Genomic DNA, 68,749 nt, shown 5'->3' with positions numbered 1-68,749 from the left:
ATACACCTTTGACTACTGTACACTAGCCCTCTGTTTCAGGGATCAAAACAAATTAATACAATCAAATGTGCAATATGAAGACTACACTGAGGGTGAGAATCCAACACCGCATCGTGCTAAGGGAGAAGTTGACGCTCCAGGTGGTAACTTTGATCCACATGTACACATAGATGTAATAGGAGTGCCAAGGGGGGTGCCAGATTAATTTAATTCTAGAGATCAGGTTAAAGCAGGTTTTGAGTCCTTATTTGCTATTGTCACTGTTAATAATAATGTAGATTGGATGAATTATATCTATTACAATCAGCAGAGGTTTGTAAACTACACCAGAGATGCTTTGCAAGGGTTAGCTGACCAGTTAGGGCCCACTGCATCCATGGCGTTCCAAAATAGAGTGGCCCTGGATATGATTTTAGCAGAAAGAGGTGGGGTATGTAACTTTCTGTACGTGTATTATCCCTTTGATCAAAAAGAGTATGAGTAAGGGACTGGACAATGTGACACCAACATTTCCCTTGTTTGAAAAAGATGAAGAGCCAGTTCCGATAATGCCAACCACATACGTTACCAGAAGGATGGAGAAATGTACTAGTACTGCGCCTGCTCCGATCTTCTAAGATGGATTGTCAGTGGAATTCCCATTTGCCTAGGGATAGTGCAGAAGACCTTAGGTTTCGGCGAGGGCACACCCTGTGGGGTGTTAACTTGTACAGATAGAGGGTATGGATGCCCGGAAATGAGCCCAGGGAATCCATGGCCTCCTTCTGAGGTGAGGTAGGGATCCCCCCTTTTAGGAGTAGGGCCTTACGGGCAGTGGGGAAACCTTAACGCAGGGGAGAGGCGACCGAGGAAGAGTGCAAGGCCTGGTGCTTGATCTCCATATTAAGTTTTTAGGGGGGTTTGTGAGGGTATATGTATATGTTGCCATATGTTTTTTTATGCTTTTATACCTGTATGCAAGTTCTATTCAATTCTAAAATGAGAAAAACTTAATACGTCGCCTTACATCAGATATTCCAAAGGCCTTGCAAGGCAAAGACAAAATGTATCTTAAACACCGCAAGGAAGAACCGTACATGAAGGCCGTGTGCTTGGCTGTTTTCCCAGAAGCGCCGTATCTAGATAACTGTTTAACTACGTATATAACTTTCACTGTCTCAGCCGGAAATCCGGACTTTACATATATGGTTATGCGGTGAATTTGAGCCAATGAGACCATTACCCATTCCTAGTGATGAGACCAAAGGGTATAAGATCCCATGTAATTTGTAATAAAGTGCGCAGTCATGTCCCCGTGTGAGGAACTATACCAGACCTCCGTGTGTGGTGTCTCTTCTTTACCACCGGCAGCGGGGCATTGGGGTGGGCCTGATTGGTGCTGTACTTGGAATTTCCCTGAGAGTTATATTCTTGTACATATGGGCAGTATTATAGTAGTTATATTCTTGTACACAGTGGGCAGTATTATAGTAGTTATATTCTTGTACATAGGCGGTAGTATTATAGTAGTTATTTTCTGGTACACAGGGGGCAGTATTATAGTAGTTATATTCTTGTACATATGGGCAGTATTATAGTAGTTATATTCTTGTACATAGGAGGCAGTATTATAGTAGCTATATTCTTGTACACAGTGGGCAGTATTATGGTAGTTATATTCTTGTACATAGGCGGTAGTATTATAGTAGTTATTTTCTGGTACACAGGGGCCAGTATTATAGTAGTTATATTCTTATAGATAGGCGGCAGTATTATAGTAGTCATATTCTTGTACATAGGGGGCAGTATTATAGTAGTTATATTCTTGTACATAGGGGATAGTATTATAGTAGTTATATTCTTGTACATAGGGGGCACGGTTATAGTAGTTATATTCTTGTACATAGGGAGCAGTATTATAGTAGTTATATTCTTGTACATAGGGGATAGTATTATAGTAGTTATATTCTTGTACATAGGGGGCAGTATTATAGTCGTTATATTCTTGTACATAGGGGGCAGTATTATAGTAGTTATATTCTTGTACATATTGGGTAGTATTATAGTAGGCATATTTTTGTACATTGGGGCAGTAATATAGTAGTTCTATTCTTGTATATAGGGGCAATATTCTGGTGGTTCCATTCTTGTACATAGAGAGTAGTATTATAGCAGTTATTTTCTTGTACATAGGAGCAGTATTATAGTAGTTATGTTCTTGCACATAGCGGGCAGTATTATAGTAGTTCTATTCTTGTACATAGGAGACAGTATTATAGTAGTTATATTCTTGTACATAGGAGACAGTATTATAGTAGTTATATTCTTGTACATAGGGGGCAGTATTATAGTAGTTATATTCTTGTACATAGGGGGCAGTTTTATAGTAGATATATTTTTGTACACAGGGGGCAGTATTATAGTAGTTATATTTTTGTGCATAGAAGCAGTCCAAAATATAGATATTCAGCAGTACTATATGGCAAATACAGATCAATTGTGGAATTACTTAGCTGTGCACGCCTCGTCTAGGATCCGGACAGCAAGGATACCAAATGTAGAAACCAAAAAAGAAGAAGGCAGGCAGCACTAAAGAATCAGCAGAATGACTAAGCAAAAGTCAAAAAGAATCCCATGCTTTATTTCCAGACATCTGACATGTTCACAGACGACGTTTCAATCATCTATCTATGGTCTTTGTCAAGCTTGAGAAGCCTGCCTTCTTTTTTATATTCTTGTCCATATGGGGCAGTATTATAGTAGTTATATTCTTGTACATAGGAAGCAGTATTATAGTAGTTATATTCTTGTACATAGGGGGCAGTATTATAGTAGTTATATTCTTGTACATAGGGGCAGTATTATAGTAGTTATATTCTTGTACATAGGGAGCAGTATTATAGTAGTTATATTCTTGTACATAGAAGGCGGTATTATAGTAGTTCTATTCTTGTACATAGAGGGCAGTATTATAGTAGTTATATTCTTGTACATAGGGGGCAGTATTATAATAGTTATATTTTTGTACATGGGAGCAGTATTATAGTAGTTATATTCTTGTACATAGGAGGCAGTATTATAGTAGTTATATTCTTGTACATGGGAGCAGTATTATAGTAGTTATATTCTTGTACATAGAAGGCGGTATTATAGTAGTTCTATTCTTGTACATAGAGGGCAGTATTATAGTAGTTATATTCTTGTACATAGGGGGCAGTATTATAATAGTTATATTTTTGTACATGGGAGCAGTATTATAGTAGTTATATTCTTGTACATAGGAGGCAGTATTATAGTAGTTATATTCTTGTACATGGGAGCAGTATTATAGTAGTTATATTCTTGTACATGGGAGGCAGTATTATAATAGTTATATTCTTGTACATAGGGGGCAGTATTATAGTAGTTATATTCTTGTACATAGGGGGCAGTATTATAGTAGTTATATTCTTGTACATGGGAGCAGTATTACAGTAGTTAAATTCTCGTACAAAGGGAGCAGTATTACAGTAGTTATATTCTTGTACATAGGGGGCAGTATTATAGTAGTTATATACTTGTACATAGTGGGCAGTATTACAGTAGTTAAATTCTCGTACAAAGGGGGCAGTATTATAGTAGTTATATTCTTGTACATAGGAGGTAGTATTATAGTAGTTATATTCGTGTGCATAGGGGGCTGTATCACAGTAGTTATATTCTCGTACAAAGGGGGCAGTATATATCATAAGAAAATGTAGTTTATAACATATCATCTCTATCTGACATCACATTAGGTTAGTTATAGAAAAAAACTGTTGCAAACTGCAATAGAAAGAAACGATCAAAGCATTTAAGATGTAAATCTATTTAAGCTTTTAAGATTAAAAATCCCTGTCTCTGATTAAATTGGATGATCTAGCCAAATTGACCAAAGATTCTCACATTTTTCCTAGATCCCTGTTTTAATTATATACACTTTTTGCAAGAGCCAATACCATCTTATATGCATCTGTGCATACACAATTGGAATGAGTCAGAATAACGTGTACTCAGGCAATGTCTGTAGATCAGACAGTGGGTTTTAAAGCAACTACCCATGACATCATCTTCTGGTGTCACTTGTCTCCGCTACCCGTTACATCATCTTCTGCTGTCAGCTATCTTCGCTACCCATTGATGCAGAGCATAAGAATTGGTGGAAACAGGAGTTGTGGTAGAGCCAGCCTGGATCTTGTATGGATGTGCAGGAGTACCCTTATTCTCCCTTAGGGTCCACTCCACAAGAACTTTTCAAAGCGCTGGGAGGGTATTTGGCATGGAAACATTTAAAGTAGCCATGGAGCACTGTTATTTTCTTTACGTATCTAACTTCTCTCCTCAGGACCGTACTCTTTCCATTCCATCAGTTATAGTAACTTCCCACCAACTTTCTTTGGCCCTTTAAGGCTGCAGACATGTGTGCTTCCTTTGGACAGCAGTGAGAGTCTGAATGGACATCAAAGCATGGTTTCAGCTACAGACAGGGAAGACAAGATTGCGGCTGCCGCGGCAAACTGTAACAGTATGCCCTCTCCATATACATCCTTGCAGAAAGGGCACGGCAATGCAGGCACTGGAGGCTCAGCATACTCTGGCACTTAAACCACCTTCTCTTAGGGCGCCCACCCACTGGCGATTTTTTTTCCCTGCGAAATTCGCAGCATTTTTTTCTCTGCAGGGGTCTATGGGACTTGTAATGTTAAAATCGCGATCGCGCAAAATCGCGATTTCGCGGTAAATTGCGATTTTGCGCGATCGCGATTTTAACATTACAAGTCCCATAGACCCCTGCAGAGAAAAAAATGCTGCGAATTTCGCAGGGAAAAAAATCGCCAGTGGGTGGGCGCCCTTATGCAGCAGAGAAGGGGATGTTCACTGAGAAGGCAATAGAGGGGACAGTTTAATTAAAGAACAAGACAAGTGCAGAATCTACAAGGTGATACCCCCAGTGTCACTATGCGGCGATCAGCCCCTCATGCCCCAACAGAACTTGCCCAGGGACTTGCACTGCGTTCTTGATAAGCTGCATGTCCTGGGTTGGTTCTTTATTTCCCCATATGTCAGTGCTGCTGGTGTCGCCCTACTCTTCTCAATGGCACCGCCTGAGGCGAGGGGCTCAAGTCACCTTATGGCAGATGCGTCTCGGTATATATATTGGTAATAACTTTTTAAAGACATATATATTACTTCGTTATATCAGTATAGCCTGTAGATGGCAATAAACATGTTAACACGTGTACAACTTTTATCTGCTCTTATTGATTTCCTTACTAGCCATCCATATGCAGTGAATGTTCCCCAGTGGTGACTGTAGGTGGGAAAATTTATATTATCAGCTCATAAAGCTGAGCCAACCCATCCCCCCTATACAGCTAAATTACAGCATTATTGCCTAAAGCAGAATGGTGGACAGCACCATAATATAATAGGGTAGTACACGTAACAGAGCTCTTGGTGAGGAAAAAGCCCATTCTGAGTTTTGTTATAGGGTCCCATGATTTCTGGGTGTGTTCCTAGTCTTGGGTACAGCAGTGGCACATATTGATGTCCCCCAGACTTGAGCAGTTTACTATATACACTACATCTCTTGTTTTTTCTCTGCTATGCAGTGCGCACTATTCTGCTGATTTGCAGTTTGCCTTCCTACCAGTAGATGGCAGCAGATTTTCGCAGCAGTCTTCATGGCCGGCCTCAGAAATACTCTTATGCTTTATAAAAGGACAGCACCAAATATTCTCTCCATATAACCAGATCTGAAAGATTCAACCCATTTACCAATACAGCGGGCACCTGATTTACTAGGATTTGCCAAAGGTGGCACATGACAAATTGTGTCACGCAGCTCTAAATTAGAGGCTCTGCAGCAGCACTTGGCATGTATAGGACCGACAGCTCTACATAAGAGGTTCTGCAGCAGCACTTGGCCTTTATAGAACAGACAGCTCTATATAAGAGGTTCTGCAGCAGCACTTGGCCTTTATAGAACAGACTGCTCTACATAAGAGGTTCTGCAGCCACACTCGGCATGTATAGGACTGACGGCTCTACATAATAGGTTCTGCAGTCGTTCTGGACCTGTATAGGACTGACAGCTCTACATAAGAGGTTCTGCAGCAGCACTTGACCTGTATAGGACTGACGGCTCTACATAAGAGGTTCTGCAGCCACACTTGACCTGTATAGGACTGACGGCTCTACATTAGAGGTTCTACAGTCGTTCTGGACCTGTATAGGACTGACGGCTCTACATAAGAGGTTCTGCAGCCACACTTGACCTGTATAGGACTGACGGCTCTACATTAGAGGTTCTACAGTCGTTCTGGACCTGTATAGGACTGACAGCTCTACATAAGAGGTTCTGCAGCAGCATTTGGCCTGTATAGGACTGATGGCTTTACATAAGAGGTTCTGCAGCAGCACTTGACCCGTATAGGGCTGACGGCTTTACATAAGAGGTTCTGCAGTTGTTCTGGGCCTGTATAGACTGACAGCTCTACATGAAAGCTTCAGCAGCAGCACTTGGCTCTACAAAAGAGGGTCTGCAGTTGCTCTGGGCCTGTATAGGACTGACAGCTATAGAAAGAGGTTCTGAAGTTGCTTTGGGCCTGTATAGGACTGACAGCGCTACATAAGAGGTTCTGCAGCAGTACTTGGCATGTATAGGACTGACCGCTCTACATAAGAGGTTCTGCAGTTGTTCTGGACCTGTATAGGTATGACGGCTCTACATAAAAGGGTTCTGCAGCAGCATTTGAGCAGTATAAAGGCTCTGCACAAGAGATTCTAGACCTGTATATGTCTGACAATTCAACATAAGAGGTTCTGCAGCAGCACTTGGCCTGTATAGGATTTACAGCTCTACATAATAGGTTCTACAGCAGCACTTTGCCCGTATAGCACCGACAGCTCTACATAAGAGTTTCTGCAGCAGCATTTTGCCTACATTGGACTAACAGCTCTGCATAAGAGGTTTTGTCGTTGCTCTGGGCCTATATAAGACGGAGAGTTCTACATAAGAGGTTCTGCAGTGGCTCTGGGCCTATATAGGACCAACAGCTCTACATAATAGGTTCTACAGCAGCAATTGGCTTGTATAGGACTGACAGCTCTACATAGGAGGTTCTGCAGCAGCACTTGGCCTGAATAGGACTGACAGCTCTACATAAGAGGTTCTGCAGCAGCACTTGGCTTGTATAGGACCGACAGCTCTATGTAAGAGGTTCTGCAGCAGCATTTGGCCTGTATAGGACTGACAGCTCTACATAAGAGGTTCTGCAGCAGCACTTGGCTTGTATAGGATTGACGGCTCTACATAAGAGGTTCTGCAGTGACTCTGGGCCTGTAGATCACTGAAGGCTCTGCACAAGATATCCTAGACCTGTATACGAGTGACACTTCAGTAGGGGTTCTGCAGCAGTTTTGGGCCTATATATGAGTGATAGTTCTATATAAGAGGTTCTGCTGCAGCTCTCACCTTGTATAGGATAGACAACTATACATACAAAGTTGTGCAGTACCTTTGGGTATGAATATGACTGAGAGAAGAGGTTCTGCAGCACCTCCAGACCTGTATATGACTGACAGTCCTACATACTCCGATCCGCACTACCTCTGGGCATGTATGACTGGCAGTTGAGCACAAGAGGTTCTGCAGCAGCTCTGGACCTCTATATGACTGACAGTCCTACATATGAAGTTCCGCACTACCTATGCGCATGTATGACTGGCAGCTGAGCACAAGACCTTCTGCAGCAGCTCTGGGCATGTAGGACTGGAAGCTGAGCACAAGAGCTTCTGCAGCAGCTCTGGGCATGTAGGACTGGAAGCTGAGCACAAGAGCTTCTGCAGCAGCTCTGGGTATGTAGGACTGGCAGCTGAGCACAAGAGGTTCTGCAGCAGCTCTGGGCACGTAGGACTGGCAGCTGAGCACAAAAGGTTCTGCAGCAGCTTTTGGCATGTAGGACTGGCAGCTGAGCACAAGAGGTTCTGCAGCAGTCCTACATAGCCGCTCTTGCCCCGGGCTCAGCACTGTCACTCCCGCAGCATAGTCGCACTAGAGCAGTGCACGTCCGCTGATGGCGGGGATGGGGCGGGGCCTCGTGTGGATGGTGCGCACGTCACGCTGGGGGCGGAGCCTCGACGTTAGCGTGAGGGATTCTGGGAGGGGGCAGGCACAGTGGGGGTTGCTGCATTGCAGCCTTCATTTGGAATCTAATATATTAACAATGGCGACTTCCAATCCCAGCAACAGCGGTGGCGGCTCCGCGGGCCCCGGGCTCCCAGGACAGCAGCAGCACAGCACGGTCAGCAGCATGCAGGGTAAGAGCCTCCCTCCCAGGTGCTCCCCGCCCCCCGCTCCCCCATATGTCCTGTGTACCCCACTTCCTACCAGCACCCGCCCTGTGCCCTACTTAGCCCCGCTGCCCCTGGAATGGTTGCCACTCAGGGCCATCCTGATCCTCTGTGTTCAGCGTCCTGATCTGTGCCCATCTGATCACTACACCCCCTCCTGCCCATCTGTGCCATCCTCAGCCTTATGTCCCTCTGTCTCCAGAGGGGCAACCTGAGGTGTTCATCTGTTGAGACCCCCGGAGTGCAGGAGCTGCTGAGATAACTTGTCATTCTGTATGCCCCCTAATGGGCAGATGGGGGCAGCTAGTGCCCGGGTCTCATTCCCCCTGCAGCCTGTGGGTTGCTGTCACTTGCAGCCCCTGCAGGATAGGACTGCTGTCGCAGTAGCGCCCCCTCCAGGACTGCAGCTCTCGGTGTCACCTGCAGAGCGCTGTGGCCGGCCCCTCCCCCACGGAGGATGCTGCAGCAGCTGGCAGACCCCCTGTCATCACCACCTCCATTACTGATTTCTGCAGTAATTTGCATTGGGTCAGCCAGGCCTGGTCTGTGGGCAGAGGAACTTACATGGGATGGCAGCGCCGGGCACTGACCATGCCTGCGGGCATCCTAGCGCTGCCCTCAGAATAGCTCACTGCTCATCTCCCAGTTCTGGTGTCGTGATTCCAGCCAGAATAGCTCGGTGACCAGCAGCGCCCCCTGGTCATCCCTTCTGCTTTTAGAATAGTGACACCCCTTCCCAGATGGCACCAATGACCAGACGGCCCCCTGCTGCCAGATTAGTGCAACCCCTGTGACGCCGCTCTTCTCAAAGAATAGTGTAGGGATCAAGGACTTCATGTAGGGTAACATCTGGTTAGTGCCATCCTGCGACCTGCTGCCCCGTCGTATCGCCATACAGTGCCGTCCTGCGTGGTGATGCCCCGCCGTATCGCCGTCCTGCATGGCGATGCCCCGCCGTATCGCCATACAGTGCCGTGCTGGGTCCCAGAGGCCCGCCATATCGCCATACAGTGCCGTGCTGGGTCCCAGAGGCCCGCCATATCGCCATACAGTGCCGTGCTGGGTCCCGGTGGCCCGCCGTATCGCCGCGCTGCGTCCCGACGGCCTGCCGTACAGTGCCGCCCCTAATATGTGAGGTCCTCGTTGATGTGACTACTGCCGCCCGCCCGCTCTTTGCCTCTGACGGGTGTTGAGCTGTTTTTACACAGAACAATTATTGTTCTAAAAAAAAATCGTCGAATTAACAAATTTGAAAACTAATGGCTGTAAAGCGGCTAACGATGAGCGATAAGTCGTCCGCTTATCATTCATTTTATGCAAGCATGAAAATCATTGTTGGCTCGTTCGCCAATCGTTTGGTTTTAACAGCGATCATTCAGTCGTTCTCATTCACCCGTACAGCGAACTGAACCGTCCGGCGGGTAATAATAATAATAGGCAGTCCATCTTTGTGTTTAAGCTGACTGAGCGGAGTGCGTCATTGGCTGCCGGGCGGATGATTTATTGCACCGTGTAAAGCCCCCCCCCCCCCACGGGGAAATTATATTTAGCAAATCCGCGCATGAAAAAAAAAAAAGCAAATCCGCGTCCCATAGGAAAGCATTGACCATCCGCGGTTAATCAGATAGCCGCGGATGGTATTTTAAGTGATTTGCGGATTTCACGTGCGGGAAAAAACTGCGACATGCTCCATGTCAGTGCGGATCACACATGCGGGAGCTCACAGAGCTCATATCTCAATTGATCTCCTGCATGAAGGAAAAAAAAAGACAATTCTAGTGCCTCCGCAGCAGACATCCGCGCCGGCCTAATTCCCCCCGTGGACATGTGGCCTTAGGGCTAATGACCAGGGCTGGATTCCTGCCACGGTTTACGCGGTGGATATCCACGGCATTGTCCGGCAGCTATTAGGTTCTATTGAACCTAACGGCTCAATGTTTACACTGTGGAATTCCACCGCGTGAAAGAAACTGCGGCATGCTCTATTTGCCGCAGGAATACAGCAGGAATTTTGCTGTGACGGATTGTGAGCCTCGTGTGGATGACGTTTCTGACAAATCTCATCCACAGGGCCGGCTAAGCCCAGGATTAACGGCCACAGGCAGATTTGCCGCAGCGAAATTCTGCACAGAATTTCTGCATCAAATCCACCCTGTGTGAACCCGGCCTTATGAAGGCTGTCGAAAAGAGAATCTCTGTTGCCCATACCAACCAATCACAGAGCAGCATTCATTTCTTATACTGCTGATGGAAGCTGCGCTGTGATTGGTTGCTAGCTCCCTGGATGCATGTGTGTATGGCTGACTATGGATGTAGTGTTGTATCTTGACGCCACCGGAAGCCTCAGTTGTTCACCTTCTCTGTATAGGGTGGTTTCACACCCTTATCGCATGATTTTTTTTTGCCTGATGCGAGAGCCAGTGAAAAAAGCAGATTATGAAACCAATGACTGACAATGGTTCCTTCCCATTAGTCATGTTTTCACGGATGTCCTGTTGCTCTACCTTTCTGCAATGTGCGTTATAATTTTATTTCCCATGTTTCCCTATGAAGCATAAACGCGATCGCCTGTGTGACACTAGCCTTAGTGGCTGAGAACAGCGGAACGATCGCTGTTTAAACCCAACGATTAGTGAATGAGCCAACGATGATTTTTAGTCATGCATGAAATGTACGATGAATGAAAAGCGAAGGACTGGTCGTTTGATCGTTGGCTGCATTTGCGCTGAACGGTTATTGTTCGTTTTTGCTTGGTTGAACGATAATTGTTCTGTGTAAAACACGCCGACGGCAAACGTTCAACCCTGTCCTAAGTCTGTGTCACGTGACCCTGACATGAGTACTGCGGCTGTAGCTTCTGGAGCTGTACGCCATTCTCTGGGTAATCTACCATTGGAAGTGGTCTTCGTCGGACTTCAGGTCTCCATTGTCTTTTGATGTCGGTGAAACCTAACGCTACTATGAAATGCTACGCCAGCCTGTCCTGCGGAGGCTCGGGGTGTGTTGGCACGCGAGTTCACTACGATAGCGATATGGACAGAATTTGTGCGCGCTAATAACACAGTGACCTTATTAACACGAGCGACATGAGGTTGACCGATCGCTGCACATCGCCCATCTTGCCTGCCGTGTGATGCCATGTTTAGCATTGAGACTATCTGAGCCGCTTGCGATTCCCACCCCGATGGAATTGTACAGATAGCGGGTCACATTGAGGGTGAATACAGTAATGCACACGGGGGGATTTGATCCGCTCTACTAGTCGCCAGTAGGAATGCATGGGGCTTCCTCGGCTCCGCGCTCACATGCAATTTGATTTGCTGATTCCGTGTGCGGAAAATAAATCGCAGCATGCTCCATTTTACCGCGGATGGGCTCCATTCATCTCTATGGAAGCGAGCGATCCGCAGTTCAATTGCAGATCTGTAGGCAGATACCTCTCTGGTTGTTCGGAGGCCGAGGGGGAAGGCAGGCCCTTTTTGTGTGCGGATGATCTGTGTACATCCATGGGGAAAACCGACTGCGTTCGCCGGCAAGCATTCAACAATTATTTCCACTCTGACTTGCAAGTCTTCTTTTTTTTTTTAATCTGACATGCACATGGCATCTTAAGAGGGGTGTGCAGGTTTGTGGCCTCCGGACAAGTGCGCACTTGTCTGAAGGTGTGTTTGTGTGTAGTGATAGTGCAGCAGCTTATCTCTCAGGAACAAAAGGATCAGACTGTTGAAATCCAGCTCCCTGATCCTTATCTCCCCCAACATCTGCCATCAGGGTGGGTCCGGGGCCTGGTACACACCAGACGGTCAGCTGATCCCTATCTAATGTGGCCACAATAAGCCTGCGTTCACACTGTGGAAATTTGCGTCAGAAAAAATTAGATGCAAATTTCAATGAAAATCTGTCAGAAATCTGCATTACGGCGCATTGAGTGGGGCGGATACAGCGGCAGGTTACACCAAGGGTCGCCACAAACTGCGCCGTGTGAAGACGGCCTAACGTCTCCGGCACACAGATTCTATTCTTTGCCAAAATTTGCATCAGAAGCCTTAATGCTGCGTTTAGACGGAACAATTATTGTTCAAATAATCATTCAAATGAGCAAAACTGACTGAGAATCGCAGGCCAGCGACTGGATGGCCAACGAGAATCCTGCGCTTTTCGTTCGTTGTGCAGTTTCAGCCGCCATAAAAATCCTCGCCGATCGATGCAGTTTTACGTCCAGTGAAATAGGAATGTGAAACACTGAATGAAAAGTGAACAAGAGCTGCGCGCTTCTCACGAGTGTCCGAACAGGCTGCACGAGCGTGAACGAGCTGTTGATGATGGCACTGGCTCTGGCAAGCAAAAATAGGGAGGTTCTCGATGTGTCTAAAAGGTGCATGTTATGGTGCTCATAGGGCAGCTTCCCAGGAGCCTTGGGAGGGATTTTATACTTAAAGGGATTGTTGCACTTCTGCTATTTTCCTGCAAGAAGCAGACAGCTCCGTACATTGTGCAGTGGCCTAGATTGGTACTGCTGTCCTATTGAAGTGAATGAGACTCAGCCTGCAGTACCAGTCTAGGCCACTGCACACTGTACGGAGCTGTCTGCTTCCTGCAGAAAAATAGCAGAAGTGGGACAACCCCTTTTAACTGCTTCCTGGTGTCAACATTGTTAACCACCAAAAGTTGGCACGCAGAGCGTGGCATTTGACTCCATGCTGCAGGCTGTGTGTGCGCACTCCCATGCTCAGACATCCGGGGCTGACAGTGTGGGTAAACGTAAAGAAAAAATAAAAATGTGTCTCTCTTCTAGAATTTCCTTCCAGGCATTTATCCAGGGCAGAGACTTGTCGGAGATGTTGTGTATCTCCATGAGGTTTCTTAAGGACTAATGCCCACTGACGGATTTCTGCTGCGTCTCCCACAACGGACATCCGCAGCTATTCGCTTTTGTTGAGCCTTTTAGCTTTCCTGCTGCCAATGCTCACATGCAGAATTCTGCCGCAGATTTTCGCTGCTTGGGGAAAAACGCTGCATGTTCTATTTCATCACGGATTTCCGCAGCAGGAGGTCTCCGTTAATACAGTATTAATGGAGACCGTGGAAATCCATGGCGGAATTCTGCGATCACTTGCATTTTTAAACGTGGTACTCCCACGGCGGAAATCCGCGCTCCTCGTGGTCATGAGCCCTAGTCTGACTTTTTTCACAGTGTTTTATTTATTTATTTTTCCTTTTTTGAGACTTGTTTAAAAAAATACTGTACCCCTCCTGACCCGCATCATAGGCCTCTCGCCCAGCCAGGCAGAAATATGCTGCTCGATGATCAGGGACAAAACCTCTAAACAGCGGTCTGTACGGGGTTAGATTCTGGTTTCAGCAATCAAATGTAGCAAGCCGAGGTGAAGGTACCCAGAAGTGGAACCCATCATCACTTCTGGCTCGGTGTGGGGGCTGCATATTTCACTTAGTGAAGCAAACTGCTTTAAAGCATACCTAACTTTTCAGCCAACTTCTGCTTCTTTAATGGCCTGTAAGTCTCATCCATCTTGTAATATACCTTTACTAAAATGATTCTTGTTTTACTACTGTAAGGCCCTATATCCACGGTCGTATGCGATTTGCAGAATCCACGTGGGTCACCTGCACAGAAGATCCACAAATCAAGCCGCCCCTAGGGAAGCATGGTCGTCTGTACATGAATTAAAGCATGCGGATTTGGTTTGCGGATAGAGATGAGCGAGCATACTCGTTAAGGACAATTACTCGATCGAGCAGTGCCCTTAGCGAGTATCTCCCCGCTCGGCAGAGAAGGTTCGGCTGCCGGCGCGGGGGAGCGGTGAGTTGCGGGGGGGGGGGGGGGGGGGGGGGGGAGAGATCTTCCCGCTCTCCCCACCGCTCCCCGCCCGCCGCTGGCAGCTGAATCTTTGCTCCCGAGTGGGCAGGTACTCGCTAAGGGCACTGCTCATCTCTATTTGCGGACTTTTTGGTTCGGAAAACAAATCGCAGCATGCTCCATTTCTGTGCGGTTTCCACACGGACGGCTTCCATTAAAGTCAATGGAAGACGTTTGATCTGTGGCTCATCTGCAACTGAATTGCGGATGGGCTGTCCTCGCAGCTCGGTCCCTTGCACTTACACTCTGGGGCAGAGTGGCTTTCACACAGCGCTGGCCCATGAATAGAGACCCACCATGCAGATGGCCACATGAATGCCAAACAATGCCCGCCCACTGCAGCCAACGGCTGCACTAATTATTGCCAATATTGTGCAGCCAATCGCCACTATGGATGGATGTAATTTGGCAGTGTACAGCCAGCCGCATTGTGCTTCTACCTTTGACCCATTTATCTCTCTAACATAAATCTGGTACCAGCACCAAGCCCTTAATATAAATACAGTACCAGAATTGAGCTCGGTAGATATACACATAACCAAGAACTATATTCCTTCACTATATGGCCAATTTCATACAAGCCTATTACAGGCGCATTTTTGTTTCCCGCCCTATCCATGGGTCTACTGATTTGAACTCTCAGCATAAGAGGCACATCCTAAGCAGAGTAGTTATACACAGACCAATATTACCACCATACAGTAACAATAGTGGTAAATGCTAGCTCTACAGACCGTATAAGTGACTTCAGTACTGTTATATTTATTGACCTGCAGATGACATCCTCTCTAGAGTTGTTCACTTTTCCCATCCTTTCTACTTGGCCCAGACCTCCATAAAGACTTCTTCCAGCCATGACTTGGCTCTGTTAAAGTTTGCAACAAAGACATCTTTGGGTCCTCCTTTTCCAGCAGCCCAGTAACCCTTTCATGACCCACAGGAACTCTGCTGCTACTCCAATTATGTATTACTGCCCTATCTGCGTGATTACCGTACTTCAGAAATAATATTGTCCTAACTATAATTACCCCCAATAATAGCACCACAGACAGCACCCATGAAAACGATAGTGCCCCTAAATATAATAGTGCCAAACAGATTGTGCCCAATATGCAGAAGTGTCTCATTTTGTACTCCAAGTAGTAATAGTGCCCCACACTGTAATATTTCCCCCCTCTTCTCTCACACCGTAATAATACAGCTTTGGTTCCCTCCTATAGTATGATTGGCCACTGGAGTCACCTTTGCAAAGTAGTTCCAGTAACAAGAATACCTAATACCTAGCTGGTGGAGGGCTGGCTACTGGGAACCCCCTCGATCAAGAGACCGGTGAGCCCATTTGCCTCGATTCTGTTACTTGAAAGGGGCTTCTGGCCGTACATGCGCGCTGCTGCTTCACTAACTTCAATGGGGCTTATAAGAAATAGCCGATGGCACGTAACTCGGCTATTTCCATCAGCGTCTATGAAATTAATGGTGTGGCCGTGTACATGTACTCCATTCTGAGTGATGTAACTCCAGGCGGAACTCCGATGCAGAAGCGATGGGAAGTAGGGCAAATTAGACCCTTGTTCTTGTGATCAGTGGGGGTCCCAGCAGTCGGACCCACAATAATTTAAAACTTGAGTGCCCCATTGCTGGAATACCCCTTCAATAGTGCTTCCAAGTGCCCCCAAATAGTAATTGTGCCAGATTAGTTATTGTGCCCCAAGTGGCTTTTTAATAGTGATAATAGCACCTTAGTAGTAACTGTGGTCCGAAAATGTCCTCTCCCTAAATATTCTTCCGTAGTAATAGTGCCCCAAATGCCAACAAATAAATAAAGCTATACTCTCCTAAATATGTGGTGCACAGTCCCCTTCTGTTCCAACACAGGCCGCGCGTTAAAGTGATGCTATCGCATGTCCTGCATATGGATGCCCCGTGCTGTATGTCCCACTGTCGGGCTCTGATCGACTGCCTGAATCGGGGCCGCCAGACATTCTGACCTGTGCTGCAGCGCAAGATGGGATGCCGACAGATGGAAGTATCTGCAAACAACCGCTGTGGGTCCAGCCTAGGGGGCACCTGCCACCCTGCCCTCAGCTCCAGCCTGCTCACTGCCCTCAGCTCCAGCCTGCTCACTGCCCTCAGCTCCAGCCTGCTCACTGCTCTCAGACCTGCAGTCAGTGTACACTGTCTCTGCCTCTTTTAACCTGCTGTGTGCACTGATCTGGTAGCTTTATACCTGTCTGTAGTTTGCTGTAGCCAAAGCCACATAAATATGCAATGTGGAGGCGATCCACTAGTAGGGAGGATTAGGTGCTTGCTCGTTTCTTTTTATTTTTGGAGTGACATCTGCGTACTTTGACCCTTCACATGCCTGTTTGTTTTTTTTCCTTCAAACTACATAGAGCTCTGTATGTATATGGTGTTAGATTTTACCCAATTGTAATATCTCATTTAGTAATCACTTTGCTGGTGTATTTGTGATGATATTGCAGCTAATGAACAAGAATTTGTGTTTTCTACTTTAGGCCTTCAGATAAACTTCTGTGACAATGCACAAAGTAAGATGTGATTTTTCTTTTTCTGGCATTGTGGTACCTGTCACCTCCATCTTGGTATTGGGAATGTATCCACTGTCGCTCCAACTAACCGCTCTTTAAAGTGAACCTGTCTGCCACACGTGAAATACATTAAATTCTCTTTTAGTGTAATGTTAAATATATTTTAGTAAACTCGTTGATGTTAAAAATTGGTAACTTAACAGATTATCTCCCTTTTTTTTAATTTTTTTGAAATAAGATCCAATTAAACAGAACCCTTGTCAGTGGGGCCGGATGTATAGCTGTGCCCTCCCTGACTCTGCTGACTTCAGCAAAGTTTCCTTTTCTTTTTGCTCACCCCTGTTGCCTCGTACAGGCTCTTCTTAGATTTTGCTGCCAGCACTGTAGTAATGTGCCAAATGGGCAGTCTCGCTGTCAATCAAGTCTAATGTCTCCCTTGGAGTGATGGAGATCGTCTACTTCATACATTCCAAGCACTGTGCCTCATATGGGAGAACGGAGGTGAGTAGGAAAAGATGTGGGTGAGCTTACTGCTGCCAGCTATGCAGCCAGCCCTGCTGATGAGGACTTGCCAGGCTCTTCTCAATAAAATATTTACATTTACAACTGATTGTAATATCTTTAAGTGTTGTTTTGTTTTCCTTTTTACTATCGCAGATCTGTCCGCTTGTTCAGTATAGCATATTAATCGTATCATGTTCTGCACAACATGTTTCAAAGCATGATGGTGATGGGTTCACTTTAAATAAAGAGGCTCACCATAAGCAGACATCCATGTATGTTAAAGCGGTCCTTTTCTAGCCAGTCTTATCTGTGCTCTACTGATGGTATAAATGTAATTAACCTTGGAGTCTCCACTGAGACATCCCGTTACATAGTGATACCAATGCACGTTCTCTGCTGAACTACAGCTGCCAGCATGCTCGGATTCAACAGCTGGAGGGCATTGGGATGTTTGCTGGTTAGAGGGACTAGATTTGACATATTCACATTTTTATGGTGCATGACCCTGACATTTATGCCAAAGCAGCAATCCTTTATGTTTGTGTATGCTAGACACACGAAAAGCAACTATTTACTGATGGATGGGTTTCACTGTTTTTCTGATGTCTGAAATATATTATTTATTTTTGTGGGGGAGGGGCGATAACCTGTATGTAATGTATAGCTCTACTTTTATAGATGATATAGAATATCTTAATTTTGCAGCTTTTTTCCCCCTCTTAAATGGGTTTTTCTGGTTGTAAACTATTAATGGTCTTTCCTCAGGCTAGGTCATTAATAGTATATTGCCCAGGACCCCTGTGGATCACTCATGTACTTAACTGAATGCTGCAGGAAGCAGACAGCTCCGTTCTGACTGTAGTGGGCAGACATGCAATACCAAACCCAGCCACTACAGTAAGAACAGAGCTGTCTGCTCCCTGTAGAAATCGGCTCCCTGCACAAGCATGCCTGCATGAAGAATAGCTGATTTGTGGAGGTCAATGGCTGGGGTTCATTGCCCAATCTACTATTAATGCGTTATCCTGAGGGTAGGCCACCAATAGCTTACAACTGGACAACCCCTTTAAGTATTATGCATTCATAAGATCTAGAGCTGCCTTCAGAATAGTGTTGTATTTTGGGCATTCCTTTTATGTCTCCACAACTGCACAGAGCTGGATTTATAGGTTGGGTCCACACGGGGCTGATTTGCAGCGGAATGTCCGTAGCTGGCGTTCTGCAGCAGAAGGTCTGCCTCAAAACCCGCATCATTTGGTGCAGTTTTTAATCGGGTTTTATCACGTATTTCTGTGCGGAGTTCTCTCCCTTATTGAGGAGAGGTGAATTCTGCAGCGGAAGCGACGATAAAATTGACATGCAGCAATACTGAATTCTGCACCGACTGTCTATTTCCGCACTGGTTTTGTGCGCGTTGTTACCGCAGCCTGTGGACAAGATTTTCAAAATTCCGTAAATTCTGCAGCATCTCCGCCTGTGTGAACCCAACCATAAACAATCCATCTAACAATGCATTAGGACTGAACTAGCCGTGAGTCGAGATTTTGCTACCAAAAAAACTAGCTGAGTAAATGCAGCTTTGGCTGTGACTGGTGACCCAAGACTGCTACAAGAGGAGTAAAGCACAACTGGTCATGTTCACACTGCGGTCTAGACAGAAGCTGTTTATTAAGTCACTAATTCCTTGCTTTTTAGCCCTGTGGTAGTCTGTTATTTTAGGTAAAATAAAAAAAACTTTCCCAAATTGAGACGTCTGATGTTGATAAAGCTTTGTGGATTGCTGCTTTTATCATTTTTTTTTTTTTTTTAAACGCATTACACTCATTATCAGTTGAGTCTTGGTTCATTGGACTGGATGGGGGAATTGATCAGGGTTTTTAATAGTCCTAAAGAGATGAATGAGCAGCAGCGCGCACATGTGACTGCCACTCCATTCACGTTCACATAGCCACAAGTGGTGTAGTCGAATGACCCCTTTAATTGCCCGATGTACTAAACAACCCTTGATGGGGTTTCTTCCAGTGTCCTTAAAATGTGTAAATGTAAAAAAGCATAATGTGGACTGTTAGTTTACTTTGTATCTTTACATTGCTGTCAGCAGAGTGTTACATCTGAAACTTGCAGTAGGGGTGGATTTGCTGTGTTTGTCATGTGCCATTATAAAAGATGCAAAGATAATCTTTCAAAGGTGTGAAAGATTGAAAGATTTTTCGATCTATTTGCATAAAGTGTTAATGGTTATTAACACTTTATCATCCTCATTTGCATGTAAAAGGGCCTCCAGGAGCTGTTTGCAGAGCCCAGCATTGTTCTCTACTCGGCTGACAGCAGATTACAATGTTATCAGCCGATTCCCATGGAGATAACAACTTGTGTCTATTGAGAGATACTTTATCTCCTGATAGCTGAAAGATGGATTTTAAGTTACCTTAAAATAATTGTTCAAGTGAAAACTGCAGGATGCCCGCTTTTACATGTAAAGATTATCACTCGGTTTTGGTCATTTGCACGAATTTTGAGCGATAATCGTTACGTGTAAATGGGCCTTTAGTCAGAGTATTAAAAATATATCTACAACTGTCCTCCCTCTTGGCCTACATGCACACGGGATGCGCAAAACCCGTGCGATACGTTGTCCCATTGAAATAACTGGGAAACACTTGTGATCCTCTATTGCGCGTAAAAAAGGGTATTTCACAGAAGCGAGGCGTTTTTACATGAGCGCCTGACATGTGCGGGTATAACGCACACTGACCAGAGCGATATCGCGCTCCTCTGTGTGACTGTAGCCTCAGATAGACTAATATAGCAGCGATGAAATAATTCATGGTGTGGACTTAAATCTGCAGCCTTTTCATCTGTTTGCTGTGATTTTCACACAAGCGGATGTGCGGATGTGCATGCTTCAGCGCGGTGTATTTGCAGTATGAATGAGGTTGATTTGCGCACATATTGGCGTACTCTAATGCACTTTTGCGCACGCAGGTCCTGCTCCGATGCGCCTGCAACCCTCTCTGTTTTATATGGCAATTTAGTCTGAGTTCTTTTCCAACAGAATTGCGCAGTGTATTGAGTGCATTTTCGCACCTTCCACAGACCTCTGAGGACCTTTGCTGCGCAGAAAAATAGAGGATGTCCTATTTTATTTATTTTTGCGTGCGTAAAATTGGGAAAGGAGAATAAACCTATTGAAATTAATGGCTTCTATGCTGTGTGTGGCATGCGTAAACTTGACAGGTGTCTGTAAAAGCGCTGCCTATTTGAACGTGCTTTTCAAACGCATTTGACAGCGTTTTTCAACGCACCCCATCATTTCAATCGGGGATGAGGTCTGTTAGAAATCGATGAAACGCACTAAAATAGAGCAGACAGCGTTCAGAAATCGTGGCGTTCCTAAGGCTCGTCTGAGAGGCCCCATTGAAATCACCGGAAGTGTTTTGCGGCGTTTGAAATGCCGCTCTAAATGCTGTACAAACCGCCTGTGTGCGAGTGGCCTAAAGCTGGTAAATGGATACAGCAATCCGGTTCATTCTTAGGACTCTTTCACACGAGCGCGTTCTGTGCGCATTAGCGGTGCGTGAAAAGATTGCGTCTTTATAGAACCAATGGCTTCCTATAGCAGTGTTCACACGAAGGAATTTTAGACGCGCAAAAGGCTCGCACCTGCATAAGATGGCACATGCGAGTGCAAACTGGCATGCCGGCTCCGAGGTGCGGGCACAGATGGGACATGTCCGGCTCTGCTGCGTGCTTTCCATGGGCTTACAAGCACACAGCCCGCACCTTGGATCGTGTGAACAGGATTGAAGTGGCTGGAAGTAGCCCGTTCACGAAATAGTGCGTGAAAACGGCGATCGTGTGAAAGGGCTCTTATGTGTGGACTGCCTCCACTAAAAACCAAATGAATGAGCCCTCCTGGCATCGCCGCCATTGAACTGTCTGTTAATGGGTGAGCAGCAGGGCTGTCTGTGAAGTTAATAGTGATTGCTAATATATTTAGCTTTTCTGTTTGAGGTGGTGTGGAATAAGACCTCCTTTCTAGACAGTGTGGATTTTTTTTTTCTTTTCCAAGATATTATTTAATTTTTAAACTTTTTTTTATTTATTTTTTTCATCTCTTATATATAATTTTTCCCCTCACAATTCCAGTGTACATATAATTTTTCTTCCTTTGCTCCATAATCTGAAGGTCCCCTTCATCCCACCGCTCTTGTCTTGCCGCTGTATGTGTCATTTCCCCCCCACCTGATCAATAATTGATGCGCTATGTGACTGCATTGTGGTGGGGCGGTCGGAGGAGTACTCCTTCCCCTGCTTTGCTGCTGCCATGACTCTCCTGGAGAATGTGTCGCAGGTCTAGGGATGACAAACCTGCATCCATCAGAGCGGGGCAGCGCCTCTGGTCCTGCTGGCATTGTCAGGGGGCTGACAGTAAGACCTCCAGCATTATTCGTGTCGTCTCACTGGTGACAATGTGACAAGGCTATTCCTGCGTCGTGTGCCATGCTCAATGCCACGCCCGTTAGTAAGGTGGTAGCCTTATAAATGTATTCTAAGTGACCCGTCTGTATTGGGGGGCATCAGTATCATGTTACCCGCGGTTAATGGTTTTATCACCCTTCAGGTAAACGCAAAGCACTGAAGTTAAATTTTGCCAATCCAGCTTTCAAGTCCACTGCGAAGTTCACGTTGAACCCCACAATTCAGCCTGCACACTTGTAAGTATATTACAGACCAAGAAGTCACATTTGGCACAAATGGTATACAATTATACGAGTAAAAAGACTACTGATGGGCAACAAAACGCAGGGAAACGGCATGTTGGGATCCGTGAATACTTTGCCTATTCACGGACCGAATGTGAAGACGCCCTCAGGCCTCCCTCACATGGGCCTTTGCAGAGATGCAGCCTTTTTCAACGCTGCAATTACTGCAGTTTCAGCAGTGCTGACGTTTTTGACAATGTTTTGGCAAAGATGCTGGGCTCCAGAGCTCCCAGCACTTGTCATGGCCGACAGCGAATCTTTTGCTAGTGACAGGATTTGAAGACCCTACCTCTAGCAAGAGATTGCTGTAATTGGCTGAGTGTCAGCAAGCTCAGCCAATCACAGCCAGCACTGGATGCACCAATCAGAACCATTCATTGAATGGCTGTGATTGGTGCATCCAGCACTGGCTCCTATTGGGTCAGGAGTACCGGAGTACCGGCTCTGCCAATCAGAGCAATCTCCCGCTAGGAGGTGGGAATTTCAATCCCCGTCACTAGCAATAGATGCTTTGTCGGGCTTGACAGCCTGCACATAGTTCTGGAGAGCAGCGGTGGGGGCCCTGACGGCACCAGCTAGGTGAGTATTCCTTTGTAAATTGTGACTAGGCCGTGGATCGGGCGGCTTCTATTCACTGCAATGCAAGCCGTCTGTGCGGGAATTGCAGTAAAATGGAGCATACTGCGATTTTTCTTTTCTTAGTTTTCATCCGTGAGCGGAAACTGCAATTGGTTTCCACTCATGTGCATGAAAAATCATTTTTCCATAGCATGCTATGGGGGGTTATTCTGCAGCAAAAATCCACCCGTGGACATGAGTCCTATAGCTTTCAGTCAGCATAAAACCATCCCTGAATCGTGGCTTGTCATTCCATGTAAACGCTCAGCACTTCACATAGGAGGTGAAGCGCTGAGTGAGAAGCCGGCGATCTAGCGGTGAGGTGTCGGTCTAAGCGCTCCGCATGAGCACTAACTACCTTAGCGGTGACATTGGCGCTCGCACAGGTGTTAGGATGACTTTTTACCCCACCATATAATTAGTAGTAAGTGACCTTACGTGGATTACATTTAGCGCCTTTAGGGTACTGGGTAGTGATCTGCAGATGGTGCCGCCAATACGCAGAGGGCCTGTGTAACTTCCTTCCCTTGTGTCTCTGCTCGCCTTCTAAGGATGCAGAAAACAGATGTGATGAGGAACTTCGAGACCACCTACCAAAAACAAGAAGTGCGTCTGGCAAGTGGGAAGCAGTACAGCTCCAATGAGCAGGCCACGAAAAACAGACTGTAAGTTTCTCATGCTTTTTTTTTTGGGGGGGGGGGGGGGGTCTGTGCAGGTGACAGCTCCCAATGGATAACGTGAGGGGAGATGAAATTACATACCTAAGGCCCCCGGATTTATCCGCGAACCTTACCCTAGCGCATGCGCCTGTCAGCAAAATGGTGGACAAAAGCGCAGAAGCTGGAGAGGGCCCTGGAAATTTAAAGTCTCCTTGCTCCTGGTTACTAAAGGTAGCAGAGAGCCTGGAGCAGTAACTGAGGGCTGCGGTTGTCAGTCCTCGGTCACGTGGATAATTGTGACAGCGTAAAAGTAAAAAAAAAAGTTGAAGTTTCATCTTCCCTCACTGATGGGATCGGAGAGAGGAGATGAAACTACTTACCGGAGACCTCCGCATTTGAACCCCGTCATGATCCTCCTCCACGGACCTTCCCCGGGTCCTGCGCATTCGCCCGCCTGGCAAAATGCTGAACACATGCGCAGGAGTCGGGACGGGGCCCTAAAAATGTTAAATCTCCTTGCTACCAAAGGTAGCCGATAGCCTGAAGCAGTGACCGGAGACCTTGTTGAACGGTGCTCGATCATGTGATTAAAAAGGTAGAGATCTAACAGTTAGGCCAGTCGCTCATGACCGGATAGAAATTGCAGATACTGCATGTGTTTGATCTGCGGTAATATGCGAATCAATCAAATGCATTGGATTACACAAATCTGCTCACATTAGCAGGTCGGAATTACGTAATGCACTCGCATAAAACAGAACACAGCAGGTTGTATTTTGGGGCAGATATCCGCAACATGGAGCTTAGTGTGCTCCATGGTCGTGGATATACCCTCAGCCCATACGCAACTCATCTCTTTATAATCGCATCCAGCGGTACACCCCATCCCCACACTGTGTAATGACATGCAGTGGTCCCGCTGCTCATTCATAGGTATCTACCCCTTTAAGCCTCTTTCACGCGGGCAACAAAGTCGTGTGATTTTTCTCACGTTGCAACAATGCTACAAATCACATATATGTGAAGCCCATGCTATCCTATGGGTTCCTTCACATTAGCGATGTTTTGTAGCATGCAACATTGCTAGTCCAAAACATCCCGGATTCACGATGGGCACACGACTTGTGGGGTTTTGTAGCCCATGTTTCCCTATGGAGCATTCCTCTCTGTTGCATCAAACGCGTTTTTCCTGCAGTGCAACCTTTGTGCGGTGCTAAGCCCTAGCTGCAGGGCAAAAAAAAATGTACATCACCTTAGAAACTCTGTCAGGTGCCGCTGCAGCTTCCTCCCAGTCCCCGACACTGTTCTTCTTCATCTCTTCTGGCCGGGAATTGAAAAAAATCACGCCTCCTGGAAGTGCTGTCTCTGATTGGCTGACGCTTAGCCAATCAGAGGCAGTTCTTCCAGGATGCGGGGATTTTTCAATCCCTGGCCAGAAGAGATGAACAACAGTGCCGAGGACAAGGAGGAAGCTGCAGCAGTGCTTGGCAGCGCTTCTAGGCGATTGTATCCTTTTTTTTACCCCTGCAGCTAGGGCTTATTTTTTGGGGTAGGGCTTATATTTTAATTCTGCTGGCAATTTGAAGCCTGAGCCTAACCAGCAAAGTGGACGAGATTTGCAAAAATCTCGTCCACACTCTGCGGAGAAGACGTTGCGGCCAAGCCACGCTGCTGAAATTGAGATGCTGCGAGGAATTTAAAGCTCCGGCATGCCAATTGTATCGCTGTTTTCGTTGTTGTATCTCTCCTCTCTATGGGGAGAGATGGCCGCAGCAGAATACGTGCAGACCCGCTGCGGTCATTCCACGAGATTTCCGTCCCGTGTGATCGCAGCCTTAATCTCGCACACCAGCTGAGTGCAGGCTCATTCTGCTTCAGTAATGGCACGCAGGAGCGGACCTACGGTGTTAACGAGTCGGCGCGGATCGGATTTGTAGGTAGCCAAGGCTCACAGGAGACCAATTCTGTGGTTACAGGTGGGCAGCTTTTAGTGAGGCGGTGGGTCTGCAGTGTGCAGTGGCTGCAGCGCTAGTGGCAAGCGGCGGCAAAAATGACAAATTCTCACCTTTTTGCAAAATCCTGATCACGTTGGCAACCATTTTGTTTGTCATCTGGAGATCTGACTAGGGGCTGCTATCACAGCCTCTCATCACTTCGCTGATGAAGAGAACCTCCAATGCTGCGGTCAGCCGCGGCGGAGGTTCTCAGAGCTGCTCCCATTGTTTTCAGTAGGACACATCGCATCACATCCACCTAGCACACGGTGTGCTGTTGCCACTGGCCCCATTGAAAACAATGGACAGTGCAATGCGATGTCTCAGGCATCCTAGTCCTATTGAGAAAAACATCGCTGATGTGTTTAGCCCCACTCAACAGCATGGGGTTGATATTTGTGCATCTCACAGCACATAAATCTTGCGTGTTTTTATCACTTGTGTGAAGGTAACCTGGGTTCACATGGGGTGGAATGTCCGCCGCGATCTTAAACCCGAGCCTAAGCTGCAAAGTGGACGAGATTTACAAAAAAATCTCGTCCACACGCTGTGAGGAAGCCGTTGTGGCCAAGCCGCACTGAAGCTGACATGCCACTCGGAATTCAAAGCCGCAGCATGTCAATTTTATCGCAGTTTCCGCTGCAGGCTCTCTATGGGGAGAGATAGCCGCAGTAGAATACAGGCAGCAAGACCGCTTCATAACCTGGGCTGGAGGGCGCCTTTCTGCCGCGGAAATCTTGTGGAATTTCAGTGCGGTCCCGCTGCGGTCATTCCGCGGGATTTACGCCCCGTGTGACTGCAGCCTAACACTTGAGTTTTCCCGACAATTGCCAGGCTGAATTGCAAGTGCAGGAGAAGCCCAGCAATTGGCACCATTTATTGAGCATTAACTGTAATAGCAACCTAAGCGATGGTGAATGAATTCCTCCTGCTTTGATGCACATAAAGGTGATAACGGAGGCAGCGGAGAGACCACAGCAAGACACCCCCACAAGGGAATGGTTTCACAGATGATGGACATAGAAAATAGCTCTTCTTATCCTTCCTTCCTGATTTTTCTCTATTTTAGCATTTTGCTAGTGTTTTGTCACTACTGGTAGCATGAGGTGGAATCTGCAGCCCCATGAGGTGGCACAGGTAGCCCTGTTCCTCCGGGATGGCACATCCATATGTGCCGTCCAGCAGGGATTGCTAGACAGGGCTGTAGAAGGGCATCACCCCAGGATTGGGACTGGTGCCCGCTCCTTTGTGTGAGGAGGAACAGGACCCGCCTGCCAGAGCCCTACAAACTGACCTCAAATGGCCTACTGGTTTGCAGGTTTCTGAGGGTTGATATCCTGTAGTGGGACCTGTGCTCACAACCCAGCACCGTGCAGCTCCAGAGAGATCCGCCAACCCAGCACCGTGCAGCTCCAGAGAGATCCGCCAACCCAGCACCGTGCAGCTCCAGAGAGATCCGCCAACCCAGCACCGTGCAGCTCCAGAGAGATCCGCCAACCCAGCACCGTGCAGCTCCAGAGAGATCCGCCAACCCAGCACCGTGCAGCTCCAGAGAGATCCGCCAACCCAGCACCGTGCAGCTCCAGAGAGATCCGCCAACCCAGCACCGTGCAGCTCCAGAGAGATCCGCCAACCCAGCACCGTGCAGCTCCAGCGAGATCCGCCAACCCAGCACCGTGCAGCTCCAGCGAGATCCGCCAACCCAGCACCGTGCAGCTCCAGCGAGATCCGCCAACCCAGCACCGTGCAGCTCCAGCGAGATCCGCCAACCCAGCACCGTGCAGCTCCAGCGAGATCCGCCAACCCAGCACCGTGCAGCTCCAGCGAGATCCGCCAACCCAGCACCGTGCAGCTCCAGCGAGATCCGCCAACCCAGCACCGTGCAGCTCCAGCGAGATCCGCCAACCCAGCACCGTGCAGCTCCAGCGAGATCCGCCAACCCAGCACCGTGCAGCTCCAGCGAGATCCGCCAACCCAGCACCGTGCAGCTCCAGCGAGATCCGCCAACCCAGCACCGTGCAGCTCCAGCGAGATCCGCCAACCCAGCACCGTGCAGCTCCAGCGAGATCCGCCAACCCAGCACCGTGCAGCTCCAGCGAGATCCGCCAACCCAGCACCGTGCAGCTCCAGCGAGATCCGCCAACCCAGCACCGTGCAGCTCCAGCGAGATCCGCCAACCCAGCACCGTGCAGCTCCAGCGAGATCCGCCAACCCAGCACCGTGCAGCTCCAGCGAGATCCGCCAACCCAGCACCGTGCAGCTCCAGCGAGATCCGCCAACCCAGCACCGTGCAGCTCCAGCGAGATCCGCCAACCCAGCACCGTGCAGCTCCAGCGAGATCCGCCAACCCAGCACCGTGCAGCTCCAGCGAGATCCGCCAACCCAGCACCGTGCAGCTCCAGCGAGATCCGCCAACCCAGCACCGTGCAGCTCCAGCGAGATCCGCCAACCCAGCACCGTGCAGCTCCAGCGAGATCCGCCAACCCAGCACCGTGCAGCTCCAGCGAGATCCGCCAACCCAGCACCGTGCAGCTCCAGCGAGATCCGCCAACCCAGCACCGTGCAGCTCCAGCGAGATCCGCCAACCCAGCACCGTGCAGCTCCAGCGAGATCCGCCAACCCAGCACCGTGCAGCTCCAGCGAGATCCGCCAACCCAGCACCGTGCAGCTCCAGCGAGAGCCGCCAACCCAGCACCGTGCAGCTCCAGCGAGAGCCGCCAACCCAGCACCGTGCAGCTCCAGAGAGAGCCGCCAACCCAGCACCGTGCAGCTCCAGAGAGAGCCGCCAACCCAGCACCGTGCAGCTCCAGAGAGAGCCGCCAACCCAGCACCGTGCAGCTCCAGAGAGAGCCGCCAACCCAGCACCGTGCAGCTCCAGAGAGAGCCGCCAACCCAGCACCGTGCAGCTCCAGAGAGAGCCGCCAACCCAGCACCGTGCAGCTCCAGAGAGAGCCGCCAACCCAGCACCGTGCAGCTCCAGAGAGAGCCGCCAACCCAGCACCGTGCAGCTCCAGAGAGAGCCGCCAACCCAGCACCGTGCAGCTCCAGAGAGAGCCGCCAACCCAGCACCGTGCAGCTCCAGAGAGAGCCGCCAACCCAGCACCGTGCAGCTCCAGAGAGAGCCGCCAACCCAGCACCGTGCAGCTCCAGAGAGAGCCGCCAACCCAGCACCGTGCAGCTCCAGCGAGAGCCGCCAACCCAGCACCGTGCAGCTCCAGCGAGAGCCGCCAACCCAGCACCGTGCAGCTCCAGCGAGAGCCGCCAACCCAGCACCGTGCAGCTCCAGCGAGAGCCGCCAACCCAGCACCGTGCAGCTCCAGCGAGAGCCGCCAACCCAGCACCGTGCAGCTCCAGCGAGATCCGCCAACCCAGCACCGTGCAGCTCCAGCGAGATCCGCCAACCCAGCACCGTGCAGCTCCAGCGAGATCCGCCAACCCAGCACCGTGCAGCTCCAGCGAGATCCGCCAACCCAGCACCGTGCAGCTCCAGCGAGATCCGCCAACCCAGCACCGTGCAGCTCCAGCGAGATCCGCCAACCCAGCACCGTGCAGCTCCAGCGAGATCCGCCAACCCAGCACCGTGCAGCTCCAGCGAGATCCGCCAACCCAGCACCGTGCAGCTCCAGCGAGATCCGCCAACCCAGCACCGTGCAGCTCCAGAGAGATCCGCCAACCCAGCACCGTGCAGCTGCTTGATGATTTTTGGTTTCCTTTTATATATCCTTTAGTTCTCAACAAATTTCACAATTTATATCAGTAAAGATATCAACTTGAATCTTTCAGTCAACGGTCGATGTGTGATTTCCAGCAGTGTATTTGTGTTCTAGAACTCCTATTTATACTTGTTTTGGTGAATTTTGAGTGTCAAGGACACATTTGTCTGTTGTAGGCCTTATTCACACGGCCGTATTTGCCCTGCGGGATCTGGAGCTCCGGGTCCCGCAGCACATACAGCCCATGGAACATGCATTGAAAAATGCATTCCCATGCCCACGAGTGGAAATCAATTGCGATATTCCGCTTGGGGGGTGGAAATCGCAGCGCGCCCTATTTCAGTGGTGCCACGGCTCTGCACTGCGCACATGTGTCTGTACACCACCGGCACATCCACAGCGCAGAGTGAAGACGCCGGACAGATAAGTCACGGGTCACTGCAGGGGCACGGGTCGCATCCCTCTGCAAGAATCTTGCAGTCAGAATCTGACCCAGTCGTCTGCATTCGGCCTTATTGTTGCGTGCAATGATTGTTTTAGGTGGCTTTTCTATTATTGCCCATTGTTTTGTTTTATGGGCCATTTACATGTAACGATTATCACTCAAAATGTGTTCATATAAACGACTTTGAGTGCTAATCGTTCAGTGGAAATGCAAAAAAATCTCCCTATCCGTTCACTTGTCAGTATCGTTGGCTTCTCATTCAATGTAAACGCTCCCTGCTCAGCGCTGCGTGTAGAAGGTGAAGCGCTGAGCAAGAAGCCAGCGATATGACTTTCCATCTAAATGCTCTGCGCGAGCGCCGAGAACCTGTGGGGAAAAACGGTAAAAGTGCCCAAAACAAAAACCTTCTGTATATAGTGTGTAATAGTTCAATCTGTCTTCTTAATAATTAAAAAAACCATTCCTGCTCCTTTTATGACACGGACATTTCTTTGTTCATTCTTGCAGTTAGGATATTCCCTTTAATAAAAATGTGGGTTTTGTGTTTTTAAGCTCAGGGAATCCTTCGCTGGGTAGAATGGCTAAACATTATTTCCTTTTACCCCATTTTTGGACAGCGAGCGACTGAGAACACACAGTATCGAATCTTCAGGAAAATTGAAGCTTTCACCGGAACAACATTGGGACTTCACAGCTGAGGACCTGAAGGATCTGGGGGAGATCGGGAGAGGCGCCTACGGGTCTGTCAACAAGATGATTCACAATCCTAGCGGACAAATTATGGCCGTCAAGGTAGAGCGCTGTCCTGGCGGCTGACTGCTGCAGCTGATTCTTCAGATATTTTACATTCCCTTTTAAGTAAACAATAGATGTATATTCTATATTCTGACTGATACAGATTGCTGCATATATATATAAAATTATTTTTTTTTAAATCCCATTTTCTGTACACTGTTATGTGAAAGGCCAACTTGCTTGAGCTATTGCTAATTACATTTAGAGAAATGCTTCACAGCAGTCACATGGACTATAGGAAACCATAGACAAGAGATCTTCAATGGGACATTTTTCTAGACATGCTCTCTAACCAGTGCAGGGGTTACTGTGCAGGGAGGGGGAAGAGGTGAGCTGTGACAACACCTATTGTGCATGATGTAATCGTGTTCTCCATATAACGAGAGAACTACTGAAAAGTGATCCCTACAGAGCAGGAAATGTCAGTCTATTGGTTTTAGTAGTCAGAGTGAAAACTACAGGAGTCTAGGATTATTTTATTTTTTTCTTTAACCCCTTGACACGCCAGGGCATAGAGTTACATCCTTGGTGCTTGATATTTGTATGGAGCGGGTTCAGGAGCCAATCCCACTCTGTACATGACAGGCGCCGGCTGTCTGACAGCTGACGCCTGCCCACAAAGATGCAGCGCCCAGTCCCAGCTGGTCTTCACTTCCAGGTGCCGCTGTATTGGTCACATGACCTGAGACTCATCGTTATTACTGTCGTCCCAGAAGTTGGGATCAGCGGGGACCAAGCTGCTGAGGAGGGGAGTATGTCTTCTGTTATGTTACTACAGGCTGAGTCAGTTTGGGGGGAAAATTGTATGTCCTGGATACCTTTTAATGTAAATTGAATTCTCCTTTGCCCCTTTGGGAGTTGTACACTCTGTACCATATCTAAGGACGGTCATGTCACTGTTTTAATGTATGTTTGGTGAAACCCCCATTTACACGTTTTTGTCTTTATTTCCTTTCACCCTCCCCTAGCGGATTCGATCCACGGTAGATGAGAAGGAACAAAAACAACTTCTAATGGATCTTGATGTGGTGATGAGAAGCAGTGACTGTCCATATATTGTTCAGTTTTATGGGGCTCTATTCAGAGAGGTGAGTGCAATAAGGGGCGAGGGTTTATTTCTTAACTGTATTCCAAATCTGTTTTATTACTTTTTTTTTTTTCTCTTGTTTTTTAAACTGACTTTGCATAAATCAATAGTACAGGTAACATAAGAAATGTATATCTTGTCAGAGAAATATGTATTTCTCAATTTATCAGGCTCATCCTTCCACCCTCTCTTCTATGCTGCGCATAGAATTCAATGGAGAGAGAGGAGTAGCAAGTCAGAGGGAAACAGATGCTGCTGCATCTAATAATAAGTGTTTTACTGTCTAACAGCTACTAGATTCACAGCTGCACTGATCAGTACTTTCTGTAATGTTTTCCATGCAGCTGCAGTGTGAGAGAGGTGGAGAAGCAAGTGTGTAAATAACATAACAGCTTGTCTCCACCCACCAGCTCTGGGTGAACTGATGGGATGGAGCTTGCAGAGGGAGGGGAAAGCTGCTAAAAATGCAAGATACAAGTCCTATTATGGACAGATGTGTTATTCCTCATATATGTATCCGGCAGCTCATTCCGAATAGGCATCTAAAAGTGCAGGTACTCCTTGATTAAATAATGTTTTTCCTCTCTTCCCAGGGAGACTGCTGGATCTGTATGGAGCTCATGGCTACCTCGTTTGACAAGTTTTACAAATATGTATATAGTTCATTAGATGACGTTATACCAGAAGAGATTTTAGGAAAAATAACTTTAGCTGTGAGTAAAAATAATCTAAATTTTATATATATATAATATATTTCATACATTTTATTTTTATTTTTTTTCCCCTTTAGGCTGGGTTCACCCAGGGTGGATTTGCCGCGGAAATTTCATGCGGAATTTCGCTGTGGCAAATCCGCCTGCGGCCTCTAATCCCTATGTTAGCCAGCCATATGGATGAGATTTGTCGGAAGCTGGCACTGCGGCCTGGATTTCCCTGGCCGCAGCATGTATTTTTTTAAAATGGCCAAGCTTCTCCAAAACTCGCGGGCTTTGGAGCTGCACTTTCCCAAGGGAGATTTTACGGTTTTTCGCTGCGGCAAAACGGTGAGATTTCCGACGGGATTCTGCCCTGCGAGAACCCAGCCTTAAGCGTTTCCATTTCTCTGTTCCATCTGAAAACTTTCTGTTTGCTCATGCGCCAGCTGCCCCCTCTATAAATGATAGCAGCGGAGTGCTGCATATTATTTAGCAGGAATGGCTAATTCTGAGCACGACCTCATCCTCACATGTAAGAGGGTGTTCACACTTATGCAACCACATTATATTCATCTTGTTATTTTTCCACCTTAAAAGCTTTCAGTTTGTTTTCCAATGGAATTGTACAGATAACGGCTCACGCTGAACGTGGAAGTCTGAAATGATTCATCTGTGTCACGCTGCTGCTCCATTTGTCTCAATGGGATTGCCAGAGATGGCCAAGTGCCATGACTGGTTAGGGGGATTTTTTTGCTAATCTTTAATTTAAATTTTTTGTTTTGGGGGGGGGGGGGGGGGGGGTTGGTAGCAAAAACATGCATGTTGCAAATGTAATTTTGAAGAAGTCTAGAAACAATGCAATTTCATGGAATTTTCTTGTTGTTGTCGTTAGCCGTTGAGTCGTTCACGACCCTCGGTGACCCTAAAGGCTCCCCCCCCGCCATGTTTTTCGGTTTTGCGCTGCGTCTTCCAGTTGTGTGATATCCATGCCTGTATCGGCTCTGACAGTATCAGCCATCGTGTTCTTTGGCTGTCAGGTCTTCTTTTTGCCACTGATCTGTCCAAGCATTATAGACTTTTCTGGCGACTCTGCTCACATTACATGGGCAAAATCCGTGAGCCTGAGGCGGTCATCTTGACCTCCAGTGATATGTCGGGTCTTATATGATTTAGGACTTCTCTGTTACTCTCACCGTCCAGGGTATACACAACCGCTTTCTCCAGCACCACAGCTCAAACGCATCAATCCTTACAAGTGTTAAAAAAGCTAATGGGGGGGAAAAAATGTATGACGTTTGCCTGAAGGATTTTTTTTATTTTTTTTCATTTCCTACAATCCTTTTAGGAGTATTGATGTAGTAAGACTTTCATTCTCTTCCAGACTGTGAAGGCGTTAAACCACTTAAAAGAAAATCTGAAAATAATTCACAGAGGTGAGAACGATATGTGAATAGAGTTTAAGGGGAATTTTGATACAGAATGGATAAAATTTTTGTAGTGTTTTTTTTCCCCTCTTATATCCTGTATTGATCCAGAGTTACATGTTATTTAATGTATTGTCTTCCTGCATTCACTAATCTAGTGGTGATGTCCCCACATACATACATACATGACAGTACTTGGGCTTTGTATTTCTATTGTATTGTTTGTCGCTAACATAGGAGGTGAAAAAGTGGAAATAATCGAAGCGTAGGATCTGATGTCACAAAGGGACCCCGATGGGCTTCTTTGACTCTTAGGGTTAAGGTCCGCTTTTTTTTTTTGCTTTTTTTTTATGGTGTGCATGGAGGCAATGAGAGTCAATGGACTTTCATTCTTCCATGAACACAATTAGTGGACACAGTGTATCCATACACGAGAGATAAGTCACAGCATATACTATTTCTCTGTGTATGATGATCAGCCTTTCTATGGGCTCTGTATGAAACTCTGTCCCTGCACAGGCATTGCAAGAGGGCAGTTTTGTGATACTCTCTCCTACTGTGAATAGAGCAGGAAATTTGGGAAAAAAATCATTCGACACATGTCTGTGACGCCATATTCCCGGACATGTGCTGTGCATACTCAGCCCATACGCAGTCTCTGCCGTCAGAGCATATGGGCTGTGTATGTGAAAAACCCCACGGCAGATCCGCATCGTTTTACGCGTATGCCCGTGGACATAAGCCCTTAACGGGTACATCGGGCTTCTGTAATGCTGCCTGATTATTTATATACTTTATTTTTATCAGACAAATTAGTATGGAATGCTGTGTTTTTTTGTACGAGATCTTCAATTTCTGCATAACGTTTCAGGCGAACATTACAAATAACGCTGCACGTGTAGTAGTGTCTGTGTGTTTTTGGATTTTACCTTGCAGTTGTTTAGAATGGATGCCTCATTTTTTTTGTGCTTCAGTCGGGTATATAATATCCCAGTAGTAATGGATACTCCCTCCATTGTCTGCATTACAGATATCAAACCTTCAAATATTCTTCTGGACAGAAATGGAAATATTAAATTATGTGACTTTGGTATCAGTGGACAGCTGGTGGACTCCATCGCCAAGACCAGAGATGCAGGCTGCAGGCCATACATGGCAGTAAGTGGCAATATCTTTTTGGGAACAAGTGATTGCAGCTCATGTTACATTAATGTTGTCCTATTAAGCCCTTTTTGTGTTGTGCCCATGTTCTAAGACCTACAGTTTATTTTTATTTTCCTTTTTTTTTTCTTTCTAAAGACACATTTTTAATTTATTTTTACAGGGCCACTCCAGTAAAAACACATTTTTGCATCACTGTATCTCGCCTTGATTGTCTGTCATAGGCCGAATACCCACGGACGGACATTACTGTGGAATTCGCGCCCAGACGTCCGCTGTGAATTCCACAGTAATGTCCGTCCATAGACTGCGATTTTGCACATGCGGAGGAGAATCGCAGCATGTTCTATTCTGTGCAGAAAATCACATGGGACGGCTTCTATTGCAGTCAATGAAGCCATCTGTCCCATGATACTTCCGCAGTGAGCACTGCAGAAGTGTCGCAGGAATACGCGTCATAGCCCGGCGAGTAATGTGCTGCACTGTGCATGCTTGCTGGCTGAGACCCTCGCGGCGGGTCCAGCCAGGTGAGTATAGAGTCTCCGGGGGGTGCCGTGGGCATGAGGCCATACTGTGGACATCTCCTAGGTATATTATACTTCCTTTCATGCGGGATAAACGGCGTGATATCTTAAAATATCAGATTTTTACAGACCTGGTGATACCAATTATGTATTTAATAGGATTTCACTTTTTAAAATGGGGGACTTGAACTTGAGATCAGTTGATCACTCCTAATATATACTGCAATATCTAAATTTTTGAGCTTATGTGCATCCTGAAATAAGGGTGATATTGGCCACACATGGTTACTGCTGCTCCTTTCATTTCAGTTGGACCAAAGATGGTCAATGTCAAGCGCTCAGCTAGAAGCTTAAGGGAACTTGTTGCACCCCTACAGCTCTATAAACTTATAGTGCTGTTGGGGTAGATGATGGGGAGCCAGGTGAAGTTTTTCTTATACTCGCACACTCCCTGGGTCCCATGGTGTTCCACTCTGAAGTCCACACGGTACACAAATATCCAACTCTTCTCAGATTGCCGTGTGCGCTCTTCCATACAAGTCTATGGGTGAGTGTAAGTACAGCAACCTGAAAAGAGTTGGATTTTCATGCAGCCTTCAGAGAGAAAAGAGGTGCGATCCAAGGAGCGGGCGAGGTAAAAAACAAAAATGCATTACCCGCCTCCCTGATGCCTTCCCTAACAGCACCATAACCTAAGTTATGGTGCCGCTGGAATGTGACGGGTTCCCTTTCATGGCTGAGATCAGCATTGAACACAACATCTAAATACTTAAATGGCCCTGCAATGAGACCTCTAGGTGCCATTCGGTTGCCATGGGAGCCTGGGGCCCAGCGCTGGCATGGCTGATTGCCTGTCATAGTGGCATAATGTAGTAATATGGTATTACATTATACTGCAGGAGTGATTTAGGCGATCGCAAGTACAAGTTCCTTAGGAGGCCTAAAAAAAAATAAAATAAAATGTAAAGTTGAGTTTTAACAAGTTTAATTAAAAATAAAACGTATTAATATTTTTTTAAAAAAACCTCCTATATTTATAACAGTAATTAAAAAAAAAAAACAATCACATTTTGGTATCACTGCGTTCGTAAAAGTACGAATTACCCATTATTTACCCCACACTGAAAATCTTCATGAAAAGATGTAATCTAAAAAGCGTTCAAAGTCGTTTGCACTCTGAAATGCTACCAATAGAAACTACAGGACGCCCCACAAAAAAAGACGAGTCCGCAGACAATGTCGGTGGAAAACTAAGATATGGCGGCAGAAAATAATTTAGTTTTTTCAAAAATATTTTATTTTTTAAAAGTAGTACTGCAAAAAAAAGAAACTGTAGTGATCCATAGATTAAAGTTATTGTGTTTGTCACAGTGGGTACGCCATAAAAACAAGACCCAAACATGGCAGAACTTTCTTTTCTTTTTTTTTTTTTTGTCACTCCACTTAAATTTTTCTATACTGTATATACCGGCGTATAAGACGACTTTTGAACCCCGAAAAATCTGCTCTGCAGTCGGGGGTCGTCTTATGCGCCGGTAATACAAAAAAAAAAAAAGTGTAAAAAAAAATAAATTCATTACTCACCTCCCCCGGTGTTCTGTCGCGCTCCGGCAGGATGTCGCTCGCTCCTCGTCCCCGGCGCAGCATTGCTTTCTGAATGCGGGGCTTGAAATCCCCGCTTCCAGAAAGCTAGTACACACGCCGGCAGCCATGACAGCATTGAATGGCTGTGATTGGCTGAAGGCGCACGTGTTAGCAATCACACCCATTCAATGATGTCATTGAATAGTGTGATTGGCTGAAGCCACGTGTTTTAGCCAATCACAGCCATTCAATGATGTCATGGCTGCCGGCGTGTGTATTAGCTTTCTGGAAGCGGGGATTTCAAGCCCCGCATTCAGAAAGCAATGCTGCGCCGGGGACGAGGAGCGAGCGACATCCTGCCGGAGCGCGACAGAACACCGGGGGAGGTGAGTAATGAATTTTTTTTTTTTCTCCACTGTATACCGGCGTATAAGGTGAAAGTTGGGGGATCGTCTTATACGCCCCGTCGCCTTATACGCCGGTATATACGGTAAGTTGTTTTTTTTTTTTTTTTACTCCAATACTTTAGTTTGATTGAAAAATCCAACTTGTCCCACAGAAGACAAGCTCTCACACAGCTACATTAACAGATAAATAAGAGATTATTTTTCTTGAAAGTGGGGAGGAAAAAATAAAAAAAGGCCCATATCCTTAAAGGGGTTGTCTCGCGGCAGCAAGTGGGGTTATACACTTCTGTATGGCCATATTAATGCACTTTGTAATATACATCGTGCATTAAATATGAGCCATACAGAAGTTATACACTTACCTGCTCCGTTGCTGGCGTCCCCGTCTCCATGGATCCGTCTAAATTCGCTGTCTTCTGGCGTTTTTAGACGCGCTTGCGCAGTCCGGTCTTCTGCCTGGTGAATGGGGCCGCTCGTGCCGGAGAGCTGGTCCCGCGTCGTCATCGTAGCTCCGCCCCGTGACGTGTGCCGATTCCAGCCAATCAGGAGGCTGGAATCGGCAATGGACCGCACAGAGCCCACGGTGCACCATGGGAGAAGACCCGCGGTGCATCGTGGGTGAAGATCCCGGCGGCCATCTTGGAGAAGGAAGAAAAAAGTCGTCGCAGAGCAGGGATTCTGGTAAGTTTTTTTTAATATGTATATGTGTGTGTGTATATGTATATATATATGTGTGTGTGTGTGTGTGTGTGTGTGTGTGTATGTATGTATGTATGTATGTATGTATATATATAATTTTTTTTAACCCATCCCTTGGGTTTGTCTCGCGCCGAAATGGGGGCCTATTGGAAAAAAAACCAAAAACCCGTTTCGGCGCGAGACAACCCCTTTAAGGGGTTAAAGACCCTTGCACCATGTTTATTTTTGCGTTCATGTTGGGTTGTGCTTCAGTGTGCCCCAGCATCTGCGATCTCAGTTTCCGAGCCAAGTTTGGCATTTAAACGCAGGCGTTGGATCCCCGGCATTTCTCCACGTCACTCGAAACGTGTTGGGTCATTCCCAGGATGAAGTCAGCTGTGAGGAATGCAGCAGTTCCAAGGCCAGCACTTCCTATCCAAGTAAAAATAGGAGCTTATGTCTGGAGCTGCAGGCAGCAACTCACTACGTCACTTAATAGATGTTTAACCTTTTAGCGACTGGCCTTTTTTGCAACTTTTGTAACCTTTTTCTTTCAATCTTTACATTTTTGCGTTCCACGAGCCATGTGGGACAAGTTCTATCTTTTAATGGCACCACTTCAGGGTATCTAGAATGAATTGTTTTAACATTTATTACATTTTGTTCTGTGGGTAAGGGCAGGCTTTCACGATCATAATTGAATCCCGTATTACGCACGTATAATAAGTGGTGTCAATGGAAGTACATTTGATTTTCATTGATCCCTTTACACTTGCGTTGATTTTCAGGTATTTTTGTGATCCGTTTTTATTGCATTTTTTTGTGAGATAAATCTGCAATGAGCTGTTGGAAGCTTTGATTTTGTCAGACGAGCTATAAATTCCGTAGCTTTCTATTGGTACAATTTTTGTGATAAATGTGACTTTTAAAGAAAACTTCACAATCTTGGATAATAACATTATTTTAATGGTAGTCATTAAGATTGCGGCAGTTCGTCCTTTTTTTTTTTTTCCTTCAACACATTTTATCCTTCAAGAGCACTTAAAAATGTGAACATTTTGGATAGCACAGCAATTGAAGCCTGCCTTCAGTAGGTTCTTATAGGCTGGCATGCATGGCAGATCCAGAGACCTTGATCAGGTCTTGGGCGCTAGGAGAACCCATCAGCACCCCAGTATAATAAACTCTGTGTCTTTCATAATGGTATACAAATATAATATACCTGTGATGATAATCTGTTATATAGCAGCAACCTATTCTGCAGCACTTAAAAAATCGGAGGCCCGTGTACAGACAAATAAGACATGACCTACACTATTAACAACTTGAGAAATAGTGGTGAGGGCCCTGATCAAAAGATCTTAGAACACATGTTATCTAACACACAGGGACTAGATTGATGTTGTGGGTGAGGAACATCTGTTTACAACTTCTCAATGACCTTAGGGTTATGTAAAGCACACCTGTAGTTTCAGGTGACGTGTTTTGGAATAAACCGGTGCGTGTCTCTGCCAAGTAGTTCTATTGCTGGCCACCATTACTTGTATGTTGCATTTAGCACCATTTTTCCCCAGCAGGCTCTGTTCCTAATTCTCAGTTTTCTCTAAGCTTGTAGGTGGAGACTAGCTACTGTGATGGCTCCCATACACTGCACACAGCAATAGATAGGGGAGCAGGATCTCCTCTTCTCAAATAATATAAAGAGAAGCAGCAGCATGGAGTACATAATACATCAGGGCTGAGCAGTGTAGCTGTCGAAACAGCACTAGGATGAGGGGCTAAGCAGTGTCTTTGTGTGTGTCTCAATCTACAGCAGTTTCTTCTTTCTTCTCTATAGGCAGCATGTAACATGATTCCTCAGTGAGCTAATAATCTATCTCCGCTCTCAAGATGAATCTTGTAGTAAATTGTGATTGAATGATTGGTGATTGTGGGAGGTGGAGAAGTGGCAGCTCATAAAGGACGAAAGGCATTTTTCCCCACTACAATATATTACAAAGTTTCTTCTATGCTTTTGTGCTGTTTTATGCAAGGTTTGTTGAAAGTCTAGTGCCTCTTTAAGTGTAGCCATGAGTTAAGCTTGGGAATGAAAGCTGTGTAAGACGGGCACTGGCCCAAGCGATGTCATCTCCTATTTATAGAGCCCGCAGGATTATAACCTCATCCCCATCCGCCTCCCCCTGCTGCTTCTGAATGAGTAAGCCGAGGTATTTTCTCAGACGAAACCACTGAAGAATCTGGTGACGACACGGAGCCGTGTGCCTCTGGAGAAGAAGCTTAGTCAGAGTTTTGGGATTTAGTGGAAGTCGGTGATGTCACAGGCTAGAAGGGCAGACACACTTTGGGGACTTGGGAATCCTGTAGATCTGGAATGTTGTCCTTATAAGTGTTGATTTGACGTGGAGTCGCACTATCGTTGGTCAGCAGAGGAACCTTATAAGTTTATGCAAGGAGAACAAAATCAGGATAGCGCCTTGTGGGAATCAACACTTGCAAAAGTGTGATAATAATGGAGATGAACTTACCTGGTGCATGGTGGGTTAACCCTGGTAAGGGGAATCCCACTGGCACCCGCAGTCCAAGTTGGCGTATAGAAATATCCTTCGTTCGCAATCCAGGTGTCTGGAGAGACGTCCAGAGCAGGAACGGCTACCTGGGTGACCAGGAGCCGACAGAATTGCAACCAGTATAGAAAAAGAGCCCTGTGCTCCTTGGGGGCAAGGGGATGATTCCAAGAATGTACAGAAACCGTTATTGTACAAAGTCAAAAGTTTAATGCAACGCGTTTCGGCATCCTCGACAAGCGATGCCTTTCTCAAACATAACACACATTAGTCCAAACGGGTAGTAAATAGATTCAAAATACTCACAAGGCGTCCATCCCGGGTAACCCGCGATACCTTGTGATGTCATTCTAGAGTAGGGATTTGCCCCCTTGGACGTGATCAGTCTCATAGTTGGGATTTGAAACGCAACGTGCATTCCGAATTTAGAACAACTTTATCAATGAGCTTACTTTACAGCACAGACAGACTTGTAGAAACCTTCACCGTAAATTTGAGAATAGATTACCTAATCCAATCCGAGCGTGATATCGCCTATGTGCTCCTGCAATGTCTGCGCGTCAGCCATGCTTTTTCATTTAAAATAATCTCGCATCACACCGCTGCCGCTAGCGATTTTCTCACACAATAAGAGTTTCTAATGTTAAAAACATCACAAGTTCGTGCGTTGCAGTGTGATAAATCTGAGGCCCCATAAGGAAATATGGGCGAGAAGAAAAATGGCAAAACTTAGAACGATGGGGCATGCAGCGACTTTCGAAATCTCGGAACATTGTAGATGGGAATTAAGTCATTGAAAAGCATGTGTTTCATAATTCTCACCAGTGAGGAGGCGGCCTCAGGGCGCCTGCACACGGGCGGAATTTCTGCCGCGGTATTTTAAGCACATTGTCCGCCCCTGACCGCAGCTAATATTCTTCAATGGGGATCCGCAGTTGTCCCCAGACGGACGGATTTGCATCGCAGATTTTCATGCGTTAGAAAAAAAACGCGGCATGTCCTAATTTGGGTCGGATTCTGTGCGTGGAGACTCCAATACAAGTGAATGGACACGTTTTTTCACGCAGTACATCCGCGGTGCAGCTGCAGATGAAGGCACTGGTTGCTATGACATTAAAGGAAGTAGGCGTGGTAGGAGGCTGCAGGTTTTTCCACAGCACATACGCATATATCCGCGCATGATTTTTCATGCATCTGCGCCTATCCGCAAGCGCATTTAGGCCGCCTGCAGACGGGCGGGTCGGATCCAGCGGCGAGGATTCTCGCCGCGGGACCCGACCCGAGTGTCTGCAGGGACCAGCGCGTACTCACCTGCGCCCGCCGACTCCGGCTGTTTGATGTGCCGGCCTGCCGCGCAGCCAGTGCATGCGCATACCGGAGCCGGCGGCGGGTGAGTGACATTTCTGTGCGGGGCTCTGTGAGCCCCGTACAGAAATAGAGCATGCCGCTATTTGTTTGCCGCGCGATATTTCGCACGTCCATCGGCAATCCATCTGCATAGGATTGCGTTTGTGAATTCCCGCCGCGGAATTTCCACTTGTGTGCAGGGGGCCTTAGGTGCCATACGCATGTCTCCCGCACGTAATCTGGAACGCTCGTGTGCAGGCGGCCTAAGTGTTAAGCCAGATCGGGTGGTCAAGCCACTGCTATTAGGATATATTCGCACCTGACAGATTTTGGTGATTTTTTTTTTTTTTTTTTTTTTTTTTTTCTGTAGCAGAAATGGTGGAAATTCTTCTGCTGTAGAAAATCCACCCCATAATCTGCCATGTGTGAACGCTCCCCTAACGGGGTGGTCCCATCACAGCAACTTATCTCTTATCTTGCACCTGTGCTACCTCCCCCATACAGCACTTTTCCTTTTCTGTATCCTGCTGGGTATTATTTGTCCCTGCCCTTGTATCTCTGTATCAGTGAAAGTCTTTTTAGACTAGATCAGTGTTCCCCAACTCCAGTCCTCATGGACCCTCAACAGGTCATGGTTTCAGGATTTCCTCAGTGTTGCACAGGTGATATTGTCAGTGCATCAGACATTGCCACAGGGGTTCGTACTATAGGACTAGCCAAACCAGAAACTTGCTGCACACTGATGAGGAGCAATCACCCCAAAATAGCTGTCTTTGTATGATATTCTGGCTTGGTTTTCAATTCCCAGTTATTGTTATAAGGCTTGTATAAAGAGTCTGACATTGACTTGCAGGAATGCTGCCTTACAAAAGGTGGTGCTGCAGGGGTATTGTTCCACTGTGCCTTGTGAGATATATATTCAGTGATAATTAGGAAATTATAGTACCAGTTCTGGTGGTGCAATGCGCCACACAGCTCTGCTACATGCACGTCATATACACACACAGCTCTGCTACATGCGCGTCATATACACACACAGCTCTGCTACATGCACGTCATATATACACACACAGCTCTGCTACATGCACGTCATATATACACACACAGCTCTGCTACATGCACGTCATATATACACACACAGCTCTGCTACATGCACGTCATATATACACACACAGCTCTGCTACATGCACGTCATATATACACACACAGCTCTGCTACATGCACGTCATATATACACACACAGCTCTGCTACATGCACGTCATATACACACACACAGCTCTGCTACAGGTGGTGGTTAGTATTTTGATAGCCTAAAAATCTGAGCTGTTCGGGCTTCATAAGGGCTGGGGTTGGGAAATGCTGCACTAGATGATTGCTGGATGCACAAGCGCCCAACAGTTGCCCTAGTGATTATTGCTCCCGCGCTTCCACACAGCGACAATCATCTAGTGAATGGAGGCAGAGCAGCTGGAGATCGCTTGCGCCCGCCTTCATTCACAGTAAACAGCCAGTCTGGCCCTCACTGATCACTTCGCTGTGCTCGACTATCTCAGCTTGGTGCATAAAGTGCTAGTATGCAGGCTGGGCTGCCCCTCCATTCATACAATTCCACTGACAGCAGCTGTTCTCTGCTATTCCTTCACCTTTTTGTCATCTGATCTCCCCCAATGCACTGGTAACAGGAAAGCAGCAGTATTTGAATGCAGCTCTTGTTGTGACTAGAGTCGAACACCCTCTCTGCAGGCCAGCTTCTCGGCTTGACCCAGTTTGTGGCTGACTATTGCTGCCGCTGCGCACATAGCTGAGCCGTGTCCTCACACATACTTCCTGCATGTTTCTTTCTCTCAAAAAGTAAATAGATGAAACTCAAGAATCCTGCGGCTTCAGGCTGGAGCGCCGCCAAGAATCAGATCCAGTGATGTCATTACTACACCAGTTCCGCTCTGGCATGTGTAGCGCGGGCGAGCTGCTTCTGGCACTTCCCAGGACTTCATTCACATTATTTCTCCTTTTTAGGAGGTTGTCTGTAGTGGGAATTTTGAGCTTTTGTAGTGCAAAGCTTAAATGGGAACCTATGCTCACTGGTTCTGGACCTCTTGCTGCTCCTGTTGTCGTTGCCAGCTCTATGTACATAGTACGGCCGATGATGTCCCATATACAGGCTGACCGCTGCAGCCAATCCCTGCGCATCGCCTTGGCCTGTGATTGGCGGTATACAGAACGTTACCGACTGCAGGATGTAAAGACAGGCGGCACTGAAGCTCCCGGCTTCCAGGGCCGATGAGTATAGGTTCTTTGATTTTGTATCAGAATTGCCCGCTGATTTAAAATATAAATGTAACGGGGGGACCTTGTATAATAAGAGTTCTGCAGCTTTCTAAACGACTTTGATCAATTCTTCACTATTTTTCTGTGCTTCAGCGATTAGGAATACAGGGTTAGTGAAATTAAACTTCCCCCAACTCTGAGGCCTGTGAAGGGCGGTCTGCTGCTCCAAATGAGCTGAAATATGGACAATAGCCATTTGTGCGGGGAAAAAAAAAATATTAGTAAAGTTGCCGATAGGTGGCGCTGTAGCTATGCAAAACACAACAGACAGATGTTCAGCAAGTCCTCCCCCCCCCCCCCCCCCCCCCCTGTTTTTCAACAACGCTCTCTATTCGCAAAACTGTTTGCCACCACTGAATGTAGGGGGCAGCGTTAATTACTACGACGTGCTGACAGATGTCCTTCAGATTTGACACTGATGTCGGTCTGTCATGGCTGACCTGGGCCGCTGCTACGCCAGCTATAGCTAGTTTATTTATTTTATTAATCAGTAATGGTGAGTACGTTTGTCTGAAGTGGACGTTGTTCACATTTTGTCTCATTTTGGAACGCTCTTCAGAGGCCTCTTCAGTTGGGGAGGTTTAATTTTGCCCACACTGTTTTTGCCGTCTATCCATCCTGACCAAGTACTTGTCACAGCTGAGGGTTTGTCACAGTTGTTTCAAGTATAGATAGTTCTTTGATCTGAATGGCCTAAACCCAGACTGATTCATTGTTTCAGTCTGACGTCCAGGTCGTTTAGTCCCGAGTGCTTTGGCTGGATACAGTTGTGACAAGTATTAGGTCAGGACGGGGTATGGGGTTCTGGATCCAAACAGTGTTTCATTTGTAGCAAGCGAAGATCTTGCAAAGCAGAAACACAACTGTTTCTAAGTGTGTTATACTGCATAATGTTTCATTCTCCTCATCATCCTCATTTATTTTTGGTAGCCCGAAAGGATAGACCCAAGTGCATCCAGGCAAGGATATGACGTGCGCTCGGACGTGTGGAGTCTTGGAATTACGTTGGTGAGTAGTGCTCTTCACTGCTACGTTTTAGGAGTTGGACTCCTGCTGTTGTTTGTACCAAGAGAGAGCCGGCTTGACTGCCTCAGAGGGATCTGACCACCTTCAGTAACTGCTCCACGACTTTATTAACTTTCACTATTCCTTTTTGTTCTTCTCATTATTCACTCAGTCTTAAAAATATATATACACTACCGTTCAAAAGTTTGGGGTCACATTGAAATGTCCTTATTTTTGAAGGAAAAGCACTGTACTTTTCAATGAAGATAACTTTAAACTAGTCCTAACTTTAAACAAATGCACTCTATACATTGCTAATGTGGTAAATGACTATTCTAGCTGCAAATGCCTGTTTTTTTGTGCAATTTCTACAAAGGTGAATAGAGGCCCATTTCCAGCAACTATCACTCCAGTGTTCTAATGGTACAATGTGTTTGCTCATTGGCTCAGAAGGCTAATTGATGATTAGAAAACCCTTGTGCAATCATGTTCACACATCTGAAAACAGTCTAGCTCGTTACAGAAGCTACAAAACTGACCTTCCTGTGAGCAGATTGAGTTTCTGGAGCATCACATTTGTGGGGTCAATTAAACGCTCAAAATGGCCAGAAAAAGAGAACTTTCATCTGAAACTCGACAGTCTATTCTTGTTCTTAGAAATGAAGGCTATTCCATGCGAGAAATTGCTAAGAAATTGAGGATTTCCTACAACGGTGTGTACTACTCCCTTCAGAGGACAGCACAAACAGGCTCTAACCAGAGTAGAAAAAGAAGTGGGAGGCCGCGTTGCACAACTAAGCAAGAAGATAAGCACATTAGAGTCTCTAGTTTGAGAAACAGACGCCTCACAGGTACCCAACTGGCATCTTCATTAAATAGTACCCGCAAAACACCAGTGTCAACATCTACAGTGAAGAGGCGGCTGCGGGATTTTGGGCTTCAGGGCAGAGTGGCAAAGAAAAAGCCATATCTGAGACTGGCCAATAAAAGAAAAAGATTAAGATGGGCAAAAGAACACAGACATTGGACAGAGGAAGACTGGAAAAAAGTGTTGTGGACGGATGAATCCAAGTTTGAGGTGTTTGGATCACAAAGAAGGTTTGTGAGACGCAGAACAAATGAAAAGATGCTGGAAGAATGCCTGATGCCATCTGTTAAGCATGGTGGAGGTAATGTGATGGGCTGGGGTTGCTTTGGTGCTGGTAAGGTGGGAGATTTGTACAGGGTAAAAGGGATTCTGAATAAGGAAGGCTATCACTCCATTTTGCAACGCCATGCCATACCCAGTGGACAGCGCTTGATTGGAACCAATTTCATCCTACAACAGGACAATGACCCTAAACACACCTCCAAATTGTGCAAGAACTATTTACAGCAGAAGCAGGCAGCTGGTATTCTATCGGTAATGGAGTGGCCAGCGCAGTCACCAGATCTGAACCCCATTGAGCTGTTGTGGGAGCAGCTTGACCGTATGGTACGCCAGAAGTGCCCATCCAACCAATCCAACTTGTGGGAGATGCTTCTAGAAGCGTGGGGTGCAATTTCACAAGCTTACCTCAACAAATTAACAGCTAGAATGTCAAAGGTGTGCAATGCTGTAATTGCTGCAAAAGGAGGATTCTTTGACGAAAGCAAAGTTTGATGTAAAAACAATGTTATTTCAAATACAAATCATTATTTCTAACCTTGTCAATGTCTTGACTCTATTTTCTATTCATTTCACAATGCATGGTGGTGAATAAGTGTGACTTTTCATGGAAAACACAAAATTGTTTGGGTGACCCCAAACTTTTGAACGGTAGTGTATATAATTTTTTTTTTGTTTTAAGTGGTCCCACATTGTATCTACTATGTGTCGGTGTCATCTAGCTTCCTCCGAGGTGGAACTTTTCGGCAGAGGAACAAAAGCCCTTTTAAAGGGAGCTTATCATGTCCTATGAGCACAAGAATTAGCTTATCGGCTCAAAGGCTAGGTGCCACTGCGTCCAGTACTTTTCTGGCTCCCCATTACTTCACTGTCAGTGTGGGAGCCTACTGCTCAGCACATTGAGCAGACTCTTCTCTGCTTTCAGTGTGTGCACAAACCTAGAGAACAGTGTGTGTGTCTGTGTGCGTACTGAAAACGGAGACCGCCGACCAGTGGACTGACAGCGAGGGACCGAGACCCTAGGAAAATCTATATAGTGCACCTCGGACTCTGCAATACCTCTCCTATGACCCTCATAGGATATGACCGGTTCCCTTTAACAACCTGTAGTCTTTGTGCAAGATCATTACTTTTATAAAATGGGCTGTTAGTATCCTTTCAGGCCTAAATCTCGTTAGGGACTATTGCTCTCATGACTAAAGGTGGCCACACATTAGACCATTAGATAAATATTGCCTGAAACTACAGATTTCAATGGGACTGGCCGACCATTTAATGTGTGTACAGGCCTGTGGGTGAGTGTCAGGAAGAGGGAGATAAGCCACCACCAAAGGTGTCTGTCAGTGGTATAGTCCCCACTTCCCGTTGAGAGGAGTCTGGAGTAATAGTGGTCAGTCGAACGCTCCGCTATCTATGCTACATAGCTGCTTTAACCCTCTACCACATGTACTACAGGGTGTGATGGCGTCTGCTGGGTGCATCCTACCGCAAGGCCCAACTACCTCTGGACGTAGATGTTGAGAGATATCAAGTGACGTTTCTGACTTTGTAATGTGACTTCTTATTGGCTCCTTCTCCATTTGCACAGTATGAACTGGCGACAGGGCGGTTTCCGTACCCAAAGTGGAACAGCGTTTTTGACCAACTGACGCAGGTGGTTAAGGGAGACCCTCCGCAGCTCAGCAACTCTGACGAGAGGGAGTTTTCCCCCAGTTTTATCAACTTTGTCAATCTGTGGTAAGTTTGGGAAGGATTTTACTCTTCAGCCATTTCAGTCTTAAAGTGACAACCTCTTAAAATTAGTTCAGATTTTTTTTAATCTCACGACCGCCCATACCTGGAAGGCAGCCATAACGGGTCCCAAAATGTGAGGAAAATGACTTCAGGATGCATCAGGGCTTAATCCCAGGTATGGGCTGTCAGGAGACAAACCCTTCAACAGCAAGGTTGGCTTAAAATGCATTTGTAGTTCTTGCATTTATGGCTGATTTTGTAGAGAATCAACTGTTGGCAGTTTATGGCGAATCGCAATCTTCATGCAGAGGTATCTTAGAGCTTCTGGTGTTGACCTTTTTAGTCATATTGTTAGGGGTTTGCAGGTTTATGGCTGCTTTCTTCCTGAGACTGTAAGGATACTGAGGTTTTGCTGCAGTACCACATAACCTATGGTAGGGTGCGTTCAAGCGTGGCGGATTGGATCCGGATTTTCTGCAGCAGCAAATTTGCACCAAAATCCCCACTGTATTTCACCCCCTCAAATTGAAGGAATGAAGTCTGCTGAAAATCCCCACCAAATGGGGCTGATTGATTTATTGATTTATTTATTTTTTTCCCGCTGTGGAAAATCAATAGCAAATTCACCGCGTTTTGAAGACACCCAGACTGTTCAGGAGAGAAAGCAGCTATCTTTTTCTAAATTCCAAAACACACAGCCCGTTCTCTTCATCTGGTTAGTAGGTAATATTGACCCCGGGTTGGCTTGAAGGTTCTCAGGCTGACCGGGAGTCAGACTGCTTAAATAACAGGAGAAAAGACACTTTTTATTCCATAGTTGGTACCGTGTAACTCCATGTCTACGCTCAGTCGCGTTTCAAAAGACACTTCTTTATTGATCACGGCTTGACAACCATTTTAGTTCGTTTTTTAATTTCCCAAATTCTAATTTCAATAGAAAACTATAAAATCTTCTAAAAGTTTTAAATGATTAAGGAGTTTTCATAGAAAAACTGTCTAAAAACAGAATGGAAAAAAAAACCCCAAGTTAGAATGCAGTATTTGACTAATTCCTATAAATAGAGGAGTCCATTAAAGGATTTATTGCAGCAGGTTACATTTTTTAGGTGTAACTTCACTGCCACCTGCTGGCCAGTTAACGTTTTACAGAAATCAAATAATTTTGACAGTTTTTGCTGCCACCTACTGGTGAGGGCTACCAAAAAACTATTTTTACTCCTCAATGACCGGCTTATCTTATCAGCAGGTGAGCCGCTGTCACTTCAGTGTATACCAGGCAAAGTGTCATATGTTGTTTAGCAGCTGTACCTGAGACTGAGCTGCTCACAGGCCATGTGACTGATGACCTTGGTGTCACAGCCCTTACCCAATTCTACTGATCCCCAGGCAGCAGACTGCTGCTGATCAACTGATGGCTTATCATTTAATAGTTTACACCCAGAAAACCCCTTTAAGTGTCCAGGATTAATGGTTTTTCCGCAGTTGTCTAAGCTGCTTTATTTTGACCAAAGTAAGGCAACACATTTCGCTATCATACCGACAGCTTCCTCAGTACGTAATTGTGAGAACACCATGTTAAAGGGAATGTGTCAGCAGAAAATCTATTGTGTAAATCAAGTTTCTATGTTTAGACATATTAAAAAAAAAATTAATATGATCTATAAATCTATATTTAGAAAGGGGAAACAAATCTTCTAGTACTTCAGTTTTCAAACTAGCCAATAAACCTAGTAATAGACTAACACGTCCTGTTCTGCAGAGAGAACTTCTTCAACAGTTGTCTCGTTATTATCATAGGCAGGAATAAAATGAAAGGTAATGCCTATATAGAGATAACAATGGGTGGTGGTCACAGATCACCTCCTCCCCTCCCTGTGCAATGACCGCTGCATAGGTTATAGAGCATGTCTAGAACACTCTTCCATAGAAGTCATTGGATTCCCTCCTACAACCAAAGAAGCTGCTTTTATAGCAGATCTCTAAATGCTAACTGCAGATCAGGGAAGTTGGCAGCCCCCATAGTCATGAACAAAATATAGAATGAAAAGTCTAGAATCAAAAACTTAGAGAAATAGAATATATTTAACAATCTGATTTTAATTTTGCTACTGCAACGACCAATGCGCGAAGCTGGAAGAAGCAAACCAGCAAGGCCACACCCCAGCCCTCATCGCCCATGTGAAGCACACCCGGGCACCATTCGCACCACCCAAGGCAGCAAGTATCAAAGACTGGGATGGCAAATTATTACAGATAAGAAGATCAAATCAAGCGTGGGTGGTGAGAGTATATAGCAGAGCTGTATGCAGGCGATCAGGCAGACAACCCGTTGGATCACGTACGTCAAGTAGAGCAAGAACTGGGCATTCTGGAGGAAGAAGTCACATGGGCCTTGAAACAACTACCAAACAGGAAAGCTCTGGGCATTGACCACATACCTGCCAAACTGCTCAAATCAGTGGCAGTCAAGATCCTAACCGACCTATGTCAAAAGATCTGGAGCTCCAAATCATGGCCCAAAGACTGGACAAGATCTGTCTTCGTCACACTTCAAATAGAAGGTGATGCTCAAGAATGTTCCAATTCCCGCCCCATCGCCCTCATACCTCACGCCAGCAAAATTCATTTAAAGCTCCTACAAAAACGCATCGCGACAATTGTTGAACGGGTGTCTTTTCCGTGTAAACATTGGAGATCTCCTTGTCTCTATGCTGCAAGATGGTAGAAATAATACTTCCATTTATTTTTTTTATTCTGAAAATGAAGAATGTATGTTCCCCAATTTGCTATGCTTAACTTGACAAGTAGTTTGTGAAATAAATAATCAAATATATGTCTTTTTCTCTCAGCCTTACAAAGGACGAGTCTAAGAGGCCAAAGTACAGAGAGCTTTTGGTGAGTAACTTGTTTTAATTAAAAATAAATGTTGTGCTTTGGGCAGAGCTCACCCATGACTAACCTTTAAATCTATTGCTTCTAAGCAATTTGTGTGGCACAGTGAAGCAATGCCATAGTTGAACTGAGTGCTGCAGGTGCTAATGGCTTGGAAATATGGTTGATTGGCTGTGGACTGGGCACAAATAAACGTGCAGACAGGGAGATCAGTGTGGTAGAGTGAATCTTTGCCATGGTGGGTGGTAATAACCTGTGGCATTTAGGCCAGATGCACATGAGCAGAATTCGTTGCATGCCACCCACAAGTGGCAGTTGCGTGGCATACACAATGACACTGCATACTTGCTGCTGATTGCCATTCGCCATCCTAGTGTGTATGCTCGTGTAATCCGCACCACGATTAAACATGCTGTGATCTTTATTCCACATATATTTTGGGCAATGTCTGTGATCGGCAGCATGGGCGCCTATGGCAGACTGGTATACCGACACGGTCGTGTGAAGGAGTCCTTAGGGGAAGTGAGGCTGACTAGTGTAGCAATTTTTGGGGCAAGTAGTGGCTGGCTGTGGAGTGACACAGTTCAAAATATACCTACCGCCAGGGGGATCAGGATGCCTCCAGATCACATAAAAGGCAGAAACCACATTTCTGCAATCATATAGATTTTTATACGTCTTTTCAGTGATCGTCCTCATAAAGAGCAATGTGACACACCTCCAGATGGGACAATAGTGAATCCATCACAATCTAATTCTTTTATTTCATTACATTATAATGGTCGCAGCCGGGACAAGCTTACACATTTTAAGTCAATATAACTTTATAGCTCATACAACTACAATATGCCAAAAGTTGTATAGAAATGACCAATGTCGTCACATGAAGAACTAATGACTCCAGTGATGATCTTTAATGACTACAATATTAGACGTTCCATTAATAACAAGTACGTGGTGTATATGATTTTATGCCATGCTGGCGATTTTTAAATAAATAAATAAAAACCTTGTTTTTATAGCGCCAACTTATTCCGCAGCGCTTTCAAGTAATTTATTTATTACCCCAGCAAGCTGGGTACTCATTTTACCGACCTTGAAAGCGGCTGAGTCGACTATCTGTACCACGCAGGGATTGAACTCGTAACCTTCAGGTCGTGTGCCAGAGCTTAAAACCTGTAGGATGCACCATCAGAAAACTTAAATTTCTGACCGTTTATCTGATAGTACAGAGTCGGCACGCATTAATTCTTCAGCATCAAAACCTTTTTCAACTCTCCGCCATGGCAATCTTTAAACAACAATCACTCTTTTTGGTTTAAAGTTAGTATCAAAACCCCTTTGGGGATGGCGGTGACTGGCACACAAAATAACTCTTGCGCTGCCAGGAAGCCCTGTGGATTTTTCGGTCTACAGATCCTGTGCCCTCTAGGTTTAAATATAAAAACTAATATATTATTAAAGTTAGTAATTTGCTTTAATATCCCCTAATCCATAATGGGGGTGTGGCTTTCACAGGACACTCGGGCTGGTTGCACGCGAACAGGTCCGATTCCACATTTGGGAGTCCGGAGCGGAGTCCAACCCTGTGCCTGGCCGGTGACGACTCCTTCATCTGTACTGCAGATGGCTGCAGGGAGCCGCCATCAGACATGTGCAATACAGATGGCTTTTTTTTTTCAAATCTATCTTTTCCCCACAATGCCAATTTGCAGCAGGGCTGCTGGTTGGACGGTTTCCATTGATTTCAGTGGAAGCCATCCGCATGGAATCTGCGCAAAAATAGACCAGTCTGCGTTTTGTTTTTTCTGCGAGCAGAAATCGCATTCTCTGCGAACATGCGACTGTTCTATTTTTGCTAATACTTGTGGAATGCTGCAGATCGTCCGTGCTGATGACTATCATGGATTCCGCAATCCAAAACCATTCATGTGCAGCCAGACTTATACACACTTCTTCATTAGTATCATACTTACTAGGCATAAGGTTTATGGTGGATTCACACGAGCGTTTTTATGTGCGTACAATTGTGCGCACAAAAACACACCTATTAGAACCATTGGTTCCCTATGGCGTGTTCACATGTACGTGTTTTACAGGCACGGCAATATTCCCCACAGTGAGTCCCCTTGTCGCTGTAATATCTTCTTCAGTCGTATCACCAAAGACCAAAAGGAAATTATGGATGACCCTTTATCCTCTTATCAGTCAGGTGGTGGGTTTTAAGAAGAAACTACTGAAAAAGTGTGTGTGTGTGTGTGTGTGTGTGTGTGTGTGTGTGTGTGTGTGTGTGTGTGTATGTATATATAATATATCAACTGTACACTTTTTTTTTTTTCTCTTTTGGGGGGTGTCGGGGGTTGGATAAATGCATGTATTTGTATAGTGTAGGCGGACTGGAATGACTTGTGTATATTTGAACTTCAGTTTTGGGGGTGGGAGAGTATGAAATCCATAAACCTGTCCTAGATGGTGGCAGGAAGGATGTAAATATTTTTTCTACTCTTATAGAACTTGTCTCCCTTGTTCTGTCCACAGAAACATCCTTTCATTGTGATGTATGAAGAGCGATATGTGGATGTCGCCACTTATGTCATCAAAATCCTGGATCAGATGCCAGCCACTCCCAGCTCCCCGATGTATGTCGATTGACTCTGCTGCCACACAAAACTCTAGCGAATGGCAGCAAACAAAACGTAAAAGAGGAAGAAAGGACTGGGAGCGAACCACATGCAGATGGAGATGCCACCAGTTGTGACTTTTTCCTCCCTCCCTCCGGCACCACGTGCAATAAGATCTGTGTTTGTTTCCTATCTTTCCATTGTGTCTGTACACTAAAGTCCCATGTAAATTACATCTCGTTAATCTGCTGGTCACATAGAGCTCAGCCGGGGACTGAAACGTGTTGTCTTTCTGCCCTTACCTGCTCAGTGGAACCCGGTGAGACTGGAACAAAACCATCTCCGCTGCTGCCCAAACTGAAGGAGGCGTTGTGAGGCTCACCCCTAAGGTTTCCCCGTCTACTAAGGAGTTGAGAGACCTGGTGTCATCATCCAACGCTTCCCGACCCCCACTCTCCCAGAGGGCTGGGCAAGGCAAAGAATATGAATTATATATAAATATATATTTTTTATTATTTTTAAATAAAAAAAACAAAAAAAATTTCTTCACAAAGTGCAATAGGTTAACCGATTCTCCGCCAGGTGGTCCTGCGACGGATCAGGTCTGGACACACGTTTTTATTTTTCTAATTTTAATTTTTTTTTCTTTGCCCCCTCTGGCAGAGAATAGAGTTGATTTTGAATTTTAAAAGAATCCTATTATGCTATAATTTTAAGTTCTTGCGAGTGTCGGTTAAATTTATTCTTTTTTTTTTTTTTTTTGTAAGACTCAATAGTTTAAAAAAAAATCTCTACCAAAAAGAAATTATGTTGCATTGAAGAAATCTAACATTAAATATTAAGAGATGGAGTATATCGCATGTTGTTGAAATGGCTTCATTTTTCTGTATAAATTGATAAATTGTACAGACTTTATTTTTTTCCACAAACTTGATTGCTGTAGTGTATAATTTTTATCTCTTCCTGTGAATTATATACTGTGAAATCCCTTGATCAAAAAGTGTCACTGCCCCATCGCTGGGAGCCTCCATTCTAGAACATGCAGAGACGCGTATTATCCAGAATTACGGTATTTGTCTGAATACATGGGGATAGTTTACTACTACTTTCCAGTTTAACATCTCCCGAACAAAATGTGCAGCGACTATAGATGGTAATGACTAAACATTTAGGCAAAAGCAGGTAAAACAAAATGTAAAGTTTTCTTCCCACAATCCTTTTTTATTTTAAACACAGAAAAATTGTATGGAAAATACTACCCCAATGACAAAAAACTTGGAACGCCGTGCATCCTTCTTTTCTTTACACTTACACTTTACAATGATTTGCAAATCCCATATATTATATTCACAATAGAACATATCAGAAGGTGAAAGCGAGACCTTTTTCCATTTCAGTTTTTTAAAAAGTAACTTATTTAGAAATTGGCAGTAACACATCTAAAAAAAAAAGTTGGGGCAGGGTCATGTCTACCATTGTGTAGTGTTCCCTCTTCTTTTTACAACAGTCTGGGAAGTGAGGAGACCAATTGCTGGAGTTTTGGGAGAGGAATGTTGTCCCATTTTTGTCTGATGTAGGACGCTAGCTGCTCCACAGTTCTGGGTCGTCTTTGCCGGATTTTCCGTTTCATAATGCATCAAATGTTTTCTATTGGTGAAAAGTCTGGACTGCAGGCGGCCGGTTCAGCACCCGGACTTCTCTTCTGGGAAGCCATGCTGTTGTGGTGGATGCAGTATGTGGTTTAGCATCGTCTTGCTGAAATATGCAAGGTCTTACCTGAAAGTATATCTTGTTCTGAAACCTCCATCTACAGCTCAGCATTGATAGCGCCTTTCAAGATGTGCAAGTTATCCATGCCATAGGCACTAATGCAACCCCATGCCATCAGAGATGCAGGCCTTTGAACTGCACACTGATAAGATGGATGGTCTCTCTCCTCTTGAGTCTGCAGAACACGGCGCCCGTGGTTTCCAAAAATAATAAAAAATTTTAGTTCATCTGACTATAGCACAGTTTTTTCCTTTTTGCTTCAGTCCATTTTAAATGAGCTTTGGCCCAGAGAAGAAGCCGGCGTTTCAGGATTGTGTTGATGTTTGGCTTCTTCTTTGCATGATATGGCTTTAACTTGTATTTGTGGATTGTACTTCACCGTTCAATGATTTCTGAAAGAATTCCTGAGCCCACGCAGTGATCGGTATTACAGAATCATGCCTGTTTTTAATGCAGTGACACCTGAGGGTCCGTAGATCTTGCACATTCAATATTGACCGTTGGCCTTGTGTGTATGAATATCTCCACATTCTCTGAATCTTTTGATATTATGTACTGTAGATTGCAGGATAGTCAAAGTCTTTGCAATTTTGCATCTGAACATTTTTCTGAACTTGTTCCACAATTTTTAGATGCAGTTGTTCAGATTGATGAACTTCCTGAACATCTTTGCTTCTGAGAGATTCTACCTTCACATGGGTGAGGTGAGGAGGTTTCTCGACCCGATAAAACACTTGCTGACAAGCTCATTATCTTTTCTCTGAAGTTCTGATCCTCCAGTGCTGCTTTCAATCTCATCAGAGGATCGGCAAGTGTTTTCCAGTGTTTTCAATTGCAAACCTCACATTGCACGGCATGCGATGTTTGACTGTCCAATGGAAAACCATGGGCTATGCATTCAGTGGGATGTGGAAAAAAAAAGTAGGACATGCAGGGAAAACCTCGCTCATGTAGAACGTCTTTCAAAAGAATGGAGTTCATATTCGCGCAAGTTTTGTGCATCTTGAAAACAATTGGAACCACACTGATCTGCTGCGGCTGTCACTTCCCTGCAGTGCAACAAGACGTGTTTGATACAAAACCTCCTTGCATCTGCGGTAAAATCGCATGTTGGCGAGCGCTATATTGGGCTGTATTTCACAGCCCGATATCGCACTCGCCCGTGTGAAATTGGCCTTTAGTGTAAAAAAAAAAAAAGTTGACCCCAGCTGTTTTTTATTTTTCCAGCCTTTTGTTACCCTATTCCAACTTTTTTGAGATATGTTGCTGCCATTAATTGCTAAATGAGTTTAATGTCATATTAAAAGATTGTCATTTTCACCTTCTGATATGTGTTCTATGATCTGTTGGGGAAAAATATGGTTATGAGATTTCCAAAATCCCTGCATTCACTTTTTTCTTTAATTTACATTTTACACAGCGTCCAAGTTTTTTGGAATTGTGTTGGTATATAATGTATACAAGCTCCAGCCACTACACAGGGGTCAGAGCAGCTGCTTCTACTCTGACTCCAGTGCATGCTGGCACTGTCAGCGGGCGCCTGCTGAGCTGATCTGCCGGAGTCCAAAGCGGTGGGCCCCAGCCAATCAACTGCGAATAGATCATCAATAGTATTTTTGTGGAAAACTCCTTTTAATGTGTTCTAATATTCAGGTCTTCAGCTTTCTTGTTTTACCACCCACCTATGGCAACTGGCACATTTTATGAGCTAACTTCTACACAATGTACTTCATAAAATTTATGTATCCCTTAGAAGGGTATTTTGGAGGCTGAAAGTTTATTTATTTATTTATTTTTTCCTTTCTTTCAAGTTTTCACCCGTCCACTTCAAGCACTTGGCAATCTCCAGCATTTTCATTGAAATGACAGGAGCAGGTGTACACCTGTGCGACCTCCGCTCCATTCCCTTGGAGAACCCTTCTCGGGATCATTGGAAATCCCAATGGTCGGACCCCCATTGATTATCAGTTTTCACCTATCCAGTTGATGGGTGAAAAAATGGAAAAACATTCAGTCTCCGGAATACCCCTCTAACATTGCAGGTGTTGTTACCACTTCAATCTTGTAAAATAGGTGAGGGACTGCATAAATCTATGGCACCACCCGTGAAGAAGCGTCATGTTGTAACCACATATTGATACAATGTCTCTCTTGATGGCGCTGTCTGGGTAGTGATAAGCCTCCTAGTGGGGAGAGAGCAGCTATATACAATGTCACGTCCCTCTGACAATATTCACATAAAATGCTATATATAAATAACTAGCTGATATACACGGCTTGCCCCGAGTTAATTTGGTACCAATATTTACCTGTTCGCATGGAAAATTGTATGGAGTTGTGGTTACTTCAAGGGAACCAAGGAATGAAATATGTATACACATAAAGGAGTATTAGATTCTCCTCAGACTGCATGTACCGATGTCCCTCTGCAGAATGTGCCACCCCTCCCACTCTCCTCACTTTTTACCCTTAAAGGTAACACCCCTTGTATTCAAATTTAGCCCTAGACTGGAGGTTGCAGCCCTTTCTTAGCCTTCAAGGCATGCTCCATTCCTGCAGTCTATGGCCGCTTCCTTATGTACTTTATAGCCTTTCAGTATATGCACACAAAGGTCAGTGATCTCAGTATAGACACATAGAGGGCAGGTAGATTCTCGTCAGTATAGACACAGAGAGGGCAGGTAGATTCTCGTCAGTATAGACACAGAGAGGGCAGGTGGATTCTCGTCAGTATAGACACAGAGAGGGCAGGTGGATTCTCGTCAGCATAGACACAGAGAGGGCAGGTGGATTCTCGTCAGTATAGACACAGAGAGGGCAGGTGGATTCTCGTCAGTATAGACACAGAGAGGGCAGGTGGATTCTCGTCAGTATAGACACAGAGAGGGCAGGTGGATTCTCGTCAGTATAGACACAGAGAGGGCAGGTGGATTCTCGTCAGTATAGACACAGAGAGGGCAGGTGGATTCTCGTCAGTATAGACACAGAGAGGGCAGGTGGATTCTCGTCAGTATAGACACAGAGAGGGCAGGTGGATTCTCGTCAGTATAGACACAGAGAGGGCAGGTGGATTCTCGTCAGTATAGACACAGAGAGGGCAGGTGGATTCTCGTCAGTATAGACACAGAGAGGGCAGGTGGATTCTCGTCAGTATAGACACAGAGAGGGCAGGTGGATTCTCGTCAGTATAGACACAGAGAGGGCAGGTGGATTCTCGTCAGTATAGACAAAGAGAGGGCAGGTGGATTCTCGTCAGTATAGACAAAGAGAGGGCAGGTGGATTCTCGTCAGTATAGACACAGAGAGGGCAGGTGGATTCTCGTCAGTATAGACAAAGAGAGGGCAGGTGGATTCTCGTCAGTATAGACAAAGAGAGGGCAGGTGGATTCTCGTCAGTATAGACACAGAGAGGGCAGGTGGATTCTCGTCAGTATAGACAAAGAGAGGGCAGGTGGATTCTCGTCAGTATAGACAAAGAGAGGGCAGGTGGATTCTCGTCAGTATAGACACAGAGAGGGCAGGTGGATTCTCGTCAGTATAGACACAGAGAGGGCAGGTGGATTCTCGTCAGTATAGACACAGAGAGGGCAGGTGGATTCTCGCCAGTATAGACACAGAGAGGGCAGGTGGATTCTCGCCAGTATACAAATCATTTCCCTAGGCTTTATGGTTTCTGAGAAAAGAACTATGTCATGTATCGTGGATTTTCACTCACTTTTTTATGCTTAGAATTGAATATGGAAGTTATGACCCCTTTACTGTGACTATTTAGGATATAATGAGTGGTCGTTGCAAATTTCACGTTTGTGCGGTACAATGTGTTATTAGTTAGATTGGGAGTCGCTTACTTTTGCCCTTATAATTCAATAATCAAGTTGCACCCCCTCTACTTTTCCTATTAAGGACCTAAAGAATGCTCCTGCCAAATTTTATGTTTGTACAAAACCAGTAAGTTAGAGAAGTAGTGGTGAGTCAGTCAGTGAGGGCTTTCGCGCTATATATATATATATATATATATATATATATATATAATCTCAGTGAGGGCTTTCGCTATATATAGTGACACTGCTGACTGTATCCCTGTATATTTTTGATCACCCCAAAGGTCTGAATGTAGTCGATTACACACAATATGATTGTCCTTCTTAACCCTTTGAGGACGCGGCCTATATCGGGCTTAAAGATGCAACTATTTTTTTGGAAGACTTTCATTTTCACTTTTTAAGAGCCATAACTTTTTTATTTTTCTCTCAACATGGCCGTATAAGGGCGTGTTTTTTGCGTGGTGAACTATATTTTTTATTGGTACCATTTTTGGGTGCATCTAATGTATTGTAAAACTTTTATTTAAGAGCAGAAAAAACATCAATTCTGCCATTGTTTTTTAAGTTTTGTTTTTAACAGCGCCAATCAAAGAGCATAAATGAAACGCTACATTTTCTGTGGGTTGGTACGATTACAACGATACCAAAAACATTTTTTTTTTTTTTTTTTTAGGTTTTTCCACTTTTGCACAATAAAAATCTTTCTTTTGGAAAGTATAATTCTTTTTGCATCGTTGCATTCAAAGCCGCATAACTTTTTAAAATTTTTCCATGGTCGGAGCTCTGTGAGGCCTTGTTTTTTGCGTCACGTGCTGTAGTTTTTATTTTGACTCCTTTTGGGTACATATAAAAGCGATCAAGAAAGCCATAACACTTTTTTGGAGGTAAAATGAATAAAAGAAGCATTTTTTCGCTTTTTTCCCCCCGTTTTTGCTGCGCAGGATAATTGGTGTACTCAAATTATAGCACAGGTTGTTACGGACAAGATAATACACTGAGATTTTTCTTCAATTGTATAAAATGTGGAAAAAGAGCAAAAAAAGGTTTTGCTTTTTTCTTTCCTTTAAAAAAAAAAAGTTCTTTGGGGTTTTTTACATTAAGTCCCGGAGGGGTACCTGATCCATAGCAGCTATGATTGTTGTGGTAAGCCATTGCAGGACTTCTGTCTTGCAATGCCTTATCACTGGTTATAGCGATCGTAGGCTTCCTGCTTTGCCATAGCCTGTAGCTGGTGTCCTGTGGCCATGGCAACCTGTCGGCTCTCCCTGATTACAGCGGGAGGGGTCCGATGATATGTCATGGCAGGGTGGTAATCAAGGCAACATGAAGTAACCTTACGTCATGTGGATCTCGCGGGATCTTTAGAGATCCCATGGGAGACGGCTGTTACTGATAGCTGGCCTCCTGCTGCAATAGCAGGGGCGCATCGGGACAGTGCGCCCCTTCTGTGAACCCTTTACACGCCGCGATCTACTTAGATCGCGGCGTGTAAAGGGTTCACAGAGGGGGCACACTGTCCCGCTGCGCCCCTGCTACCACAGCGGTAGGTCTGCTATCTGTGACATCCGTCTCCCGCGGGATCTCGAAAGATCCTGCGAGATCCACATGACTGAAGGTTACGTCATGTTGCCTTGATTACCACCCTGCCATGACATAACCTTATGTTCTATGGCGTTAAGGGGTTAACATCCACCACAAATACACACTACATTTAAGGGTACTTTTCCACCGTACCACAGTCACCTGAGTAGTCTCTCAAAAGAGTGATTATGAGCAACTGCCAGCCCGAGTAAACACAGGACCCAACGGGGCACTGAGCGAGAATCACTGAGTTGTCGGTGTCACTTGGTTTTCAGCTCACGTAACAACTTAGTGACTATCAGCCCATCTCAATAGGCCGTCCTTCATCTATGAACTATCTACTCTGAATGGTGGTGGGTGGCTGGAGGAGATCTCTGGGCGATCCGCCTCCATTCAGTGAGCTATTACGCTCCTGTGTGACAGCATAGTGGTGATTGGAATGGCTGTTAGACGCTTACATGGCCAACAGTCATACTGTGTATAGGGTGAACATTAATCTTATCAATCTCCTGTTTATAGGCCTCTACATTACTGCAAATACGTCTCCCTCTAACAGACTCCCCGATGGGTATGGCACTGCTGGTCTGCTTGGGGTGGCCGCAGGCTGCATGTAATATGGTTTACTTGATGGATTTTCCTGACTTGCTGTCTGAATAATCTGTCCAACACTTCGTCTTCTAAAGTTACATCCAGAAAATTGAAAGATGGAACTGATATGTAAATGAAAGACTAAAGTCGTTGGCGTTAATATACTCTATAAACACTGGCAGGGCGGGTGCAGAACTCCCCCAAAGTGGACCATCATGTGACACATTTTCAATATCATTGTTTTTATGAACATGATTCCATTGGGTGTTCTCATGACATCTATACACACCTGTGATACGCTCACATGATGAATGCTGTTGGGTTTACATGCTCCTGTCCCCGTATATGCTATGAGTCAGGACAGCCTGATGCATGCAGACGTGTGGCTTTACTCCAGTTTCCTGCTACCCTGGATTTTATGTACGACCTTCAATAAAAGACCTAAGTTCTCCAATAAGGAGTGAAGAAGTAGTTAACCTTTAGCCCAGATTCACACGAGTGTATGCATATTGGCGCGCACATGAGCAGCATTTTTGCGCTTGCATCAGTGTATTTTATGGTACATTTTCCCCCCAAAATATGCAGCGATTGAAATGACTAATTTAGTCTGAGTTCTTGAGTTCTTTTCCTGCGCAAATACACAGTATTTCACGCATCTAGTGTATTTTGCATGCATTTCTGCACCCCTATTGACTTCTATGGGGACTTTTGGTGTGCAAATGTGCAGGACAGTAGAGCGTGCCGCATTCTGTTTTGCGCAACTAAAAATTGTGCAGTAAAAATCGTGATGTGAATGAACTCAATGGGTTTTATTCTTTAGTTTTGTGAGCACAAATACGCCCGGGTGACTCTGGCCTTAATCAATATGCATTTAAAAAAATCTCTATGTATAAAAAGCCTTCTATTCTAGGCTACTGAAAGTGCCTAGAATAGCAGGTTCAACAGACCCAATAGATGTATAAACATGTAGAAGCAGTGTATAAATTACCGCAACATCCACTAAAGCATCCAAATAATGCAACCACACAGGGAAGTTAGGTGTTCCACATCCCCCAAACATCATGGATTACTGTTTATAATAGTGCACTGCAGTCCTGCAGAACGCCCTAGGGGGTATATATAACTAAGGCTACATGCACACAGGCAGGTGCGATATCACGCTTGTCAACGTACGTTATACCCGCGGATGCAAGGCGTATTTCATGCATAAAACCCTATCTTCCTGCCGCTTTTTTCAAACTCCTTTTGCTCTGGTGTGGAGTTTGAAAAGCCGGTGAAGGGGGAGGAGGAATGCCCCTCATTCAGGCGCAACTACGCTCCATACTGCCGAGAATAGTTGCGCCCAAGCTCGCCTGAATCTGCTCTAAGGGGAAAAAAATTGCTCATGTGTATGACTCCATTCAAAAGAATGGCCCTCATATTTGGATGAGTTTTGTGCTCGACAGAATGTAGCCTACCCCTACGAATCCCTGCTGGCTGCTAAACCCTCAGGTGGAGCCTACTGTCCCCTTCCTAAGGTCCATCTGAGGGTTTACTAGTCCTGTCAGTTGGAGGCTTGATAATAATAGTTATATGTTTTGGATGTAATGATCCTTTTATTGTACTTTGGTTGTTATCTAGTGCCTGAGCTCTTTATTCATCTGTGACTTCGGACAGCTGTCACCTGCCCTGATGACGTCACCCGCTGCGCGCCCCGCGGATCTTAAATACTGGTGCAGTTCTCTCCTATCGTGTGAATGGCCAGATGCAGCTGCCGATCCAGCATGGAAAAGCATTGCCTTGTTTATAAAGCGTTCTCTTCCATGAAGACGCTGCGCTCTCTGCTTTAGCGCCTGTCATCCCTGTTTGATTTTCTAATCTGGGAAAATAAGAGGTATGATTTTTTTTGGTAGTGGGAAGGAAAAACCAAAAATATCAAAAAAGGGCTGCATCCTTAAGGGGTTAAAGAACGGAAAAACATGATCTGATATTACCAGGAACCAATAAATTTCAATGCTTCCTCTTTTTTGATTACTGTTTAGTTGACCATCATCTGTATGGGTGCCTGTCCATGGGCGTGATTTCACCGGCGGTAAACCGCTGGCGAATCACGCCGTCTGAAGCTTTCCATAGCATTGCTATGGAAAGCGTCGCCCCCCTGTCCATGAGCGGAGAATCATTGCGATTCTCCGCTCGCGGTGGGCAATTCGCAGCATGCTGCGAATCGCCCCGATTCTCCGTGGTCAGCCTATCTATTAGATTAGATTCGTATGCGGCTCCTGCTCCCGGGCGGCGGCTCCCGCGGGATACCACGACGCCCGTGGACAGGGGGCCTCTCAGTGTTCTTCAACTCCAGTCCTCAGCGCCCCCAACTGGTCATGTTTTCAGGATTTCCTCAGTATTGCACAGGTGATGTAATTATTATCAGCACCTCACACATTGCCACAGGGGTTCTTACTGTAGGATATCCTGAAAACATGACCTGTTGGGGGTCCCTGAGGCCTGAAGTTGGGGAACACTCACCTACCGTACATTATACAGTAAGACAGCGTCATCTGCCATCTGGTGGTGAACGTGGGCTATTACACCTCACCCTACTAAGACAGAGTGCCTGAGGAACCTGTTACAGGGCTTTACTGGTCATTTACCCACTTTTAGTAGTAATGAACTATCAACATTGGTCATCAATAGTTGATTGGCAGCTCTGGACCTCGGCAATGACCTGATTGGCGTCTCCACACTCACTGCAGCGGGCCGGATGTTGACGGTTCCATTCATATTGGGGTCAGAGCCGGAACTATTATAAGAGATATAAATCCCATTGATTTCAATGGGAGCTATACTTTATGTAGCACTTCTGGCTCTGACTCCAATGCAGACATCCGGCCCCTCGGCAAAGAGTGCGGGGCTGAGATTAGCTGATCGTTGAGGGTCCTGAGAGGCTGACCCCTACTGATCAACCACTAATGATCCATCCTGATATTGGGCCCACAGTACTAAAAGTGGTTAAATGCCTGGAATACCACTCTAAGCCAAGCATGTTAATGCTTATACCAGTCCCATTTAGTGGGTCTTGGGGGCTGTAAAGGTCTTCCATGCCTGGGAGGGGCATACATAGAAATTCTAAGAACCCATAACGAATTATTACATAACATTTATAATGACAGCTCGTAGCATCTCAGTAACAGGAAATACTCTTGTACCAAAAGGACAAAAGTATCTTACTTCCATCAGGCTAAGGGGCATTAAATAGCCTCGAAAGCCCACATAAATAATCAATAAAGTTGTCACCTCTGGAATACTTTAGTCTTTGTTGCACAAGAGTATTCAGCATTACTGATATATATATAATGACAATGTCATGCGTGTTACAAGGTTCTGGCGGTTGGGCAGACTATAGAGACTGTTTTATCTATAAGTAATTTAATTGGCTGCTCAGCCTTGTCTGCTCGCTGCAGCATGTGATGTCACGGAATGTCCTAACTGTTGTCTCCTCCCCCTCATATTACAACACCAGCTATATAAAGAGCCGCAGTGCCAACATTCCGTTGAGGGCTGTAGTTGGTTGACGAAGCTCCTGTTGTGTCTGTAGCTCAGCTGGAGGTGGCGCTAGAGGTTGGAGACAGTTTTGTTATAAAATAATCGTTGACCCCAACACCTAGAGTCTCACTATCGTATTTACTCGGCAAGCCAAAGCGAGCTGCACATTGCGGAGGTGTTGGAGGATGAATCCTAGCTCAGATGTGAGGATTATCGGATGACGGCTATAAGGATGAGTTCACACCACGCTGATTTGCTGCAGGTTTTTCACAGATTTTGGTGCAGACCTGCAGTTAATTTCACCCTTCCAATTGAACGCACCTTAAAGCAACGATTATATTCCAAATGGCGACCGATATACAGCTTAAAGGGGCATTCCAGTTAGCAAGCGAATTTTCAGACATTCCCCATACATTAGTGGTTTGGAGTATATATAGTATTTTTCAACGCAGCACCATATAACATGCAGCGCTCAGTCCCCGCTGTGAGCTGGCAGTTGGTCGCTGACCACTGGTCTCAGACATGGATGATGTACATGCATTAAACAGTTCCCGAGAGCGGCTTGTCTGGCATGTTGTTAACACGTTAATGATGTGGACCTGACTAATGTGCAGAGCTGGGAGGGATAAGTGCTGACTTGTCACGGTGGCACTTACCAGGCTCTGGTCCCAGAGGGATGACACGCAGCCAAGGCCAGAGCAAGATTGCAGGTCAGCTTCGACATTCCTTTGGCAGGTAGTGCCAATAAAGGGGGTGAGGGGGGTTGTAGTAGATATCACTCGTGACGCCACTGTTCCCACACACTGTTATTCTATGCGGTGGAGGAATAAACACAAAGACTTGAGTGCAGTACCTCGGGTTCCTAGGAACGGTTAGGGCCCGGTATAACTTTTACTTGCAATAAACCTGAATATCAGGTAGTACAGGTACAATTCACTTTCAGCAAAAACAGGCTAAAGCTCAGAGGTAGGGAGGATACACAGGATCTATCCGGGCCTATAGTCCACGTTATCTATATGTCACCGGTCCTGGATTGGAAGCACTCCAGAGGAGGAAGGGAGATAGGGGGTCACACCAAATACACTCTGACAAAACACTTATTACTCAGAAAGGCTTAGCCAATTTACACCCCGCACAGCAGATGCGTTGGTGTCTCAATCAGGTACCTCTGTGCGGTGATCCTAATGCCAGATGGCCCACAGGAAAAGCCTGTGGTGTGAACGGGTATGTTTTCAGAAACTGCAGGTTGTTCTCTCTCTCTGTTGCTGGGACTCACTCACTCATCCCATTGCGACTCACATGCGGTACGGGAGTCTCTCCTTCTCCTCCATATTAAGCACAGGAAAACCAGAGGTGTTGCCCCGTGCCCTTGCGGATTCTCAAACAGATGGGGGAAGATGAATGATCCTCAACTCCTGCAAAGGGAGCTTCTCCTTCTTCTCCATTTTCGACACAGTAAAGCTAAAGGTGCTTCTCTGCATCATTGTGGGTCCTCCAACAGCATGGGCAGATGGATGATCATCAACAAACCATTCCTGCTCCTTTAGACACTCACATTTATATCTTACTTATACCACATTACACAGTGACTGGGGGCATCAACCTGACTGACACTCCCTTAACCATATAACAAAAACTTACCCAAAGACTTCTTGTTGTGTAAATGTGGGGTAGGCCACAGCTTTATTAAAAGATTTAACCTTTACTAACTCTTAACTATTTCTAACACCATAACCCTTCCCATGCTACAACCCGCTTAACTTTAACTGATTTTAACTTTAACTGTTCCACTGGACGTTTGTAAGCCCGCTTTCCTTGGGCTTGTAAACCTTCCTCTTGACAAGAATGTGTCCAATCCCACCTCATTCAGGTGTACTCCATCATCTCTCAGCGCACCTCTCTCTCTGTCCTCCAACTCCCAGTGGCGTATAGCAATCCCCCCCAGGGATTGTACAAACTTTGACATCCTCTGGTTAACCACCTTTCGCACATTTTCGATTGCTTCGGGGGTTTTTGGCTCCTATCCAACATCTCCTGGCAATAATATCCGACCACACCAGCACGGATTCTTGAAAGCACTCCCTAAAACGGAGCATGTCCTGTTTTATTAAGACGAGTAAATCGCCCATCTTCACTTTTCCTAGGTCGTTCCCCCCCCGGCGTGCACGACCAAAATGACTCTCCGGGGGGTCCACCTGCTAATTTTCGTCACGATCTGCAGCAACCTAGGCCATTGTAGGCCTCGAATTCCATGTCAATTTACCACCGTATCCGTCATTCCTAAGCTCCTTCCTAATGGCCGAGTTGCTGCCCTCCTTTCCGCCCAATACACAAAGGAATGACCAATAATCCATACTTTCCACGGTTCTGCAGCTGAAACACAGAAAAACAAAGAAAAAACCCCGTACCAACCAACTGAAACACGCCATGAACATGGCAAAACTAATAACACCTTCATGTTCTTATAATATTAAGTCCGGTCTAATGTATGATTTATAGGCCTGCGACTTCCATCTACCCAGCCGTTTTAATTCCTCTTCCTGCATACCATGTGCTTCTGCCATGGTTGCCGCGCCTATTCTGAACGAATGCGTACCGAACTCGGATGCATCCACACCTGCTTTGCGTAGCGCTGAACGAAAAACCGCCAAAAACTGGAACTGTGTATGGGGAACGCCCGTGGAGTGTACAAAAAATTGTTCACAAATGTTACGCGAGCTCATATAAGACCGTACCGTGCTTACCGGGCACCACTTGGAACCCAGGCTGTTAATGGCTATCCACTCGCCTCTGCCATAAATGTCCGTTTTGGACTTTCTGATACATATTCGCAATGACTCTCCCGACCAAATTACGTTGTTGTGGCGCAATCCGCCAGTTTTATTTTTACTTGCCGGAACCAGCTCTCCAATCCGTAATGCCGCGAAAAACGCCACCAAAAAAGCTGCTCTGAATAATAATGCTTCTGAACTGTTAACGCATACGCTTTCTAACAACTCTAATAGCTTAATTAACAGGGAAAACGTAATGGGCCGTCATCTATCGATGCAAGTCTTTTTTTTTTTTTTCCAACCCCGTATTATCTGTCGAAAAATGAACTCCTTCGTGACGTCCACCTTTCCATGTAGTTTTAACAAGAAAGCTACTCCCGATAAATGTTTTTTAGCTGCTCCGACCGACAGGCGCTTATTCCGTAAAGCTATCAACATATCTAAAGTGGCCGCACGCGCCCTTTCACCCTCGACCACGCAGCCGCCTGCCAACGATAACCAATCCAACCAAATGGAATTGTAACTCTTCCAGGTCGCACCCATGACCGATGCCTCCACCAGCTTCAGCAACTCTGCTCTGCCAGACTCCATAAGTGAGGAGGGCATCGTACCCCCTCGGCCTCCGCCTGTGGGTGCCGCTCCCTGAACGCCTCCATCTGTGAACGAGAGAGTGCGTCAGCCGCTCCATTGTCACATCCCGGAACATGCCTGGCTCGCAAATAAATATTGTTTTGCAGGCATCTCAAAACCACATGTCTCAACAAAGCCAACACGGGTGGAGAAGCCGAGGACTGTTTATTGATAGTATGAACAACCGCCACGTTATCAGACCAGAAACAAACTTTGCAGTCCTGAAGTTCCGAATTCCATAATTCCAACGCTACCATCAACAGAAAAAATTCCAACAGTGTAACATTTTTGGTCCATTTCCTATCCAACCAACTCTGAGGCCAGGGTTCCCTGCACCAATGGTTGTTAAAAATGACCCCAAAACCTCCCGCTCCGGCCGCATCCGTGAACAGGCAGATGTCGCTACCCGTCACCTCGTCCTTCGGGCACATGACCTGCCCGTTGAAGGATTGCAGAAACACTTTCCAAATATGTAGGTCTGCTGTCATTCCCTGTGTTACTCGAACGAAATGATGGGGTTCCCATACCCCCCGCCATAGCTAAAGTCAGTCTTCTCGAGAAGACCCGCCCCATGGGGATAACTTTACACACGAA

The 68,749-nt window shown here is 45.7% G+C and overlaps 1 protein-coding gene across 2 annotated transcripts; it reads left to right on the top strand.

The window, feature by feature from the left end:
• The first annotated feature begins 8,157 nt into the window (after positions 1-8,157).
• Positions 8,158-56,562, top strand: MAP2K4 (mitogen-activated protein kinase kinase 4). Of its 2 annotated transcripts, XM_066587257.1 has the most exons (13): positions 8,158-8,319; positions 16,747-16,779; positions 21,908-22,001; positions 23,219-23,332; positions 30,096-30,270; positions 31,242-31,361; positions 31,954-32,073; positions 33,437-33,488; positions 34,510-34,637; positions 45,004-45,081; positions 47,814-47,962; positions 50,809-50,854; positions 53,390-56,562. In XM_066587257.1, exons 1-13 carry the CDS (start codon positions 8,226-8,228, stop codon positions 53,501-53,503), a joined length of 1,317 nt encoding a protein of 438 aa, XP_066443354.1. In that variant the 5' UTR covers positions 8,158-8,225; the 3' UTR covers positions 53,504-56,562. The 2 variants fall into 2 exon arrangements, with proteins under 2 accessions (XP_066443354.1, XP_066443355.1); XM_066587258.1 differs by lacking the exon at positions 16,747-16,779.
• Positions 56,563-68,749: the final 12,187 nt, after the last annotated feature.

The sequence above is a fragment of the Eleutherodactylus coqui genome, chromosome 13 (assembly GCF_035609145.1).
Source record: "Eleutherodactylus coqui strain aEleCoq1 chromosome 13, aEleCoq1.hap1, whole genome shotgun sequence".
Lineage (NCBI taxonomy): Eukaryota > Metazoa > Chordata > Amphibia > Anura > Eleutherodactylidae > Eleutherodactylus > Eleutherodactylus coqui.
The sequence above is the reverse complement of the archived record's forward strand: the minus strand, read 5'-3'. Positions and strand labels throughout refer to the sequence as shown.

Coding starts and splice junctions, on each gene's coding strand:
- MAP2K4 (XM_066587257.1), top strand. CDS start 8,226: ATGGCGACTTCCAATCCCAGCAACAGCGGTGGCGGCTCCGCGGGCCCC. Junction 23,333..30,095: donor CAGGCCACGAAAAACAGACT/GTAAGTTTCTCA, acceptor ATTTTTGGACAG/CGAGCGACTGAGAACACACA. Junction 47,963..50,808: donor ATCAACTTTGTCAATCTGTG/GTAAGTTTGGGA, acceptor TTTTTCTCTCAG/CCTTACAAAGGACGAGTCTA.